At 53.2% G+C, this 65,672-nt stretch overlaps 2 long non-coding RNA genes across 2 annotated transcripts; both read left to right on the top strand.

Moving 5' to 3' along the window:
- Nucleotides 1-5,422: 5,422 nt before the first annotated feature.
- LOC121029505 (uncharacterized) lies at nucleotides 5,423-11,317 on the top strand. Its single transcript, XR_005789754.1, has 4 exons — nucleotides 5,423-5,604; nucleotides 7,958-8,085; nucleotides 8,687-8,812; nucleotides 10,009-11,317. It is a non-coding gene; the product is annotated as an uncharacterized LOC121029505 (long non-coding RNA).
- Nucleotides 11,318-28,681: 17,364 nt separating this feature from the next.
- Nucleotides 28,682-32,672, top strand: LOC121029102 (uncharacterized). Its single transcript, XR_005789587.1, has 3 exons — nucleotides 28,682-28,841; nucleotides 30,583-30,660; nucleotides 32,300-32,672. It is a non-coding gene; the product is annotated as an uncharacterized LOC121029102 (long non-coding RNA).
- The last annotated feature ends 33,000 nt before the right edge of the window (nucleotides 32,673-65,672 follow it).

Here is a 65,672-nt window from a genome sequence, read left to right as displayed (position 1 = left end):
ATATATATATATAAAAGATACACGCACACACACACATATATATACACACACACACACACACACATATATATACACATGTGTATATATATGTGTGTGTGTGTGTGTGTGTATATATATGTGTGTGTGTGCGTGTATCTTTTATATATATATATGTGTGTGTGTGTGTGTGTGTATATATATGTGTGTGTGTGTGTGTGTGTATTTCTCAAACATTCTATCTAGATGTTGAAGTTATGCATACAGATTCAAATTTATTTTTGGAAATACAACACTTAGCCTGACCAAGGAGATAAAAGACTTGATTAAGAATTTGGGCAGGGAATTGAAACTGGCTTTTTTCTAAATGGAAATTCTAGAATTGAAAATTAAAATACCTGGCACTGAGAATTCAAAGGATAGGTTCAGCAGCACATTAGACAAAATTGAACAAAGATTTAGTAGTTAGCTCTAAAAAAAAAAAAAAAAAAAAAAGAATTCGTTAATTAAAAGCTAGATGAGAAAAAAAAAATCCAGAATGAAGCATGGAAAGGTAATAGGATGGAAAATACAGAAGACAGCCTAAGAGACCCCAGGAAATGGTGAGAAAGTCGAAAAGAATGGCACAGAAGCAACATATGACAGGATGATGCTGAGATCTTTCAAAAACGGATGAAAGATATCAATCCATATGTTCAATAAGCCCTAGGAATCTAAATCAGAGTAGGTCAAAAGGAATCTACATCTGATAGAGTAAGACTAAAAAGTACCTCTTTTCCAATAGAGTAGAACTAAACACTGAAAATCAAAGATAATGAGAAGATTTTAAAAACAGACAAAAACACAGATTATCTTCCAAGGGGCAACAATTAGATAAATAGCTGATTTCTCAATGAGAACAATGGAAGCCAGAAGTCAATAGAATTCTTCAGAGGGCTGAAAGAAAACAGCAGTCATCTTATTATTCAATGCCCCTCTGGATTATTCAAGAGCAAAGATGAAATATATACATTTTCAGACTAACAGAAACCAGGAGAATGAATCACCAGCAGACCCACACTTACAGGACATTTTTCAGAAAGAAGGAAATAATCCCAAGGGGAAGGTCAGAGATGCAGAAAGGAATGAACACTATTGGAAGTGGTAAACATATGGATACATATAAAATGATATTGGCTATATTATATTATTATAGAAAAATAGTAACAGCGTGCCCGAGTGGCTCAGTTGGTTAAGTGTCAGACTTCAGCTAAGGTCACGATCTCATGGTTTGTGAGTTCGAGACCCACACTGGGCTCACTGCTGTCAGCACAGAGCCCGCTTCAGATCCTCTGTCTCCCTCTCTCTCTGCCCCTCCCCATCTTGTTCTCTCTCTTTCTCTCTCAATAGATAAATAAACTAAAAAAAAAAAAAAAGAAAAGGAAAAGAATAATATAACCGTGTTTGGGGAGTTAAGGTCCTAAGGTCCTTCCCTATATTTTGGGGGAAGAGAGTAAAAAAAATCATTTAATATTAGGATTTGTTGGGGCGCCTGGGTGGCTCAGTCAGTTGAGCGTCCAACTTCGGCTCAGGTCACGATCTCGCGGTCCATGGGTTCGAGCCCCGCGTCGGGCTCTGGGCTGATGGCTCAGAGCCTGGAGCCTGTTTCCGATTCTGTATCTCCCTCTCTCTCTGCCCCTCCCCCGTTCATGCTCTGTCTCTCTCTCTGTCCCAAAAATAAATTAAAAAAAATAATAATAAATAAATAAAAACGTTAAAAAAATTTTTTTAAATAAAAAAATTAAAAAAATCATTTAATATTAGAATTTGTTAAGAATGCATGCTGTAATCTCTGTGTAGTTTCTAAAAAAACTGTAAAAGGGTGGGCACTTTTACACCCTGGGTGTGGCTCAGTCAGTTGAGTGCTGACTCTTGGTTTGGGGCCAGGTCATGATCCCAGGGTTGTGGGGTTGACCTCCATGTTGGGCTCCACACTAAGTGTGGAGCTGGCTTGGGATTCTCTCTCTCTCTCTCTCTCTCCCTCTGCCCTTCTTCCCAGCTCACACACTCTCTCCCTCTAAAATTAAAAAAAAAACAAAAACAAAAAACCACAACTGTAAAAGGGTGAATAACTTCTAAATTAATAGAGGAGGGTAGCTGAGTAAAATAATTTTAGCAGGAGGCAAAGAAAGGAGAGAAAAAGGAACAGATCAGGTAGGAGATATACAAAAGCACTTAACCAAATATAAAAATAATCTTGTATGTAAAATGACTAAATGTTCCCATTAAAAGGCATAAATTTTTCAGATTTTCAGACTTGTCTTGGATAAGACATAAAATTCAACTCTACACTATTTATATGGAGATACTTAAAATATAGGGAGAAAGAATGATAAAGGATGAGAAAAGATATAACTTATGACAGTAACAAAAGCAAAAAACGAATAAAGCTATACTAAAAGAAGACTAGGTTTTAAAGCATTACTAGATATAGAGATTACTTCACAATGATACAAAATTTAATTCACCAGGAAGCTAGTAATTTTACATTTGTATGCACCTTATAACTTGGCATCGAAACATATAAGGCAAAAATTGACAGAATCATATGATTGCATTTCAGATTCCTTCTCTGCCTTCCTGGGGCCACAGAAGCTGGGCGTTTCAGCTGTCAGGGCCCTCCCTCAGAAATATCCTATCTGGTTCACTTATGGAGTCATTTTTGGACATGGAGCCATCTTGGCTACTCACTTGTCTTGTATGTAAAGAATGTGTGTTGCAGATACTATCAGTGCCTTGCCTCATCTTACAGGTACTCATCGTTTTCCTACACAGCTACCTGGTAGCTTCCAGTTGCAAGCACCTGAAACTCTTATACCTGAGGGCTTTTTTCTGGCTGCAGAGCCTGCTCCTGCATGTGGGGCATTCCAAAAGTATCAGAGTAAATGCTCCCAGGAGCAACCCTCAAAGAATGACTCGTGTGAGTCAGTGGATAAATACCCCCTACTCCTTTGCCCTTCAAAAATTAACTCAGAAATGTGTGTTTTCCACTGTCTTCCCAGAGACCTCCAGCAAGATTGACCTTCAGTTGCCCACAGGGATAACCGGCTTGATATAATTTCCTTTTTTGGGCTCTCTTCCCTTTCCTGCCTGATTTCCCCACATGCTTCCTGTAATTCCCTAAGATCATCTTCCAAATAAACTATCTTCAAAAATTTTCTTAAGGTCTAGTTCTAGAGAAACTCAAACCAAGATAATGTCCCTTGTTTTAAGGATAAGAACATTATCAATCCCTGTGATGTTGCCTGGCTCTAAGGTGGTCTCCATTCCCTCATCCCACCGTCTCAACTCATCCTCATCCATGACATCATGTGTATCTTTCACGCAGACTATTCTGACAGTGGTTTTCTTCCCCCATAATTTCCCTCCCATTGTTTCTCCACAAGCAGCCTCAGTAACCTTCCTATTAAGCACAGAGGTCATCATTGCATACCTTCTACTCCAATATTTTCAGTGGCTTTCCATTGCCCACAGTGTAAAAATCCCGGTACTCAGCTTGGCATGCAAAGTCCACTGTGATCTAGCTTCAATTCACCTTTCAATCGCTCGCCATTCTCCACCGCTTTCTTCCCAAAGCCTGTGCTCATTTCTCAGCCTCTTTCACTTGTGGACAATAGCCCACACGTTCCACCATTGCCTGCTATGCTCTCCCCCATTCCGGAATCACAAGTCCGTGAGCCATCCTTCAAGGCTCAGATCAAATGACACCTCTGTGAAGCCTTCCTGATGTCCCACGTTAGTCTTTGACTTTCCCATATTACCTCGAACTTGGTTACTGCTGGTGGATTTTCAGAAGAGATGACATGAAATCCTCAAGGATGAAAACTCCTGGGTCCCCCTCATTGGATTATCTATAAGATAAATTTGCTGTGTAATTTCGGGCCAAACCCTTACCCTTCTTGGCTCTTAGTTACTACAACTGCACAGTAAGTACTTTCAACTAGAATCAGTGTTTCTCCAAGGAAGGAAGGGATGCAGTTATTTTATTTTAATTCTAGTATAATTAACATGCACTGTTATATTAGTTTCAGGTATATAATACGGTGATTCAACAATTCCATACATGACCCAGTGCTCATCATGACAAGTTCACTCCTTAATCCCCATCATGTATTTCACCCATCCCCCTGCCCACCTCCCCTCTGGTAACTATCAGTTTGCTCTCTCTAGTTAACAGTCTGTCTCTTGACTTCTTTCTCTCTCTCTCTCTTTTTTTTCTTTGCTCATTTGTTTTGTTTTTTAAATTCCACATGAGTGAAATCATATGGTATTTGTCTTTTTCTGACTTATTTTACTTAGCATTACATTCTCTAGCTCCATTCCTGTTGTTGTAAATGGCAAGATTCCATTCTTTTTCATGGGTAAATAATATTCCATTATATCTATATCTATATCATCTATATCTATCATCTATTCTTTATTCATTCATCTATTGATGGACACAGGGGTGTAAATCTTCATTGTGCAAACTGCCTTGTGCATTGTGGGACATTCAGCATCTCTGGCCCCGAGAACCCAATGCCAGATCACCTCTCATTGTTGCTACAATGAAAGAAAGACTCTAACACATTTTTGAACGCTCTAGGAGCATCTCCATTGGACTGAGTGATTCCTCAGGATCTTCCAGCTTGGATATTCTTAGAATCCTCTGGTTGGTGTGTCGGGACCACTCGTGGCCCAGAACCACGCAGAGGCCTGGATGGTGGGTCAATGATGCAGAAAAAGCCGGAACCAAACTGGAGACAACGCCCATGCCATGACCTGACACCTGAGGACAGAACTAGTGTCCAGCGTCCCAGTCTTCCAAGGGGACACAAACTCCCAGCTGGCCCTGGCTGGCTTCAAACCTGAGGGGTTTTGGTCCGCCCTGATGGACAGGAGTCCTGGTGAGGAAAGGGCCGTCCATAGCAGGACTCTATGGGTAGGGCTTAGCTGGGGCTGTCAGGGCAAAGGCTGGGGCTTGGCCAGCATCATGAACTATCAGAGGAGCTCGAATAGCAAGTGAAAAAAAATCAGTGTTCTTGTGCAGGCCACCCTACGAGGTTGGTGGGGTGATTAGGGGACAGCTGCGACTTGGGGAGCAGGAGAGGGCTCGAGACTGACCACGAGGCATGTGGGAGGTGGAAATGGGCAGCAGGATGGCGGTGAGAGTGCTGTTGCCAGAGGAGGCTGCAAACACACCTCCTAGGTGAGCGGGGCAGAGAGAAAGGTTGCTGTGTTCATGAGAGATGAATGGCGGCCAGGGGTAAGGCCACTGTGGAGCAGCCCCTCCTCAGAGGCAGTTTGTGGCTGGGGCTCTGGGGAAACCAGAGTGTTGCCCAATGTTGAGAGCTCAGGGTGAGTTTTTAGGAAGTTCTGGGAATTTCTCCAGTCACTGATTCACCGAGCCATCCATTCCACAGGCATCTCTGGGGCTGGAATGAGACCACCCCGATCTTGTACATGTCCTGGGACCATAGTTCATCTGGTATGAAGTGTCAGAGCTTTGGTGACTGATAAAGGAGGAACTTGGAAGGAGAAGAATTCGTCAATATTTATCCAACAGGGTCCAGGAGAGGCGGCTCTGAATCGAGACAACTGGTCAAGCAGGTAGGGGGCAGGGGGGTGGACGGCTGGAAAGGACTGTGCCGGGCACAGTGTCACCCGAGCTCATGCACACAGCTGCGCTGTGAGTTAGAGGCCCCGACTTCCCCTGTTCTGCAGATGAACAGAGGCTCATTCTTGTGTTCAGAAGGGCATTTCTCAAGGCTCTTCCAGCTTGAGCAGCCCCGAGAATCTCTAACTGCCCTTGCTGTGACGGCTGCAGTCTTTGGATCTCAAGCGGTGGCTGGCAGAGCGGGAGGCTGCCTCTGTGCCCACCCTGGTCCTTCTGATGGCAACATCTGTCCCCAGCGGTAACACCAGACATTGGTTTGCCATAAGCCTGGTTACACGGCTGGCCTCCTGGAGTCTGCTTGCCTTTGGGCGAACTGATAAAACCAAAGTTTTGAGCTTTCCACACCAGGGACCAAGGTTTGGTAACTGCACCACGCACCTAAGAGTGTTAGCTAACGTGTTCTAACATGAGCACGTGTTACGTGCCTGGCACTGCTCTCGGCAAGTCAGGTACATTAACCCACCGACTCCTCACGCGAACCTGGGAGGTGGCTACTATTGTTAGTCCCATTTTACTGATGAGGAAAGAGGTATGGAGAGGTTGAGTAACTTGCCTATAAGTCTCACAGCTGATAACAGGCAAATCAAGATTCAAATCCGGGCGTGCTGGCTCCAGAGGCTCCAGAAGTATGATCAGGGGCTGGCCGAAGCACGCTGCCCCCGGAGTTAAGGACACCTGGATTTGGGTCCCCAAAAGCCTGCCGTGAATTTCTGGCCACACCACCAATTAGCTGTGTGACCTGAGACACATCACTCACTCTCCTGAATATCCGTTTCCCCCCCTGGTTGAATGGAGGGATTGAACTGCATGATCCCACGTTTGGTTCCAGCTCTGACATTTCAAGAGGCTTCATCAGGCTAAAATAAGCAGCAAGAGGCGTGTTGCGGTTGCAAAAGGGCAGCCTGGGACATGCGTGCGTGAAAGCCGGGAGGCTCTCCCTGGTGAGGAAGCACAGAGGGCTAATTGCGAGTGTATGAGCTCAGCTGGGGGCCACTTTCTCCCCTCTGTGTCCACAGCTGGCTGTGAGTCAGTGACGGGTCACTGGCCACAGCGGGGCTGCTGGAGACAGGGCAGGCCCAGAGCACGGACAGGAGACAAGTCCAACCTGGTCCCAGCCTTAGGGGCCCCAGGGTGCTGTGTGTTCTTCCCAGTCCCCATCTAGATGTTACTCCACTGTGGCTAGAAAGTACTCCATTCTGTCTCCCTGAGCAGAACATCCCTTTCTCTCTCAGCTCTGCCAGCCCTGGCCCCTGCTCTGCTCCCCTCACAGCCAGAGGCTCCCTCCTCTGAGCCAGGGGTGGGATAGAGGCAGGTAAGACAACAATGCCTGCTCTCAGGAAGCTCATAGAATGGTGGCGGGGTTGGGGGACAGGAGGGCTCTTGGGCATGAGCTGGGCCTATGTCTCAGGCTTCTGAACATGCCGGGGGGAGCTCACAGCCAGGGCGCCTGCCTTGCCCACGCTAGCCTCTGTGGACCAGGTCATTGCCAGGTAAGATCACGGGCCAAGTTCCTCCTTCCCAATACCATCCTCAGCCCTCAGGAGGAAGCTGCCACAGGAGCACTGGCCTCAGGACAGACTTGTGACAAGGGGTCAGCCCCTGGGAAAGTGGCCCAAAGGGGGTGACCTCCTTGGGAAATGTGCCCTCCTTGGGAAAGCTGTGAGCTGTGAGAGGGCAATCAGGACTGAGCTGCTCCCAAGATACCGTCGTCCTTGCCCTGCTACAAACGTCATCCGGCGCGACATGTCTGGTGTCGCGGGATGGATTACAAGTGTACTTTCCTGGAAGCTCATGTGGCACGTGCATCACCGGGCCCGTGGCTCCCTGTCCGCCTGGGGTCTGGCGTAGCCGGACTCAGACTCAACTCTGAGACAGCGGTCAGATGTCGCCAGCCTTCTGCTCAGTGCGTGAATACCCTGTAGTGGTTGTCATTCATTCATTCATTCATTCGGTCATTCCTTCGTTCATTCTACACTGGTTCCTTCCTGCATTCGAGTAACCGCACCTCTGCCAAGTGCTCCTCTTGGTTCTGCTTAAACTCATCCTGAGAAACTCACAGGCTTCTGGGACAGCCCAACCCACACTGTGGCCATCTGACTTCTAAAACCTTCCTATGGATGATTTGAAATCTGACTTCCTCGGCTGGCCTCCTGTTGGTGTTCCTGCTCCTTCCACCCCTGGAGAGCCCATTTCGTCCTATATATGACAGGTCTCAGGTGGTTCAAGGCACCTCACTTCCCCCTCCCTCCCTCCCACCTTCTCTCTCTTTCTTCCCTTCCTCTGTAGACATTCATTGAGCGTCTCGTATGTGCCAGGCACCAGGAAAACAATAGCAAGAAACAGCACACACAGCCCTGGACCTCACAGTGCTTACAGTCTGTTAGGGAGGCACCATGAACAGAACAATCTCACAGGTAAACCTGTCTCTGGTAAGTGCTACCCCAACACCAGGCCTAGGTGGGAGGCAGAGCATATAAACGTGGGACATAATCCACAGAGAGGTCAGAAAGGGCTTCCTCGAAGAAGTGGAGCTTTAGCTGGTATGAAGAAGGAGCAGGGGAGTCACCAGTGGGGGGTAGGACACATGCGAAGGCCGTGGCTGGAGTGGGGGACGCCCAGATGCCAGGACCTTTCATTCCTGGGGCTAAACATCCTTGTGGTAGTTCCTCACAGGATGAGGTTTCTAGACCCCTCCCCACCTTGTCACTCTGTCATTGTTCCCTTAAGGGGGAGATCCCCAGGTCTGGACCCACGGCTTCTGGAGGGCCTGGCCAGCTCAGAGCCTGGGGGCTGCCCCTCTCTCTTCTAGCTGGCTGCTGTCTTCCCATTAGCACAGCCCAAATCTGTACACTCCTCAGGGAACAAGTCCTCTTCCAGGAATGCTCACCCAAACTGATCTTACATGTGGCCTCTCGCAGCAGCCTGTGCCTGGGCTGTTCGGTGTCTGACCTTGCATTTGAGTCCCTGTGTGGGTCCATGAATGCTCATCTCTCTGATGTGGCCTGTTTGTTTCAGTCTGGCAGGGTCCGTTCTGAGTCTGGGTTCTGTTCTGGCTGTGATGCGCAGGGCCGCATTCCCTGTGAATGTGCCGGCAAAGAGTTCGCACGTCCCGTCTGCATATCCTGGACCAGGTACTGGCAGGTGAGGCCTCGGAGAATATGGGAGGGGGCGGTGACAGGGAAGACAAGGGGCCTGAGAGCCTGGGAGGGGGATTTTGGAGGGACATCTGCCCTGGGGCTCCAGAAAGAGGTGCCTAGGGCCTGAGGCCTAAGCTACGCTGGAGCCACACTGTTCTGTGATTTCCGACCCCTGCCCTGTGTCTTTCTCCAGCCCTTATTAATGATACAGAGGAAGGAGTGAGGCCAGCTGCGCGTCTGTGTGCACGTTTGGTATGCACACGTCTGTGTCTGTGCGCGTGGAGTGTGTGAACCTGTGTGAGTTGTCCAACTAGGCCTCGCTGTTGGCTGGAACCCACCATTTGCCATTACTCATCCTGTGACTTGAGGGTGGCCAGGTCACCGAGCCTTGGAAGAGGTTCCACCAGACAAGGTTCCACCTTGCCTAACAGTCATACCAGGTGGCCCCATGTGCCCTCCTGCCCCCCGTCCGCCTGCAGGGTCCTCACACACCAACGAGGCCTGACCAGGCGAGCCGGCTAGGACCTCCCACCCCCGTCCTTTACTTCTGTCCACAGGTCACCCTGCTGCTGGTGCCATTCCTTCTGCCCCCCGAATCCCCCACTCCTTACCTTATCACTTCCTTTGTCACCTCCCCCCCTCCCCTTTTCAGACTCAGCTTAGGCAGGGACTCCTCCAGGAAGCCCTCCCAGATCCACCTCTGTGTTCTCCCAGACTGTAGGCCCTAAGAGGGCAGGGCCCATGTGGGATTTATTATAGTGTTTTCAGAGGCTAAAACCTAACACATCTTATTAGATGAGTGAAACAGTGGGCTTCATATTTCTTATCTGTAAAATGGAAATTCTACTATTTGACACACAGGGTTTGGAAGAGGGCTGTGGAAGATGGTGCACGTGAACTTCCTATCCTTGTGCTGGACATACAGCAGATGTCCCAAAACACTTCTAACTTCCCTGCTCTTTAATGTTTATGGACGCATGTTCTTTTCTGTTCAAAAAAAATGTTGTACATTTTCGGACTCCTTTTGGTTCCAAAGCATGACCGGCTTCTTGGAGCTCAGGCCCCCTCCTCGCAAAGATGGTCTTTGATGACCCCATCTGAAACAGCCCCACCCACCCCAACACTCTCCACACCAATAGTCTTATCACGACCTGATCTTGTGCCTTTCCTGACTTGCTGATCATCTGTCATCCCTCCTAGAACGTGAGTACCACGAGGACAGAGACTTTGGCTGATGTTTCCACTCCTGTGGCCCCAGTGCCCAGAGCCGTGCGTGGCACAGAACAGAGATCCAGAAGTTTCCAAGGCCAAGGCAGTGGAGTCTCTAGGGGACAAATGCCAGCATGGTGAGTGTGTGTGTGTGTGTGTGTGTGTGTGTGTGTGTGAGCGTGCATGTGCATTTGGGACAGAGGACGGTGAGGTTCCCTGAGGGAAATCGAGAACAATCGTCTCCCCTGGGGCTGTGGCTCCCCAGGCTGCCTGGATGTGTAAGTGAGGAGGCAGCGCCTCCTTTGCCTGGTGACCCTGGGTGGCTGGGCTGAACACGGGTCTTTCTCAGCACGCTTGAGCACAGTCCATCTGTCCCCAAGGAGGGACTGGGGTGCTCCGGCTGTTATCCCACTTTGGAGGGACCCCGGGCCCAGGCCTACCTCATATTGGTGCCATTTTTTCTTCCCTCTGTGGCACCGGCTCCCCTACTCACTCTTGCCTTCCTGTCACCAGTGCCTGATGGGCCCCCTCCCACCTGCATTCCCTGTTGGCACCAAATTTTCACACTTGCGGCTTTAGTGGTGCTGTAGGGTTCCCCCTGTCTCCTTAAGTGGGGTAGCATAGCCTACTCGGGCTTTTGGTGCTCAGCCCCCCACCGCTGCCATTCTGGTCTTTGTCCTAGGCCCAGTGAAAGGGATTCCAGAAAAAAGTTGCAGAGGCTCCCGCTCCTCCAACTGGGGAAGGGCCCTCTCATTTTCCCCTCATCCAACTCTCCCCCCAGCTGAGGGGCCCAGTGCCAGAGAAGCCTACTTGACTTCTGGCTGGGATACCGCGGCTGGTAGGGAGGTTTGCATAGACTCAGCTTTGGATCCAGGCCCCCACCCAGACTCAGTGGGGTTACCTAGTGTTGGAAGGATGCTCCCTATCGGTTCAAGCCCCCCACCCTGTTTCCCCTGGGCCCTGCTCCCTATACCTGGAAGGCCCACAACCACTGCCCCGTCCTCAGAGCTGTCAGAACCCCCAGTTCTAAAGCTCCCAACCCTGGCAGGACCCCAGAATATTTGCAAGTGAAGGATTTCAGGGTTCAGAGGTTTATGAAGTGCGTTGTTCGAAGTGCCCTGGGCTGATCGGTGTGTGTGTGTGTGTGTGTGTGTGTGTGTGTCCGTGTGCATGAGATGGACTGGGCCCCCACTCCTATTTTGACCACAGAACCCCAAACCTTTTTTGTGTTACCAGTGGAGAGGCTACATAAATTACTATTTAAACAAGAGAACCCATTATTTAAAAAAAGAAATGTTTTAAAACCATGAAAACTGGACAAAACTCATCTTACATCCTGGGAAACTGAGGCCCAGAGGAGCAAATGGCTTCTCAAGGTCACAGTGGGATCAGGGGCAGAGCTGGTACCATACCAGGCCACCTGGCTCATAGGCTGATGTTTTTGCCAAGACCAGGCCGACACGTCCCTCTCATGAGGTGGCAACTGGGGGTGGCGTGCCAGGAAGGCCCCATCCAGAGAAGCAGGTTAAGGTCACAGCCTCCCCACCCCACAGGCCCCCTGGGAAGTGCCTGGGAGAATAGTTGCATGGGAAAGGTGGCTCATTTCTTAACTGGAGGCTTGAGATTTTGAAGTGGGAAGGGGCAGGAAGAGGGAGGAAGAGCAGAGAGGGGAGCAGGGGACAGGGGTTCGTCCTCTGGGTCCCTTACACCCCTCCCCCAATCAGAGCACCAAATGCCCTCCCGCCAGTTTGAGGCTGCTTCTACATTCCCCCACGGTCACTCTGTCAGGTCCCCATAGGAGGAGGAGGAAGGTTGCTTCACAGCCCTCCCCCCTGCCCCTTAGCCTGTGACCCACTGGAAACAGCCCCTGACCCCAAGCACCTGATTTCCAAGCAGAGGGAACTTGTGCCAGGCATAGAGGGGGCTGGGTGGCCTTGGGGTGATGGCATCTGAGGTGGGAAAGCTGTGAAGCTGGGTGGGGACTTCTGTCTCAGGGGTCCTGTGGAATCCCCCCCCCCCACCACCAGCGACAACACAGAAATGGCACGGTAGGGGGCTCTGTGGCACTCACTGTGTCTCCCTCCCCTCAGTGTCCAGATGGGCCCGGGGGGGGGGGGGGGAATGCTATTGAATGAATGTGTCCATCTCCCCCCCAGCCCCTCCACAGTCACCGGCCTCTCCTCTCCCCACATCCCTGTCCTTTAGTGACTACAAGGACTGGGTTATTCTTAGTAGGTTTCATTCATCAAAGCGTGACAAACAGTGTCCTGGGAGGAATGCCTGTGTGCTGCCAGAGCCAGAGGGCTGGGGTGGGGTGCAAAGGCCCCATCTGAGAGGGGAATTAAATGCCTTGAAGGAGGGGCGCCTGGGTGGCTCAGTCGGTTAAGCGTCCAACTTCAGCTCAGGTCACGATCTCGCGGGCCGTGAGTTCGAGCCCCGCGTCGGGCTCTGGGCTGACCGCTCAGAGCCTGGAGCCTGTTTCAGATTCTGTGTCTCCCTCTCTCTCTGCCCTGCCCCCGTTCATGCTCTGTCTCTCTCTGTCTCAAAAATAAATAAACGTTAAAAATTAAAAATAAATAAATAAATAAATGCCTTGAAGGGGCTCCAGACTGAAGGGGAGACATAGTCTTGCCCTCAGGGAGCCCCAGTCTGAGGGGGGAGACATAGCCCTGCCCCCAGGGACTCCAGTCTGAGGGGGGAGACCAGCCCTGTCCTCAGGGAGCCCCAGTCTGAGAAGGAAGACACAGTCCTGCCCTCGGGGAGCCCCAGTGTGAGGAGGAGACACAACCTTGCCCTCTGGGAGCTTCCTGCGATGGAGGATACTACCCTCACACCCCACTCCCCAAACCCTCAGTGAGATCCTAGACTGAAAGGAAGCGATCCAATATTCTGCCCTCAAGGAACCTCTAGTTGCATGGCAGAAAAACATCTGTCATCCCTGTTGGAGAAGGCATACCCAAGGCACAGATTGAAACTCAAGATGAAAAAAGGTGGTATGAGAGGGGTTTCCAGAAGCACGTGCAGCCCCCACTGCCACCACATGTGGGAAGCCTAAAGAGGGGCTCTCAGGGACATTCACCTGGGCGTGCTTACCAAGAAACATGCACAGACTACCAGGGGGTGCACTACGGTGCAGACTGAGATCCTGGCACCCGTGGAAAGGTTAAAGCCTAGGCCAAGCGGGCTGGTCTAAATCAGGGGTCTCAAACCCAAATGCCTTTGGGGACTAGTCTGACACTGGCCTTTGCCAATGGGGAGGGCGATCAGATGGCCCACACTGTCTGTAAGCTCTCATACTCAGTACAAAAACCACCTACTCCTTGCAGGCCAGACAAAACCTCACTAAAGATTAAACTTGGCCCAAGGCCATGAGTCTGCAACCCCCTGGGCATCAGGAAAGAATTCCTGATAGAGGAAAGGTTTGAACCTGGTTTGGATAAAGAAGTTGACAGTCAACTCCTTAGTCCTGGCCACCAGGCCTGGCTTCTGCGTCTTCAGGGCCTTTTCCCACCCTTCCTGGGATGCCAGACTTTAGCCACTCCTCACTGGCTCCCTTGTGACCAACAGGCCACAGCTGGTCAGCCTTCTAGCGCTCCAGGTCTGTGATGGGGGTATCACCTTTCTTTTCAGGAAGGTAATATCCCTGTCAGGGGAAGGAGCCTGCGGGGGCGGTCATAAGTCACCCCGAAATGAGCTCATCTGGAGGTTCTGTCTGGGGAGCCTTGCTCGAGAGCCTTTACTTTCCTGTGCCTCATGTGCAAAACGGGGATACTGTTGCCCTGGTGCTCTACCCGCTCCTCCCCTTTCCAACAGGCCTCAGTGTCCCTGTCAAGGAAATGGGTCCTGCCTCCTCCCCGCTCTCCAAGTCACGTGAGACAGAACTCGATGGCTGTCAGTTTACGAGAGGGACCAGCCGCCTTCCGCACCCTGGGGCTCCGGGGTCTCCAGTCCTGCACCTTCCCTCTCCCCACCCCAGGTGGGATCTCAGAGCTCTCTCCTGGCTCGGTCTCAGAGGGCGACAGGAGGCGTGGGCGGGCAGAGGCGAGGCACGCGCGCTCCTGGGGACTGGGGACAGGGGACGGGCTCCCGGACAGGTGGGGGGTGGGAGGCCTAATTAGGGCGCGTTGGCCCGGCGCAGCCGAGCGCCGCGGAGGAGAGCGGCGGTGGGTAATTAGAGCGCATTAGCCGTGCCCCTGCAATCCTGTAATTTCTCCGCGCGCTCCGGGTGTGTGGTAGGAGGTGAAGCGATGCGGGCTCGCCTCTGAGTCAGACTCTCCGAAGCCCGGGTGGGGACGCAGGGGGCGGCAGAGGCCGTGGAGAAAGGACTCCTGCCGCAGGAGGCGCCCTCGCCTTCCCCGGGCGCGGAGTCACCTGTCCCGGGGCTGCGCGCCCCACTTCCGCGGGCAGAGGAAGGCGTGGCCGAGGGTGTGGCGAGGAGGGGCGTGGCCCGCGCCTCCCCTGGCTTCCAGGGGGCGCTCCTCTGTCCCGCGGATCTTTACCCGGCGTTGAGTGGTGTCCCTGCCCTAGCCATGTGGCCTGCTCCCTGCGCACAGGTGGACTGAAGGAGATGCAGTGCGCGAGGCAGAGACTCCCCAGATTCCGTCAGAGACGGGCAATAGGGCTAGGAGAGCGATAGAAAAAAAAAAAAAAAAAGAGAGAGACATCAGAAGAGAGTGGGGCCGCATGTGTTACCCGAGCCCCGAAATCCATTCTGGGGGAGCAGGGAGGAGCCAGTGGGGGGCTGAGGCTGGGAGCGAAGTTTATTTATTAGCCAGATTAGCCAGCATTAATGGGGGAGCAGGGGTGGCCGGCGGCGGCGGCGGCGGGGACATAGCTGGCATAGCTGGCATAGCGGCGGGGCCTCCCGCGGCGCGGGGCTCTGCCGGCTTCAAAGGGGCTTAAAGAGGCCCGTGGTGGCACTGCCACGGCCCCGCGGGGGAGGGCGTGGGCGCAGGCGGTGGGGGAGAAGGCGGCCATTGTGCACCAAGGGATTAGGGATCTGGTCTGGAAGGAATTTTAAACTCCTTCCAGCCAGCGCCCCAGGACTCCCCACCCGCCCCAAAACTGCTCTCCTGAGCTTGAGCACGCTGTGATGTTTACCTGCATTTTGGTGTCTGGGGTTCCTCCCCCCTCCCTCCTCCCTAGGCAACTAGGGCTGTCAGATTTGGCAAATAAAAGTACAGGACGTCTGATTAAACTTGAATTTCAAATACGCAATGAATACTCTTTTTAGTATAAGTATGCCCCATATGTTGTATGGGATATACTTATACAAAACATTATTCGTTGTGTATCTGAAATTCAAATTGAACTGGACGTCTTGTATTGTTTTCTAGCAACACTAAGGTCACTGAAATGTCTAATTCATGTCTACAACAGATTGGGGGCCCCAGAAAGGTTCTATAGGGCTGTGTGTCCCCACCCTCAGACTAAGTTTCTTGAAGGTTGGTGCTGTGTTTCACCCTTCAGAATGGAGGTTTTTTGTTTTTTTTTGTTTTGTGTTTTTTTTTTAACGTTTATTTATTTTTGAGAGACAGCATGAGCAGGGGACGAGCAGAGAGAGAGGGAGACACAGAATCCGAAGCAGGCTCCAGGCTCTGAGCTGTCGGCACAGAGCCCCATGTGGGGTTGGAACCCACGAACCATGAGATCATGACCTCAGCTGGAGTAGGACGCTTAAGGGACTGAGCCACCCAGGTGCCCCCAGAATGGAGCTTTGATGGTAGTACACATCTCTATCAGAGTGGGAGCTTCCTGAGGGGGGGGGGGAATTTCAGATAGGTGCTAGTAGATCAATGTCTTGAGTCTCCTTCATCACACTGAGTGTACCCTGAGGCAGGGGCTCTGTGCCCTCCGGGGGCCAGTCTGTCTCCTCCTGCAGGCAGGTGGAGGCCCCTCCCCCATTAGTACAGTTCCCTGCCCACAGGGGGCGCTGAGGGCGCAGAGGACTGACCTGCAGATGGCTGGGTCCTGTTTTTTGGCACTCAGGGCTGGCAGGTTCTCTGGGGTTGATGCCCCTGGGGATTTGGGGCTGGGGTCCCCACCTTGTGTGGCTCCTGACTTGGTCTTGACCCTTGTTCTGGCAGTTGAGGCCAGGCCTGCCCGGGCCAGAGGCTGTGGCCAGCACTGTGGGAGAAGTTCCGCATCTGGTTACCCAGTTTCTTTCTTTCTTTTTCTTTTTTTTTTTTTTTAATTTTTAATTATTATTATTATTATTTAATGTTTGATTATTTTTGAGAGAGAGAGAGAAATCACGAGTGGGGGAAGGGCAGAGAGAGAGGGAGACACAGAATCTGAAGCAGGCTCCAGGCTCTGAGCTATCAGCACAGAGCCTGAGGCGGGGCTCGAACTCACAAACTGTGAGATCATGACCTGAGCTGAAGTAGGATGCTTAACGGATTGAGCCACCCAGCCTCCCCTGATTACCCAGTTTCTGCCAAGAAGGGACAGTGTGGCTCTAGGTGCAGAAGGGCCCTGCCCGCCTCCCTCTCTCCCCATAACCATGGTAGCCAAGCCCCCATCCTTCGTCAGCCTCTCTAAAGCCCACTGCCCACCCTTGGCTTGTTCTGTTCTCTGAAGCACCTGCTCTTCTGTCCTCAAGGACAGCTGAAGTCTCACCACTTCTAGATGCTCTGGCCTTCAGCAGAGTAAATATGGCCAAGTAGGCTGCGTGTGCCCCGGGGGTTCTTATGGTGAAAAGAGCTCTCCATCTACTCCTTCCTTCCTCACCAGCCTGGAGCCACAGGGGCCAAAGAGGAGACAAAGGCAAGAGTAGGGAACATGGGAAGGTTGGGGAGTGTAGGTGGGAGTAAAGAAGCCTCTGCCACCATCTCCTCCCCCTCTGTCCCCTGTAGCCCCTTCCCAAATCCCTTCATCCCCTGGGGCCTCTGAACTCTTTTCCCTTAAAGCTGAGGGAAGCCAGGGAGAACTCCTTTCCCACGGTCACAGCCTCAACAACCCCCCACCCCCTGCTCCCTTGGCCACAGCCACCTCAGCTTCTGCGGAGCACAGGCCTGGCTCACCCCGTCCCTGCAGGGCCCCCTCCTTGGGCTGGGGCGCCTGCTTCCGCGAGTGGCATCATCACCCCATTCCTCAGGCTGCCCAGTCATCAGGTCGGCAATTAGCTACTTCCTCTCAGCAGCATGAGGCCACCGAACGTCACAGCCCCTCCCCCAGCCAGCCGCGGGCGGGAGTGCTGGGGTGCCCCCCACACTTTGTAGTCTGTGCCAAGTCCTGGCATGACCCCCCCCCCCACCAAACTACTGAGTGCTGGGGTAATGAGCCTCCCATCTAGGGAGCTGGGTGCTCCCTGTGTTCTGGGGGCGGGAGAAGCCACAGTGCTGCCTCCTCCTCCGTGTCACCCCATCCCATTGGGTGAGGACACTCCCGCTGCCTGGGTGGGGCGATGCCAGCTCAAGGGCACCAGTGGCCAGAGCAGGCGGGGCTTCAGACTCAGGTGTCTCTGTCCCCAGATATAGGCGTTTTTTTTACCAGGCTCTCACCTGTGGCCCCGGAGTCGGTGAACTGAGGTTGGTGGCATTTCTATGGTAAGGGGGGAGAAATGGGGAGTCACTCTACAGACACCCAGACATGCAGGGGGGCAGGCTTCATCAACACCTGCAGGGGCTCACACACCCGTGCCTAGGCACACTCACAGATACAACCTGTCCAGTGTATATCCCACCACAGCTGTGCCCTCATGTGTCCCTGACTGGCACACCCACCCGGAGGTACACCTGCCTGCCCCCGACACTGCCTCCTCCAAACACCTGCGCACAAACCCACCAACATTCTCAGAGACGCAGTAAACTCACTGCCACACGGAAACTCAAACCAGGACACCACAGAGAAGACCAGGAGGGTGGGACGAGTGGAGAGACCACCCCCTAACTTGTCCCGCCACCCCCATGAGCACGGACGGGGCGGGGGTGGGGGTCTTCTTCGTTAAGGGTGGGAGCAAGACTGCACTGGAGGGGGTACGTGTGGTGGGCAGGTGGGTTGCGGTGAAGGCAGCTCTGGTCTGAGTGTGGAGGAGGGGGGTAGGGTGTGATTTGCAGAGACTAACGAACGCCCACGAGCATAAACACACGTGTCATTTTACGCAGATCATTTTACTCCTTAGGGCCTCAGCAATAACGTCTGTAAAATGGGGATGATGAGAACCCCATTTAAACTTGGCTGTGAAGTTTAAATGAGATGACTGGCCCCGAGCAAGCCCTAAACCAACATTTCAGTGAAGGAGGCCCTTCCAATGCCCTGCCTCTGCGGGGTGGGTTTGCCTAAAAGAGCCGGCCCCGGGGGGCGGGGGGAGAAGCCGCCCTCATTCTGGGCCTTTCCTGACCGCGTACTCACTTCGGTCTTTCTCCCTTTGCTGGGATCCGGCCCCCGCACGGTGGGTGATTGGGTGCTACTCTTGTTTGGCCTGGGGGCGGGGCCTGGGCGGGCCTGGCTACCTGCCCCGCCCCCACCGGGCTGGCGCGCAGGTAGCTTGAGTCCTGGCTTCCAGCCTCTAGAGGATGTGAGTCAGCCAGAGCCTCCCCAACCAGGCAAATGGTGTGCAGGGGATGGGAGCTTGGGTGGAGGGGCCTTCTAGGAACATTCCTGGAAAAGGACCTGGGAACAGGCGTTGCTGCCGGGAGCCACCTCCTCAGCCTGCCGGCCTGTGCCCAGCTCACCAAATACCCTTGTCCTTGCTTTTCGCAGCTCACCGTTTGGATTCATGAGGCAAGGCCCCGCTTGCCCACCCAGGCCAGCCCCAAGCACTTCTTCAGCCACAGCAGGGAGCCAGGCCTTACTGCCCTCCTCAGCAAGTCCATGGGGGCTCTAAAGCCATGGGCACAGCGGCGCACACGCACACGCGCTCGTATACGCGTGCCTGCGGTCACATACGCACAACCGGAGGCACCACGTAGACATGTCCTGGCACGCCCGTGCACACTCAGGCAGTGCTCCTTCACACAATACACACCCACACAGACACTCATGTATACTCCCTTGCAAAGGTGCTGAGTCATGATCACTATCGTCGGTTGAACTGTGCCCCCCAAAAGATAGGTTGGAAGTCCTAACCCCGGGACCTGGGAACTTGACCTTAGGTGGAAACAGGGTCTTCGTAGATGTAATCAAGTTAAGACGATATCTTCCTGGATTAGGGTGGACCCTAAATCCAATGACTAGTGTCCTTTTAGGGAGAGAGAAATTTGTAGACCCAGAGACGTGGGTCTACACACAAGGAAGAAGGCCGCGTAGAAATTGTAGAGATACAGCTACCAGCCAAGGAGCACCAAGGATTGCCTGCCGCCACCAGAAGGTAGGAGAGAGGGGATGGAAAACTCTCCCTCGGAGCCTCCAGAAAAAACAAACCCTGTCGGTACCTTGATTTGGGACCGTGGCCTCCTTAACTATGAGAGACTCAAATCCCTATTGTAAGCCACCAAATCCGTGATACTTTGTTAAGGGAGCCCTAGGAAATGGATATAATCACACACACACACACACACACACACACACACACACACACTAAATAAACTTTAAAAAAGTAGAAGAAAAATTGTAGTTGAGATACAATGCTGTATTAGTTTCAGGTATACAGCACAATTCTGATTCAACAATTCTGTATAGTACACGATGCTTACCAAGATAAGTAGATGATAAGAGAGTGGTAACCATCTGTCACCACCAACTCTCTCGCAATATTATCAGCTATTGGCTGTATTCCCTATGCTGTGCTTTCTCATCCTCGTGACTTCCGTCTTTAATAACTGGGAGTTTGTACCTTTTAGTCCCTTTCACCTTTTTTGGCCATCCCACCCCCCCCAGTTTGTTCTCTGTATTTATGAGTCTGTTTCTCTTTGTTTGTTCATTTGTTTTTCATTTGTCGTTGTTGTTTTTAGATTCCACATCTAAGTGAAATCAAATGGTATCTGTTTTTGTCTGTCTGACTTAGTTCATGTAGCATAGTACCCTCTCGGTCCATCCAAGGAACTCAGTAATATCTGATCTCCCCTGTCCTCCCTGGAGTTCTTAATGATGCATCTGCCCCCAAATCTGCTCTCAGGAATGGGTTGCCATGTTTGTGTCACCGAAAGACGTGTCTAAGAATGCCCTGGCCGCTGTAATCATATTACATAAAAAGTGGAAACAACCCAAATGTCCATCAACAGCAGCGCAGACAAATAAGTTGTGATATACTCAGTGGAAGTCTACTTGGCCACGAAAAAGGAAGAGCTGGTACCGTAGGGACAACACGCATGACCCTCAAAGACCTCAGGCTGAACAAACAGGGCCAGACATGAAGTGCGTGTTCTAGGAGTCCATTTACGTGAAGTTCAAGGACAGGCAGAGCCAACCTGTGGGGATGCAAGTCAGAATAGTGGTTACCTCTGGAGGAGGGGATTGACCGGATGGGGCTTAGAGAGGGCCTGCCGGGGTGCTGGAAATACTGTGCTTGATCTGGGTGGTGGTGACGCAGGCACATACAGATGCACACATTCACCAAGCTGTACCCTTCAGGTTTGTGCCATTTGATATGCAAATCTTACACCTCAATAAAAAGTAAATCTGAAAAACTGGTTTCCAGGAAGTCAGTGACCAGAAGCCACAGGATAGCATCTTCTAGGGTGGATGGCCGCAGGGCCTGCCTTGTCCCATGCTGCCCCAGTGTCCTCAGGCCTGGGGCCGCTTGTGTGGCTGACTTTCCAGATATTTGTTGACCATAAACATCAAGGCTGGGGCTGACTGGGGACACCATGCCATGTCAAGGCAGCCAGAGGTGACCCATCTTTGGGTGGGAGTGCTGGGCGGGCATACAGGGTGCTATTTCGACCTACTTTTCCCAAAGACCAAAGATGATGATTTCTCCCACAAAAAGCCCCCACCGAAGAGGAACAGCTGACTTTTATTCAGGTTTTGCTGTCCGCCAGGCAGGCACTAAGCACCTTTGAGGGAGGAGGCAGCCTTGCCATTTCATAGACAAGAAAATTAGACACTAAGACGTTGGGGATTTTGCGTGACAATTCCATCAAATGGGTTCCCTGAGGGCAAGGCTGTGTCTCCCCCTAGGTGTGGGCAGGGCGGGTACAGGGGTCGGATTTCAACACAGGGGCGATTTAGCTGAGGAGATTATCTTGATCCTGATTCTTCACAGCAACTTCCCAGGCAACTTCTCATCCTGGCTTCCACTCCTAAGTCTAGCTTTAGGGCTCTGCCCACAGGTGCACCATACCTTGGGACCGTGGATCTGGGGGTGAGGGAGGGAGGTGAGGGGCAGTGTGGATCAGAGGGACCAGTCCCTTTAGCGCCCATGCTGGGATCAGTGCTGGAGGCTCCTTCCCTTCCCGGCTGGGCCCACTAGGAGTCAGGACCACCCAGCTAGGCCAGGCACTTCCTGGGACCAGGCGCTTCTCAGTCTTTCGCTCTGCCCACGCCTTGCTAGCAGGAGCTGGGTCATATGATGGGGGCGAGGTGTCAGGTGTAATAAGAGCCGACATCCTCCTCAGCCTACCCTGTGACTATATTAAGCTCTGTGCCCCCTCTCCCCTCTCCCCCACCCCCAGGACTTTCCCTCCTCCCTCAAGGGATCCTGCTCTTCAGGCGGGAGTCATTCCTCCCCCACCCCCCGCCCCCCCATCCTGGGAAAGGGACAGGAGCCTAATGAGGTCAGAGCCAGCGGGTGGGGGAGCGGAGGCAGTAAATTCAGGCCTTGGGTGCTGATGAGTTACAGGAGGAAGCACCCCGGAGGGAGGCGTCCTGCTCCTGAGGCCTTAGCACCCCTCATGCTCGGTTGTCCCCACACTGCCACCGCCCACACAGCACCCAGGGCACTCACAGGACATGCTCACCGGCTCACCTCACCGGCAGCAGGAACGGGGGATCCCTGGGGCTGCAGAGGGGTGGAGACTGCAGTACAGGGCATTTATTCCTCGCCTGGATCTAAGGGCTCGGTGTCTGTTTCCCCACCCCCCCACCCCTGCAGTGAGACCCACTACCCCTGGGGTGAGGGGCCACGAGTCCCAGGAAGCCCTGCCTCCTCCCCAGGGCCAGAGCAAGAGGCAGGACAGGGTTTATTAATAAACTTGCTCCTGACTGGAAAGGCCTGTGCAGAAACCCCAACCTCAAGCCAATCAGAACAGAGCTTTCCAGGAATGTTACCCCAAAGGGAGCCTTCCTCTGATTCCAAGATTATTTCCCACCCCTGACTTCATCCGCTTGGTGTGTGGGGCTCCCGCCAGGCTCCACTGGCTCTGCCCTGCGGGCCCGCTGTCCCTTGGCAGCTGCCATCTGCCTTGGCCGCTGCCCAGAGAGGGTCACAGCGTGTCAGCGGTGGGGCCGGGATTAGAACTGCTGCCCCTGTCACCTAGTTCTGAGACTCCCCGATCCCCCAAACCGAGGAGGGCTGAGTCCGCTGGGTTGGGAGTGCAGAGCGGCTTCTCCCTTGCCGCCCACCCCCCCCCCCCCCATGGCCTCTTGACGCTCCCTGGCACCCTGCTCTGAAGGCAGAGAGCCCGAGCCGGCATACTGGCCTTGTGACCTTAGGCATGCAGAATGTGACTTGTCTGTGGCTCCTTGTCATCGTTTATAAAACGAGGCTAACGATGCCCACCCCGAAGGCAGCTGTGAGGATTAGGAACAGTGTGCGATGGCCGGTGGAAACTGTAAAGGGCTGTACTGGAGCGCAGAGGAAGTGGCATTTATGTTCTTGCCTCTGTCGCTAATGCCATCCCCAACTTCCTCATCACTAGCACCCGCACCATCACCCCACCACCTCCTTCCCCCCTCACCCCCTCCCGGCACCGCCACGCTGCCATCCTTACGGGCACTTCTGTCACGACCACCATGTTAGCACTGCTCAATCACTCCAAGGACGCTTGCTTGGTACCCACCATGTTCAATCAAGGTCACGGTGGTGGCCTTTGGAGATTCATCCTGCCCAGGATGTGACATACTGGGAATGGTCCGTATCTCTCACTTTAGGTCCTAACACGCAGCCCATCTCCGCCGGGAACAGCATCTCTTTCTCCATCTACCTCGCACTGTTCCAACAACTTCTACACACCTGCCCCCTCCCCGGTGTGTATGTGTGTGTGTGTGTGTGTGTGTGTGCGTGTGTGTGCATGTGTGCATGTGTGTGCGCGCAGTCACCCCGATGCTGTTTACGCTGGTCTGTAAAGTCAATCTCCATCCAGACTCTATAGCATAGTGGCTCCGGATCCCAGTCCTGACTCTGACGTTTTCGAGCCTGTTGCCTTGGACAACTCACTTTACCTCTCTGTAAAGTCTTCGCAACCGTAAATTGGGTTAATAGTGGAGTTCGTGATAGTCTCATAGAGTTGTGTGGGTTCCCGGAGATGTTGTACATATAGCACTTAGAACGGAAGTGGGCACACAGCACGTGCTCAGTAAACATGAACTGTTATTGTTGTTGGTGGTGGTAGTAGTGAGTAGTTAGTAGGTAGTAATACCTGTGCCAATGCTTGACTCAGGACTTTGCGCTGTGGATGAGGGTTAACACGCTCATGGGGACACTCCAGCTTTCCCGCATACACATTTCAGGAGGCAGGAAGCGTTGATGAGCCCTCTGAGAACTGTGTGGACCCCTGCCTGCTCCTAGGAGACGACCGGACTCTCTGGGTAAAGGGCAGGCGGTGGGTTGAGAAGGACCGTGCAGGGAGATTGTGAGCCACAGACCTGAGTTTAAATCCTGGCTTCCCCAGCTGAGCAACTGTAAGCCCCAGTTTCCTCATCTGTAAAGTGGATCAGTGTGCAGAGCCACTGGGAGACCATCATTTCTGTTGACCTTGAATGCAGGCACCACAGGTCGCTGTGAGTGGGACTGGGGGCAGGTGTACCTTTGGGCCTCGACCTTCCCACGCAGATAATGGGCAGACCCAGCCAGCCCAGCCTGCTTCACAGAGTAGATGTAGAAGACGCTGAGTGATAGGAAGGGCTCAGAAAAGTAAAACACCCAGGAAAAATTCGAGGCACAGCATTAACAATGATTGACTCAAGCAAAGCTTGGCTCCACCTGACTTGAGAAAATGCACTGAAGTCTGAGCTAGGGTCCTGGAGCAGGGCAGGGGCCGAAGGGGAGAAGGGCCGATGGGTCCCTCACCTCAGGCTTAGGGAGGCCACTCTGCTCAGACTCCCATGTGCACCAGCACATGGTCCCTGGGGAGGGGTAGCTGAGACGAGGCTGGAGGGGGTGGCCTGAGAGGCCTACAGGTTTTCCTGGGGTCCCCAACACGTTGATATCCACACAGCTGCAGCCACCTGAGGATTGCCTCCACCCTCCTCCCACGGTGGCGCCTTGACCGTGAACCTTCAGGGAATAAACAGGGGCAGCCGCCAGCTGACTGCTGTGTACTCCTGGCCCCCACAATGTAAACTCCTGGGGACGTGTTTATGTTGTCTGGGTCTGTCCCCAGCCCCTGCCCAACTCCGAGGGGGTCACGCCACGCCAAATGTCACGTGCACAGGGGAGCTGGATTCTTCCACATGGTGGTGGTGGTGGGACAGAAAAAGGCCGGGGGATAATGGGGGACAGCGATCAAAGACAGCTGGAACTGGGTGGCCAGAGGGAGAGTGGCAAAGGGAGAAGGGACAGCAAGTACTACCACTGAGTGTTCGGACAGTGCCCTGTTCCTAGAGTGTCAGATAGGGATCTTAGCATATTCCTGGCCTGGCCACTGAGCTGGGTCACTCTGTGGCCTTCTAGGGCCGGTCTTGGCTTCAGACTCCAGGGTCACGGAGCCTAGAGCTCTGCCCAACTCACAGTTGGTCTGAGAACTGGCCTACTAGGCTTCTCTTTGGTTTATCTTTTCACTGCCAGGCACTACGCCAAGCCTCTCGTGCATATTATCTCATTTAAGCCCCCCCACCCGCCCGAGGCAGGAACTGCTTTCTGTTCCCCAGGACCCCGTGGGGTGTCAGAGGGGTAAGGAAGCAGCCCCAGGAGATGGGGCCTGGAAGAGCCTAGGCTGGAGTCGGAGCCTGGATCTGTGACCAGAGCATCTCTGCTCTGAGGAGGCGTGCGAGGCAGGCCATTGCCCTTGGGGGCAAGGTGACACCAGAGTCACCCCTAGAACCCAGGGCTCTCAAGTCTTGGGTCAATGTTCTGCCCACTGTACTGGAAACAAGGTAGTGAGTAGGACCAGTCCTGCCCTCAGGGAGCATCAGTCTGAGAGGAGACACAGTTCTGCCCTCAGGGAGCCCCAGTCTGAGGGGGGAGACACAGCCCTGCCCTCAGGGAGCCCAGTTTGAGGTTGGAACGTAGCTCTGATCTCCGGGAGCCCCTGTCCGAAGGGGAGCCCCAGACCACGGGAAATTGCAAACTGGGCACACCAGTGGGGAGGCAGGCGGAGCCCGAGGGCTTCACACAGCTGGAGTCAGTGTGGGGAGGCTTCCTGAGGGAGGGGGCTGGCAGCCCCTTTAGGAAGGAGAAGTTGAGCAAGTAGCGCATAGCTTTTGGTGGCCTGGAGGCCAGAGCCGCCTTCCCACACTGCCCTGATTAGGAAACAAGGCTCATCTTGGACTGCCCAGCCGTGTGACAAGCATTCATCTGGGACCTACGCACGTCTCAGGACTGACACCCAGGGAAGGCTATTTTAATCTGGGAAGTTGCCTGCTCCTTGGCCCGCCCCCAAATAACCTGGCTCCCGAAGGAACCTGCCATTCTGTGGGCCTAGCGGAGCGCTCAGCCCTTGCACCGCCACTGTGGCCAGCCTTTCTCCTCAGACGGGGCCTCCCCTCTCGGACTGGAGCCTTCCCAAGCCGGGGCTCTGTCTCCTTCCTTAGCCTGGGGTCCTCCTCCGGGCAGAGGTTGTTTCTCGCATCAGATTAGGAGCTCCTGGAGGGCAAAGGTGGTATCTCTCCACTCAGACCGGGAGCTCCTCAGAACGTTTGGGTTCCGGAGCCTGATTCCCTGCAGAATGTAGGGGGGCGGTGGGGTCCAGGTGAATTTGTTCTGTTTGCAGCCTATATTAGGAGGATGCTTTTGTGGTGGAGAAACCAGATCCCTCCCCGCCCCCGCCACTCCGTGGCCACGAGTGAATCTGGGTGGCAGGCTCAGGAGGGGCCTAGGCTATGCCCGGCTCTGCCAGGACGCCCTGCCCTGCTGCGGGCCACATGGCCCCTGACAGGAGAGTTCACATGTCCCACACCGGGCAGCCACCTGCTGCCTCCTACCTCCCAAAATAGGAAAGCGTTGGCCTTCTCCCGTTACCAGCTGCACACCCCACTGCCCTTGTCCTCGGGCTGGGGCTCTCCTTCCTCCCTGCCCTGTTCCTCTGGGGAGGATGTCGAGGGGGCCCACCCCCAGCCCTGACTGTCCTCAGAGCTGGATGACAACGTGGCCAGAGCAGGGTTGGGTTACCCTGTTCCTGGGATAGGTACCAACTGGGGAGGGAGCCCACTAACCGGTGTTCCTTGCAAGGAACCAGTGTCCGTGGGGCCTGTTAAGAGGGTCCCTGCTACCCACCAGCCTTCTTTCCTGCCCAGTATCCAGCACAGCTCCTGGAATGGAGTAGGGGGTTGAGGGTGTGGCTGTTGACCCAAGTGATAACAATAACTGCTGCTTATTGAAGGCTGAGAAACCGAGGCTCAGGCTTCGAGAACGCGCTCCGTCCGCACACAGCCTTCTCTCCATTCATTTCGCAAGCAACCATTTGAAAAAATGTTTTTCTTATGTTTATTTATTTTTGAGACAGAGAGAAACAGAGCATGGGGGCGGGGAGCAGAGAGAGAGGGAGACACAGAATCAGAAGCAGGCTCCAGCCTCCGAGCTGTCAGCACAGAGCCCGACGCGGGGGTCGAACCCACCAACTGTGAGATCACGGCCTGAGTCGAAATCAAGAACCGGATGCTTAACCGACTCAGCCACCCAGGCGCCCCCACGAGCAGCTCTTTCTAACTGCACACTCACTATGTCCAAGGCACTATGCGAGGCACTCCCTATTAGTTACTTTGTTTAATCCTCACAGCACCCTACTGAGAGGGTGTATAGTTGTACTATTTAACTTTAGAGGGAATAGACACAGAGAAGTTGAGTGACTTGCCTAAGGTCACATAGCAAGGAAATGGTGGAGTTGGGTTTCAAGCCCATGATAGTACATTTGTTTTCTTCCCCCCTTTGTTTGACATTTTATTATGAAAAACTAAACGTTCAGACACATCGAATACTACAAAACACCTGCAAATATCCATGACAAAGATAGAACAATGAGCATTTTGCCAGATTTGCTTCTTTTTTTTGCGCTAAAATATTTCAAAGTCAATTATAGACGTCGTGACACTTGAGAATGTGTCTCTAAAAAAACAAACTCAATTTTCTATATAAACCAGCATGCCATTCCCACACTGAGCAAAACAAACAATTTCCTGCTATCATCTAATGCAAGGATCACGTTTAACTCCCCCAGACAGAACACGCTATCGCCTGGATTCTTTTTTTTTTTTTTTTTTCCTTCAATTTTTTTCTTAACGTTTATTTATTTTTTGAGAGACAGAGCGTGAGCGGGGGAGGGGGCGGAGAGACAGAGGGAGTCACAGAATCCGAAGCAGGCTCCAGGCTCGGAGCTGTAGTCACAGAGCCCGATGTGGGGCTCCAACCCGCGAACCGCGAACCGCGAACCGCGAACCGCGAACCGCGAGATCATGACCTGAGCCGAAGTCGGACGCTTAACCGCTTAACCGACTGAGCCACCCAGGCGCCCCTCTCCTGGATTCTTATTGCACCACTTCGCTGCTCCCAAGGAGCGAATGGATGGGGTTTGGAGGAGATCTTTTCCAGCCTCTCTCCCTAGGTCCCCTGCGGGAGACAACCCCTTCCTTCCCTCTTACCCCTTTGGGGGCAAGTTTGCTAAACAGGAGAGTCCCAGGGACCTACGGTGGATGGTGAAGCTGTGCGGGAGGCTCGGGGGAGCCCTTTGTCCTCGGGTGGTCGTCCCGAGGACCTGAGTAGAGCCATGTCCTGGTTGTAGGGACCTCAGCAGAGGCTCTGATGCCCTGGCCCTCCAGCCAGCGTGTAGGCTGTCCCAATCCAGGGGGGCCTTGACCCTAGGAGCCCCTCCCCTTGGAGGCTCCCTTGTCCACCCTGGGCCTGCAGACCAAACAGCCCGCTGGCCTGCCTCAGCCAAAACAGGAGCTAGAGGAAGGTCAGCTTATCAGGCCTCCCCTACTCCCTTACCCCATGGGCCTGCCTTTCACCACAATCAGTGTCTGGGGTGAGGGAAGGGTTGATGGCACAAGGTGAGGCCACTCTTGGGGTCCACTCCCTCCTGAAGAGGAATGCTTTTCAGCAGGACTCTGAGATAGCCCGGGGCCCCACGGGCAATAACAAAGGAGCTTGCCTGCCCGTGGCCAGTGAGGATAGGGGTCTCTAAGTTTTCTTCTGGCCCCCATGTCTGTACTGTCCTAATCTTTGGGATGGGTGGGAAGGACCTTGACCTAAGGCAGGAGGTGATGACCTCTTGGTCTTTGCTCTCTGAAGGGGATTAAAGTGTTCAAGGCCAGGTCAGACCAACCCTGAAGGAACAGGGTCTGGGTTTCCCTTCTCAGACTGGGGTCCCTGAGGCAGGGCTGTGCCTCCCCCTCAGACAGGGGCTCCCTGAGACTGGGTCAACACTAACCTTCCCTCACCATTGTCACCTCTAGGTGCACCCCGCTATCCACATACACTGAGTGTGGCTCCTGTGAGAGTGGAGCTCCTCCGAGGACCCCTGATCCTCATTGCTCAGGAGCCTGGAGCTGGGCTGAGAGTAGAAATGAGTTGGTTTCACTTTGCTGGAGAGAAGCAGAAGCGGGATAAGCTGGTTGGAGCCCACTGCCTGGTGGGTAATAGAACCTGCTCCCTCTGACAGTTTGGGGTGCGACTGCCTGGTATGGGGACAGGAGAGGGAAGGGAGGGCCTCCTCCAGGGCCCCTCCTTCCTTGTCTAGAATACTCCATGTAACCTTTTTGTGGGACATTCCCAGGCTGTGAGGGGCTTTCAGGTGGGGAATGTGGGGGGGGGAGGGGCTCAGGAGCAGGAGGTGGGTCCCGAAGGGCCCTCCGTGGGCTGTTGAAGAAGTTCCTCCCCCTGTTTTCCCCAGCACCAGCCAGGGCTTCGCTGGGCAGGGGCAGGAGGAGAGGTGGCTCAGCCTTGTGTGGGGCTGAGTGGGGAGGGGAGGACAAGCTCCAGGAAAACAAGGACCAAGGCTGCCAGACAGTGGGGGTGGGCGGGGGTGAGGGAGGGGCCTTCAGGGCTCTCCCCAGGGCCAAAGCTCTGAGGCCACGGCTCCACTGCCTTCAACCTGACCCCAGAGACTGGTCCCATCAGGGTGTCCTGTGTGGAGGCTGCCTCCCTGGGGAGCCCAGTCCTACCTTCTCTCCCGGAGTCCTGTATCTGTGCACCCCCTGCAGCACTCAGCACCCTACAGCGCCCAGGCTTGTCTCCCAGACACCACACGAAGGTCCTTTCGGTCTCTCCCAAAGCACCTGTCGCTGGGCTTTGCCTACAGCCGACACTTCAGCCAACTGACTCCCTCACGCTGAACCCTCTGATTACAATCCTAGTTTGTCCTGAGCCAAGTGCTCAGAGTAATGCCCCTTTATCAGCACTTCCTTCGTGCCCTGCCCTGCATCTCTGTCCATCAGGTCCGATCACCCTGTTCCCTTGGGTGGTCACTCAGTGGTGCGGGAATACAGCCGGAGAGGCTGATGCTTAGACCCCCGCATCCTGGGGGCTGAGAGGGAAAAGGAACCACAGTGTGAAGGGAAAACACTGTCCTGCCTTCAGGGACCCCCATTCTGAAGGGGAGACACAGTCCTGCCCTCAGGGACCCCAGTCTGAGGGCAAGACCCAGCCCTGCCTCAGGAAACCCCATTCTGAAGGGGAGACACAGTCTTGCTCTCAGAGAGCCCCAGGTTGAGGGAGGAGACAAAGCCCTGCCTCATAGATCCACAGTTGGAGGGAGAGACAGAGCCCTGATCTCAGGGAGCCCCAATCTGAGAGGGGGAAGCAGACCCCTTCTCAGAAAGTTCCAGTCTGAGGGGGCAGACACAGCCCTTACATCAGGGAGCTCACAGTCATTAAGGGGAAACCTATCCCTTCAGCTCCCATTCACCATCAAAACAACATTGAGAGTTCGGTGGCGGCCTGGGGGGGGGGGGCCGGGCGGAGAGCAAGGCCCAAAGACTCCCACATTGACTTTTCTCAAGTTCCTGAAGTATTTCTGCTCTCAGCCAGGGTCAGGGTGAAGTGAACCCCCTGCTCAGACCCTTGCAGGCTCATCTTCACCACAAGGACCTAAGAGCAGGAATGCCTGGGACCTCTTTAGCTCTTGATGATTTTTTTCTTATGGGAGAGCTGAGCCCCATGACTGGCCTATATAGGTGCTCATCACTGGTGGCCATTTGATTTATTCAGTCTTCTCCCATTAATTGCGTCCAGGGAATCTCATCCAGCCACATGTCGCTATGCGTCCCCATTTTAATAGGTGATGAAACTGAGACTCAGAAACTTGAGAGGATGCCCAAACCCCATAGCTAGGAAGTGACAGTGCTTGGCCTCAAATCATATGTTCTTTTTAGGAGCCGAGCTCGTCCTCTGTTCGTGTGGGGATAGAGCTCCATCCAGCTCCACAGACTCCGGATTATATAGTTCCACTGGTGAGTGTGAGGATTGGCTGTGGGGTTTCTGGAGGTCTGTGTCTTGGGGCCTTTGGGAAAATAACCTGTGGACACTTGGGGAGACCTCAGAGAGGGGTATGGGGCAGGGCAGAGAAGGGAGGAGAGGTAACTTCACTAGCCACCATTGTGCAATGGGTGAGGCCTGCCTGGAGGAACAAAAGGATACAATCTCAGCAAATAGCAACAGGTTCTGTGACCAAGGAGGCTCTGCAAATGCTGATAGGCTCTGCAAACCCACCAGGCTCTGCAAACCCCAATAGGCTCTGCAAACCCAGCGGGTTCTGCAAATGCTGACAGGCTCTGCAAACTCTGTCAGACACTATGCACTGACAGACCTCACAATGGCAATGGGAGGGAGGGACATCATGGAGGGGAATACCTTGTGATCCAGAGATGCTAAGGGAAGTTTCCACTTACCTTAGAAGTGAAGGCAGGTGGTTGGTTCCCAACAGTGGCTCTGCCTTTGTGAGGAAGTCATGGAGAAGGACGCCAAGTCCTCTGCCCTCCTTCTATAGCCTTCTTCAGTGCCTCTGCCTGGTAGTTTCCCCCTTAGCAGGCCGCAGAGGTGCAGGGCAGGAGGACTATGACTGGGGGAGTCTGTGGGGAGCAGGCACGTGAGGCAGGGAGGTCCCCCAGGTGGAAGCCTGGGCAGCTGGGGGATGGGGTAGTCTGGTCCCAGGTAGCCATGGGGCAGGCTGGAAGCCCTGCCTACCCCCGCCTATGGCCCCTCTGGGCTCTAGAATGTCCCAGCCCTTCATACTCTGCCTTGGAAGCAGGGGAAGGAGTGGTCAGAGCAGCAAACTTTTCCGAATGGAAAATGATGAAATCGTTCTGGAAAGCTGACTTTCCCAGGCTCTCGTGGGTACAGCTGACAAGGGGAAACCTGAGCCCTGTGGGCAGGCAGGGGGTCCAGCGGCAGGGGATCAGAGGCGCCTCTCTATGACGGAGTCCTGGGAAGCCACTCCAGAGCCATCAAAGGCCTGTTGCCCAGGGGCTGCCCTTGTTGGGGCGGGGGGAGTGGGACGCTGAGTTACCACTCCAGCCCACGGTCCCTGACAGTCTACGCTCAACCCAGCAACTACAGTGATGCTGTGGCAACAAAGACAATTCCTGTCTCTCCTCAGCTCACCCCAAGTCAAGGCCAAAGTCCTTACTGCGACCGGCATGGCCCCACGTGATCCCGCCCTTCTACCACTCTGCTCCTTACTCACTCTGCCTCTTTGTTCCTCAGATGTGCTGACACACTTCTGCCTCAGGGCCTTTGCACTACCTGTTTCCCTCTGCCTGGATGCTCCCCCCCCCCCCCCCCCAGCATGTGGACATCCACAAGGCTTACCCCCTCACTTCCTTGACAGCCTTGAATATCACCTTTTTAGCAAGGCTTTTCCTGACCACCCTATTCAACACTGCAACCTACCCTCCCCACCCCAGCCCTGGCACCGCCCCCCTCTTCTGTATTACCATGCTTTCTTTTTCTCCAGATAATCTCGAAACTATTTCTTTTCGTAGTGGGTTAAAGGGTGCCCCTCCCCCGCTCAATGATATGTCCACATCCAAACCCCTGGTACCTGAGAATACGACTGTAGTGGGTTGAACGTGTCCCTCTTCCAAAATTCAGGCCCACCCGGAACTTCAGAATGTGACCTTATTTGGAAGTAGGGTCTTTGCCTATGTGTTTAAGTTAAGGCTCTGGAGATGAGATCATCCTGGATTTAGGGTGAGCCCTAAATCCAACAACTAGTCAGAAGAGGAGACACGGAGGGATGCGGGAAGACACGGGGAGAAAGCCGTGTGAAGACGGAGCCAGAAACCCGAGGGGTGCGGCCTCAAGTCAAGGAACCCCAAGGATTGCCAGGAGCCACCAGAAGCTGGAAGAGGCACGATCCTCCCCTCTGGGAGCCTTTAGAGGAAGTATAGCCCTGCCAACACCTTGATTTTCAGACATGTAGCCTCCAGAACTGGAGGGAATAAATTTCTGTTGTTCTAAGCCACCAAGTTTGTGGTAATTTGTTATGGCAGCTACGGGAAATGAATACAACGCTCTGTCATTTACTCATCTATTTGTTTATTATCCATAAACACACTCCCCCTCCTCACATCTCAACTCCAAGAAGACAAGGGTTTCGGTTTATTTTGCTCACTGACGTATCCCCAAGCAACTAACGCAGTGCCTGGCACATAGCAGGTGCTCAATAAATATTTGTCAAATGGCTGAGTAAATAAGTTAGATGAGAGCAAGGAGTACAGAGATGGGGGGTGGGGGGTGGCTTTCAGGGGATCCACTTGGCTGCCCAGTTCCCGGGGCCCGCCGAGTCCAGCTCAGTGTGGGGGGGAACCCAGCACCTGTGCAGAGGACCACCTGGAAGAAGAGGAGAGTGAGAACTGGGGTCCCTTGGGATGAGCCTCCCTTGACAGGTGGCCTCAGTTCCGCTCACAGAGGGATGAGTGGAGCCTGCCCTGTCCCCACATTCAGCCTCCCCAGGCTTGGTCCCAGCTGGACACTCTGTGGGATGGGCCTCTGCAGACAGGAGGTACCCTCCCTCCACATCCCACATCCAAGGGATCCACCCTGCACCCCAACTTCAGATGCCTCAACAGTTGGTACAGAGAGGACCCCAAGCCCTCCCCGAATCCCTGTGCAGACCCAGCCCTGTGCTGCTAGCCGGGCGTCCAGGGCCACGGTGTGCGGAGGACTGGGGAGGGTCTAGAGGCCGACGGGAGAGGATCCCAGGGGCAGAGGTGGGACGTCATCCACCTCTAAGTCCTCAAGTCTCCATCCGGACCTGGGCTCCTCCCTGACTCCTGACACTGGTGAAGCTGGCCCGTCCGTGGTGGCTTAGAGACAGCTAGAGATTCTTTGCCACTCCCTACCGTCAAGAGGTAGAGTCCACTTTCTCTCCCCTTGAATCTGGCTTGGCCCTGTGACTTGCTCTGAGGGGAAAACAATGCAGCAGAAGTGATACAGTGCCAGTTTCGGGCTTAGCACTTAAAGGGCCTGGTTGCTTCTCCACCCCTCCTCCCTTCCCCGACTCAAGCCTCCGCCATGCTGGAAGGCATTCCAGGTGATTCTGTTGCAGGAGAATGGAGGCCCAGCTGACCGTGGAGAGGCCTACAGTTCGTGGGTGAGGCCACTTGGACCTGCCAGCTGCATGCAGCTGACTCGGCGACCCGGCCCCAGATGAGACTTCCAGAACAACCAGCACGACCCCCACAAGTGTGAGAAATGAACAAACCATTGTTGCTTGAGGCCGCTATCTTTGGGAGTGGTTTGTCTGCAGCCGTAAAACCCTTAGAGGGCTGTATCTCAGAGGCCCTGTTGATTCCAACATGGTAGGATTTTTGAGAACTTAGCTTGAAGCTGGTTCCCTAGTGACTGTGGAGAGACACGTATCTCAGACTCTGCAGACACAAGGTCTTGAGCTGGAAGGACGTCACTGATTGTAGAATTCTGAGCAGCCCAGGAGGCCTTGCGCCGTCCCTTCTCAGCTTCCGGCCATATCACCGCCCATCAGAAAGTTCCCTCCACACTCACTGGCCTCTGCTCAGCTTCAGCTCCAGCCCTGGCCTCTGTGGTCTGGGCTGAGGGTAGGGGGCAGAGCCAGAAAAAAAAAAGGTCTAGAATGATTGGCGGTCTTCCCCTTTCTCTGTGTGCTCTTTGCCAAAGTTAGCTGGCTAGGGAGGACACTGGTAAAATGTCCTGTTCCAGATGTTGCCCAGAGGTGTTGGGGGATGCCATGATACTGAGGACAACCAAGCCTGGCCGTGGGGAGCGTGCTGGGAGCAGGGCATGCTTGTGTCCTGGTCCAGAATGGTCCAGGGCTCTGCCTGGCAGCTGGGGACAGAGAAGGCTATGAGGCACGGACACTGGAGAAGACAGTGCTGATCTGACCCTCATCACGGAGGACGATGGCCATATCCGCGCCTGTTGTGGTTCTGTGTTTGGTGGTCTGGGCTCTTGGAAGGGGTGGAGAGAGCAGGCGGTGAGGGCCTGGGCTGGACCCCTACATGCTGCCAACATCCACCCTAACTGTTCTAACTGTCCCGGGAGGTGCCCATGGGAGGGCCTCCCCGCTTCTGACCCATGTTCTCAGGGCAGTGGGAATGTTTGACAAGAGTGATGGGTGTGACCCCAGAGGTCCCTTTGGCCCCCCAGGAACTCAGATGCAGGGTTTCTGAGAAGCATTGTGCCTGGCCTGCCTCCTGAGCTCTGATGGTCGTGCACGCCCATTTAGGCTGCCTGAGTTACCCTTTGGCCTCTGGAGACAAAGTGCTTGTGGCCCCTCCTGGGGGTTTCTGGGCCTCCGGGCCCTGCCGTGAATGTTGGCAAACAGCTCCTGCCTCCTCCACATGCGATCGGCCACCATCCCTTCCCCCACCGGGGAGCCCAGCCAGGGTAGTGGGTTGTCGCACGGGCAGGGGTAGGCAGCTGTGCCCTGTCTCTGGTGCATCGTGTGTCTCCTGGCCTCTCGCTGGGTGAGTCCAGGCCGAGAACCTTCCTTCTCTCTTCCAGTGGGTGTTTCTCAAGGTCGTGCTCTGCCCCTGCCCTTTCACCCCTCTGGGCGGCCCCACCCCACCCCGGGGTCCAAATCCCCAAGCCCCAGCTCGGTAGTGGGGGACTCTCCGTGTGGCCTGGAGCAATTCACTGCCCCATCTCCCAAGAGGAAGACTAGAAATGTTCTCAGGCCTGCCTCTGCTGTCTCCGCCACCCTAGGGTTCTCTGCGGAAGTGATGCTCCCCAGGACCTCTCCCCCTCCTTCCCCTCCCCCTCCTTTCCCTCCCCCACCCCCACCCTCCTTGCCCACCAACCTCCCCTCTTCTCCCCTCTCCTTATGTAAGCTAATGAACCTCTCTGAGCTTCGGTGTCCTCATCTATCAAATGGGAATCCTAACATGTCCCAGGGCCTGGAGAGGGAACCCACAACGGAGGAAGGACCGGACGTGCGAAGGCCTCGTTTCTGCAAGTGGTAGGCCACCCGTGTGCCCTTGCTGAACCTGTTCCGCGCCTTTGTGCCCATTCTGAGTCTGCAAGCTTGTTCCGTGCCTCGTATGCCTGTTTTCTGCACCTGCTGTGTGGGCCTGTTCGTGAGGTATGTGTTCGGCCTGCGTATGACACATAAGGGGCTGGACACGGACAGCGTGCAGGTGGGGCCTACGACCCTGAGTAAACATCCTCTCTCGGTAGCAGCATGGACTCAGATGGTCCTCCCTCGTGCCATGGACAATGGTTACCTTGTGTAAGCAAGAAGGAAATGTGGGCACTTGTAATTGCTGATTTGGGCTGGGCCCCAAACAGGCTTGGAGAGGGCCAAGCCACGGGGGGCCCGGGAAGCTGGTGCCAATGTCTGGGGCTGGACGCTGGGCAAGAGGGCCCTGGGGGTGAGGCCCAGGGAAAAAGCTGAGACACTGAGCGGAGAGAAAGTGGAAGAGCCCGCATGAGCTTCTTGAGAAATGAAGTGAGGCTGACTGGGCAGGAAATAAATGCGTGCGGAGAGGCCGGGCGGGGCTCGACGCTGCCAGGCGCTTTGGGGAGGGCTCAGGCCGTTCCAGGCAGAATGGACTCGCTTCCTTCCGGACCTAGGCCCCCTGGCGAGCCAAGCACTTAAAGAGAGAAGTCGAGCTGGTCCTTCAGCTGGACAAAGCCTAGCCGAGTCCTCAAACCCTGCTGCTTACTTACAGCTTGCCCACGCCCCTGCTGACGTCCAAGCTCCTGCCTTCTCGGGCTGTAGGAAAAGAGTGTTCACACCCTGAAAAGCCCCGCAGGAGGCTCCTGATGCTGCTGATGGTTCGGGGAAGGTGGCAAGGCGAAGACCTGGATTGGACACTTGAGTCCAAGTTCCTCGGTGCCGGCTGCTTCCTCCAGCCTCTGCTGCAGGGGCCAGTTCCACGCAGGCCCGTGGGGACACCTTTGCCCAGCAGAGGGATGGAAGCCAACAGATGTTTCCCCCGTTTGCCCTCCTGGGGGGACAGTTTTGAGTCATATTTCAAAAAGCTGTTAAATAGGTCCCTGAGGGGTCACCCGTCACCCACAGGGGCGGCTAATGCAATAAAACATCCCGGTATTCACCAACTCCCTTCCCTGTCTCACTCTGTCCTCTGCCCTCCTCCCTTACTCCCGCCCCCTGGGATCGCTTCCCAAATAAACTCTCTGCACCCCGGTCCAAAGCCCACTCAAACCACTTGTAGGGGCAACAAGGCCAGGACAGAGGCATCCTATCTGAGAGAGTCTAACTCTTGGGGGTGAGGGCGGGTGGCAAGCGGGAGCACGGCCCATGGAGGAAAGCCACCTTTAGCTTTCCTCCAAGTTTAATATTTTATTTTATTATTGTATTTTCAGGTTGAATTTTAAACCCTGGCTCTAGGCTGGCTCCCGCCCTGCACAGAAGCCCCCAGCCATGTTGACTTGGTATTTGCCTCCCTGCCCCCTTAGACTCCACTGGGCACAAGCTTTTCCCCAGACCCTGACAGCGTGAGGAAGAACCTCATGGTGGCTGGGGCTTCCAACAATTGAGTGTATTTTGCGCCACGTAGCAGGTGCAAGCACACCCTCTGTCCCATGGGCCTTGTTTTGGGAATTTGCTGGTGGTGAGTCTGTCTGGCTTGGCTTCTGATTCATAAGTCCTGGAGGCAAGGACTGGCCCCCTCCATCTGGTTCCTCCTGCATACAGCGGAGGCTCAGACTGCTCTGCTCAGGGCACAAGCAGGTGTGAAAAGCCCATGAAGAGCCTGCCCGTGGACACCATCCTAGACGGGCAGGGGGGCTCTGAGACTTGCCTGCTTCCCTCTTCCGACGCCTCTGGGACAGCAGTGTTGGCGTCATGGGAGTCGGGCTGGGATGACCTGCAGTTAGGACCCAGGACTACAGGAGTGTCAGGTGGGAAGCTGGATTGAGCCTGCGGCCTTGATCTTGACCCTATTCCGGGGATAGCCCATGTCTCCTTCTGACCTTTGGGGCAGGAGGAAGCATTGGTTTCCTCCCCCGTGTAGACTCTGGCTGGCCCTGAGTCACCAGACCTCCTCCTTGTCCAAAAGCCTTCTTTCCCCACGTGCCCAGCTTCTGTCTGCACGATGAGGGGAAGTTTTGCCTTCAGCCTCGCAACCGCCACCCCGGCTTCCTCTTACTCTTCTGTCAAACTTGACCTCCGCACGCCCCAAATCCCCCTCCCTACCCGCTGCACTTCTCAAGGGGTGGTGAGTGAAGGGACACACAGGAAAGAGGATGGGGAGTGAGAAGCCCCTGCCTGTGGGGGGCACCTGGGTGCAGGGGCAGATCTGGGCTAACACCTTCTGTAGAACCTGACTCCCAAGTGGGATGACCTTGGAGTTGAACAGGCCGAACCCTCTGCTGCTGTGTCCCTGGAAAGACCTGGATCTGTTCCCCTGTGCCCTCCCAAGCCCCAGGCGTGCTCCTGGGGATAACAGAGAGGAGTCTGGCCCCGAGCCAATGGCTGATCCCCAGGGGTTTGAAGACGGTGTCCTTGGTGACTCCAAGGGCTCCTATCCTTAAGCTAAGGGAAGTGTGGGGTTTGGGCCCAAAGCTGGTAGGATACTGGTCTGAATCTGGTTTTACCACATTCTGGTAAAGTGGGCCTCTGAGCCTCAGTTTCCTCAGCTGTGGAATGGGCATACCTGTGACCGCCACCAAGGTTGGTGCGAAGGGTTACTAAGGTAATGAGCATAAAAAGCCTTAATACAGGTCACACCTTCTCACCCCGGGTGGTGGGTGCCCGGCTTCCCGTCCCACTCCCCTCCACTGGCTACGCTCCAAGGGACCAGTCTCTGTTTTGGAGTATGCTGCTCGCTGGATACAGGGGGACCGTGACCTTGCTTGTCCCTTCCCATGCAGGTCCCACCTACCCTCAGTGTGGCAACCGGGTGTGCCTCACCCTAGAGAGGGGTATGGGCAGAAAGCTGGGGCTGCTGCTGCCCCCCTCTAACGGGGCTGACCGGAGTAAGGCAGGAAGAGGGGTCACTTGGGCCCTCAGATCTCCACTTGGACAGGCCTGGGCTGCTTGGGGAGGCTCAGGGGGGGAGTGGACCTCGCTCCGGTATTTGTCCTTTGAGTGAAAGCCAGGTCTCTTGCTCCCCTCCGTTCCCATCATTACCTGTCACAGACCTGGCACCCGGGAAGGCACGATCTGTGTGCCATTGCTGTTGGAAAAATGGCGGTTCTGTTGCATCATGGCCTTGGGAGTGGCCTCCCTGAGTTGGGCCTCAATTTATCTCCTTCAATCCATCTGCTAACCAAAGTTTTGAGTGCTTCCTTTTGGGGAGGGGAGGGGAGCCCAGGTGGGCTACTTTGGGCTCTGGAACCTGCCTGACCTTGAGCTGTTTGGGGGTCAGCAATGCCCTTTCTACTTGCCAGCCCAATGCCTCTGACTGCCCAGCAGCTCCAAAGCAGTGGGAAGGGCGGAACTTGACTGCCCCATTCCCCCCCCTCCTCCCCACCCAGCCATCTCTGCTCTACTGTCCATCCCCTCTCCATCCCAGGGGTTCATGGGCATAGCACCTCCTCCTTCTGCCCGTGTCCACAGCTCCCGGGGCCTCATCACCCCTGACAGCCTTAGTCTAGCCTCTGCTTCCCTGACTCCCTCCTGGAGGGGACAGCAGGACTGGGGGTGGGGGGACGAGTGGCAGATATTATTTTCCTAAATGGCCAAGACAAAATCTCCCATCCTGCATGTTTTTCTAGAACCTTGCCACACTCTTGGCAAGAGGTGGAGTCCAATCCTCTTGGCCTTGAATGTGGGTGGGTCTGTGACTTTCTTGTATTCAATACAAGGCCGCAGAAGAGACTGCACGACTCTCAGGGCCAGGCCAGAAAAGACAACAAAAGAGCGCCGCCTGCGGTGCTCTTGCTGGAACCCGGAGGCTGCCATGCTGTGAGGAAGCCCAAACTAGTTCGTGTGGAGACACTGCCACCACAGGACAGAGCCTGAGCCAGAACCGCCTGCTGAGCCCTTTCCCAGCCCTTGACCCACAGGCTCCGGAGAGGCTGTGACAGGATTTGTTTTAGCCGCTCAGTTTGGCTCAGTTTTGAGGGGTCTGTTCCACAGCAGGGGTGACCAGGGAGGGTGAGAGAAGCTTCACGTGGGGCGAGCAGGGTGGGGAGAGCACTGGCCTGGGGTCTCAGCATCTCTGCCACCAACTGGCCCTTGCACAACTCCTCCTATGCGGACCTCAATTTCTTCTCTTAACAGTGAAGGGCTCAGACTAGCCGCACCGTGAGACATGGTCAAGTCTGGATAATGAGCTTCTTACGACTTATCATGTCCTCCATGTAAAACCTTGCTCCTGCCAGGAGCCCAGTCCCCCAGGGACCACCTCCCTCACAGAGCTCCCTGCTTTCTCTCTAGCAGGGTGCCTAGAACACAGGCAGCTCAGCCCCTCTGCCTCTCCATGGTGCCCGGGTCTTCTGTCATAGTTATACAGCACTCGCTTTAGCTCCTCTGTATGGGTGGTGACATCCTGAATCTCGACGGCTGTCTTTCTCTGTTGCATTTTCCCCACAGCTTTGGAGACAGTGTTGGGGGCATAGCTGGCCATCCTCCCGTACCCGCCATTACAACTAGTTAGATGAATGAGTGAAGGTGTGAATGATACTGACTAGCACTCTGACTGTTATCAATGAGCACTTACTATGTGCCAGGCACTGTGCAGACCTCTTTGCAAGCATCAACTCACTGAATCTTCACAGCCTTGTGAGGTGGGTAGCATCTGCAGCCCCACCAACAGTTGAGGAAACGGAAGCCTGAGAAGGTGAAGTAACTTGTTCAAGGTCACACAGTAAGTGGTGTGGCAGAGCCAAGATGGGAGCCCAAGAAGTGTGCTCTTAACCGCCACGATATGGCTCATTTTATCCTCCCCGTTTTGTGGATGAGGAAACTGAGGCTTGAAGACCCTAAGCAGGCTGCCCAGTGACGTAGCTGCTAAGGGGCGGAGCTGAAATTTCCATTCGGATCTGTCTGCAAAGGGCTGTGGCCCTGACCTCCGGGCTCCCTTGTCCCATAGTGGGGATGCACGTTCTTCAAGAAATCCGTGTGGGTATGGTCAGCTCCTGCCGAGAGGGCGGGTGGGGGCATCGAGACAGGGTCACAGCCTGGAAAGGGGCTGTTGTCCCCTTTGATTTGATGGCAACAGTGCATTTAGGGGTCGTGGGGGCCCTGGGCCTGAGCGGCCCTTCTGTTCAGCTCCGGGCAGGGTTCCTTCTACAGGGAGGACCACTAGCAGCCAGCCATGACCTTGCTCTCAGCCTCTCCACCCTCTCGTACTCTCTCTGGCCAGATGTCAAACTTCTTATCTCACTGGGTGTGCATCTCCTCTGGGCTGTATGAGGACACTTTGGCCCAAGAAGGGTCGGTGACTCAACCAGGGTCTCTGGGGAGGCCTGCCAGGGCAGGGGCCTGCCTGGGGCTGCATTTCACTTCCCATTTTGCCAACTTGTCACCACGCTTGTTGTCATCGCATGCTCTGTGGTGCTCTAGGCTGGTGGGGGTGGGGTGGGGGGTGCTTTCCGGGACATGGCATTCTGAGTGCTTGGAGAGACGTCTTTGGGGCCAAAGCCCTGCCCGCAGCCGTGAGTGAGCCACCACTGTGGTCAGCGAGCTTCCTCAGAGCCAGTTCTCGATGTTGAAACTCGGGTAAGGCCAGAGATGCTTGCGTGCTCTGACGTTCCCCGGGTGGGTGACAGGGGGGCTCATGGCCCCAGATCTGGGTGTCTGGGGCTGATGACATTCAGATGGACCTTGGGTGAGTGCTGTGGGGGCAGTCAGTCAAAGCGCGGGCCCCAAGCAAACAGTTTTGTCAGGCTCCCGTTTCTCCTAGGTCAAAGAAACAAAATCCTTACGCTTTGGTTTATTGAAGCAGAATTGGGCTCAGAAGTGAATTATTGAACCGGGAGACTGGTATGAGCCTGGGCGGAATCACACGATGGCAAGAAGCTGGAAACTGTCCAAATGCCTGTGAGCCGCAGAGTGGAAGAAGGGACTGTGGCTGTGTGGTCACCTGTGAAATACTACGCAGCCGTCAAAACGTCAAAATGCGTGACCTGCTCTAACATGCACCCATACGCACGAATCTTGGCCACATAAAATTGAGATGAAAAAAGTCCCAAGAGATTATGTACCACATGACGCTCTTTAAAAAGTTAAAAACCATTGCAGTTTTTAAAAGTTCATTTCATGGAATCCGTATGGATATAATTAAACTCTGTAAAGTATTAAGCAAGGGAATGATGAAGAGGAGATTCAGATGACAGTGACCATAGGTCGCGGGATGGGGGAACGGGAGGCCATGGTGTGATGTGGTTATTGTCAAGGACTAGCTGTTGTTCTGGGTGGTGGATTTATGGATGTTTATTGCATTATTAAAACCAACTAACTAACCACATAAATCAAAGTGGGCTGTGAACAGACCATTAAGGAGCATCATGGACCATGGACGCTGAAAGCCTAAGATCGAAACAGAAAAACAAAGCAAAGCAAAAGGCATGACCTGAGAGGGCCTTCGTGCCCCCCTAAAGAGGAGGGCATTAGGATATGTTTGAGTGCGGGCGCCTGGGTGCTTAGTCAGTTGAGCATCTGACTTGATTTCGGCTCAGGTTGTGGTCCTAGGGTCGTGGGATCAAGCCTGGCATCCTGGCTTGGAGCCTGCTTAGGATTCTTTCTCTCTCTCTCTCTCTCTCTCTCTGCCCCTCTCCCCTGCTCATGTTCATTCTCTGTCTTAAAAAAATAAATAAAGGATATGCTTGAGTGGGGAAGAACAGGAGCTTGGCAGTCTGGGGACTCATGGGTTCCAGCTCGGGGACCCTGGAAGGAGTCCTGTATTAGTTTTCTAGTGCTGTGTAACGAATTGCCTCAAACTTAACCTGAACCCACATCTCCTTCTTATCTCACAGTTTTTGTAGGTCAGTAGTCTGGTCTGGGCACAGCATAACTAGTTCTCTGCTCAAGGTCTGACCAGGCTGAAATCAAGGTGCTGGCTGGGGCTATGATCCTATCTGAGGCCCTCCTTTGTCAAGTTCCCTGTTGTTGTGGGACTGAGCGACTCAATTCAGATGTCACTGCTGTTTTCTGCTGTGGGACTCTCTCCACAACACGGCAGTTTGCTTCCTCAAGGTCAACAGAAGAGCACCTCTGCTGCTTTGAACCTCTCTGATGTCTTCCATCTAGACTGTAGACTCTAGACTCTACCTAGACTCTAATTTCAAAGGTATACCTGATCAGGTCAGACCCACCCAAGAAAATCTCCTGGGGGATTAACCAAAGTCATGTGATTGGGGACCTTAACTACATCTGCTAACTCACTTCATCTTTGCCATAGAATGTGATCTAATCACAGGAGTGATGCCCCAGGTCTTTCCCACACTCAAGGGAGAGGATTTTACAGGGGGTGTATGCCCAGGAGTGGGAATCTTGAGGGCCATCTTAGAATAACACCTACTACAGCTCCTTTCCAAGCCTTGGTTTTCTCCTTCACAAAGTAAGGAGTACAATCTCTCCCCTGGAGGCATTGTGGGAAGATTAAATGACATGACGTGTACAGAAATGCTGTCGTCCATTCAGGGATACTTAGTTCAGGCAGGCTGCTGGGAGCTCACTGAACACAGGGGTGTGCAGCATGGGGGACATGACCTTGTGGGGCTGACAATGGCATCCGGACAAGTAAAGAGCATAGTGTGATTGGTAGGTAGGATCTGTATGCTGAAAACTACAGAATGCTAGCTCAAGAAATCAACAAAGACCCACACAAATGGAAAGATACTGTATCTAACCCAACACAGTCAAGATATCCATTTTCTCCAAGTGAGTTACACATTGGACACAACGCCAACCAAGATCCCTGCAGGATTTTTTGTGGGGGTGGGGTAGATATTAACAAGTGGGTTCTAAAATTGTACGAAAGGGTAAAGAACTAGAATAACTAAAATGATTTTGAAAAGAAAATGGGAGGGATCCACTCAATGTTAAGACCATATAAGATGACACTAATCAGGGTGGTGGCCTACTGGCAAAGAGATGGAAACAGATCAGCGAAACAGAATGGAATGTGCAGAAATTGATCCACACGAATGTGATCGATATGTGCAAAGGTCCCAAGACATGGTAATGCTGAGAGGTCAGTCTTTTCAACAAACGGTGTTGGAACAATGGGTCGCCCACGAGCAATACGACCTACTCATAAGCGATAACTCAAAATGGATCATAGATCTAAATGGAAAGCATGAAACTGTGAAAGGTTTCGAAGATAACATATGTGAAAATCTCCGTGACCTGGGGTTAGGTGAAGGGCTTTATCAATGATACCAAAAGCATGACCCATGAAAGGGAAACTTGCTAAATTGGACTTGATCAAAATGAAAAACTTTTGCTCTGCCCAAGACACTGTCAAGGGAATGAAGAGACAAGCTGCACACGGGGAGGCAGTGGGGAGAACCTCTGACCAAGGACTCCTACCTAAAATATATAAAGAACTCTCACAATTCAACAAGAAAAACAAGTCACCCAGTTAACAGGTAAAGGATTTGTACAGACAACCTCCCCAAAGAAGGCATAAGGATGCCATGTGAACACATGAGAAGATACAGTGCTCTCAACGTCACCAGCACAAGGGAAATGCAGACAGAAACGTCGAGATACCACTACACGTCTATTAGAATAACTGTACTAGAACATATTGACCAAACAAAGTGCCGAGGAGAGCGCAGAGGAAACAGGTCTCTCGTATGCTGCTGGCGGGCACACGAAATGGTACAGGCACTTTGAAAACGTGGTTTGTTAGTTTCTTGTAAACATACACTTACTATATAAGCCGGCAATCCCACTCCTGCACGTTTACCCCAGAGAAATGAAGACTATTCTTCACCTGCAGACCTGTTCACGGATGTTCGCACAGCTTTATTTGTAATAGCCCAAAGCTGGAAACAATCCAAATGTCCTTCACTGGGAGGGTGGTTTAATTAAGTGTGGTATGTCCAGACATTGAAACACTACTCAGCAGTAAAAGGAGCAGCATTGATACATGCAAGAACCTGGGCAAATCGCAGACATTTCGACTAAATGAGAGAAGCTAGTCGAAGTTATATATGGAATGGCTCCCTTTATTTGACAGTCTCGAAAAGACAAAATTACAGTGGTGGAAAACAGATTAGTGGTTGCCCAGGTTATGGGTGTGGTGAGGGTGTAACTATAGAGGGATAGCATGAGGGATTTGGGGTGATGAGGAAACAGTCTATGGCCTGATTGTGGTAGCGATTACACGGATCTACACGTAGGTTACATTTCATAGAACTGCACACTAGAAGGAAAAGAAAGCTTACTGTACGGTAATTAAGAAACAACTTAAGAGTGTGCACATGGGCTCTAAGAAAGAAATGCTTGGCTCTTGGGCAACAGACTCCTATGCCAGAAAGGCCCGGGTAGTGTGAAGTTGGCACGGCGCATAGAACTTAATAAATGCTCAATGCGTAAACAATAGCAACAAGGAGATCAATTAACTATGAACTCAGTGAGTCGAGGAAGTGATGGCACCAAGAGACCAAGCATTAGATTCTTCTGGGAAGTGGATTCCTGAAGTGAAGGCAAGGTGCCAGAAGACGCCCAGAAGCCAGACCTGCCCTGACACAGGTGGGAGATGGGAAGGCCCCCACCTCCCCGGGGGAGATTTCTGGTGGCCTGCAGGCCTGGGAGGGCTGACTCCAGACCCGTCTCTGTTGATGGACCTTGCTCAGCGCTGCCCAGAGGGGCTGGGTCTTCTTGGATGAGGGAGGAAGCAGCTGGCTCTGAATGGAGATCCGACTCCCTCTCACTCACCTCCCAGGTGGCCCTCAGCCATGACCTACTTTTCCTACCTGTCCATGCAGGTGAACTCCCCTGCCCACAGCTATTTTTATCCCAGAGGGATTCCCAGCTATTTTCACCATCCTGGTTTGTGGGCGAGTTGGACTGTGGGGCTGGGGTTCCTGCCCCTTGGGAGACCCTGATGGACATTCCCTCCCTCCTTTCTCCCAGTGAGGACCATTTTGGCTTCCCACGGCCACCCCTGCCCCAGGTGTCCATCTTGCTGCAAAACTGCAAGAGCTCCACATTGCCTACAGGATAAAGTTCAAACTCTTTTTTATTTTATTTTATTTTTTTTATTTTTTTTTATTTTTTAACGTTTATTTATTTTTTTGGGACAGAGAGAGACAGAGCATGAACGGGGGAGGGGCAGAGAGAGAGGGAGACACAGAATCAGAAACCGGGTCCAGGCTCTGAGCCATCAGCCCAGAGCCCGACGCGGGGCTCGAACTCATGGACCGCGAGATCGTGACCTGGCTGAAGTCGGACGCTCAACCGACTGCGCCACCCAGGCGCCCCCAAACTCTTTAATTGGACATCCAAAGCTCTCTGTCTACCTGGAACCTAGCTTCCCTTTGGCCTTGTGTCTCTCCACACCTCATGGCTGGCCCGCCCAAGGAGCTAGCCAACCCAGGCCCCTTGCCAGATGCTGACGAGGCCTCTCAATTTCCTGCCTGTGCACCTGCTGCCGGGAATGTCCTTTCCCTTCCATCTCCTGGCCGCCGCCTCCATGGAGCCCTCCTTGATTCCCTGGCTGGCAGGGATTGTGCCCTTTCCTAGGGAACTATTGTCCTGGGCGCTCTTTGCTCCTCTGCTTCAGGGGACACCCACCCATGGATCTGTCTCTCTCTTCCTGGTTCTGAAGGATGGCCCTTCCCCACCTCTACCCGCCCTCCCACAGAACATACGTGGAGGACGGCAAACATGTAGCTGTCTCCAGGCTGTCCCACACGCCTGGGCCCTGTGATGCCCGCTCTCCTCAGGCCCGGCCTACGGCTCCATCACCTCCTGACTACTAGACTCTGAGCCTCAGTGAATCAGCAAACCCTTCCCTGGGTCTGCGGCGGACTCAGCACTTTTCTGAGCACTCCGGGGAGGGTGTGGGGAGGAAGTCCAAGAGGCCACGCCTGTCAGAAGGGAACCTGGGCAGGCCGACCTGAAGCTCCAGGGACTACTCCCATGGTGGCGGTAAGTGCGCCTGGGCCCCCAGGGGCACACTCCCCACTCCCCTGTAACTGCTGCACCAGATTTCTCCTCTCCCTGGAGGATGCCTCAGCCCCTATGGCCTGCCTTCCTGGCCTCCTCACCCCACAGCCCAGCCCTGGCCCCTGCCCTCTGCACGTCCTGTGAGGACCTCCTGGGCATCAAATCTTCTGGGGGCCGCCCGCTCCCTTGAAGGGCTCCCGCTTCTGTCCCGGAGAGGCCAGAAGTCCTCAGGGCATGACCGAGGCCTCCCTTGTCCCTGAACGCGCTAGGGCCTCAGCTGTCAACACTGGCCTCCAGACCCTTTCTTCTCGCTCAGGCCTCTCTCCCTGAGCTCCAGACCCCTGAAGTCCTCACGGCCTTTCAAATTTAACATGATCTAAACTCTACTCATTCCTCTTTCCTACCCATTCCTCCTCTGCTACCCTCAGCGGCACCCCCCCCCCCCCAACCGGGAGCCTCCTCCCTCTTCTTCCTGCCGCTGTTCCGTGCCTCCCGCCCTTCCCATTCCCACCCATCCTCCGCTGCCCCACTCCGCAGCCTGCACAAACGACCTTCCTTAAAATCCGCTGCTGGCAGGATGAAGTCCAAGAGTGTTAGGAAGGAGGCCGGCTGTGTGCCGTGTCCGCGATGCCAGGCCCCAGGGTGCGTGTCCTGCCGGCTGTGGGACCCGGGCAAGTGACTCTCCCCTTTGGAGCCTCCATTTCCTTGCTTGTCGGCTTATCTCCGCCCTGGGCAGCTTCGAGAACCAAAGCCCACGGCGGTGTGGGGGGTGGGGAAGTACGCTGGTCTGGGCACCCTGAATACTCAGGCAGCAGTGTTCTCCACCCCCGCCCCCCTCCAGATCCTCTGCTTCAACCCTTGCCTCTTTTCCGCATGGCCTCTACACCTCCCGCCTTGCTTTTCTTTCCATGGGAGACACCTTCCTCCCACCTGCCCACCTAGCCGATGACTTCTCCTACTTCAAGGTCCACTAGGAGTTCCGTCTGTTCTGTGCAGCAGCCCCCACCCGCCGGGGCTTGCCTCGAGGGACCAGAACAACCCACCCATCAAGAGTCCCTGAGCCCAAGGGGCGCCTGGGTGGCTCAGTCAGTTAAGCATCCGACTTCAGCTCAGGTCATGATCTCTCAGTTCGCAAGTTCAAGTCCCGCGTCGGGCTCTTTGCTGACAGCTCAGAACCTGGAGCCTGTTTCGGATTCTGTGTCTCTCTCTCCCTCTCTGCCCCTCCCCCATTCACATTGTGTGTGTGTGTGTGTGTGTGTGTGTGTGTGTGTCTCTCTCTCTCTCAAAAATAAACATTAAAAAAAAAAAAAAAAAGGAGTCCCTGAAGCCTGTGCTTGCCACTCTCTGGGGCTTCCAGCATACAGCACTGTTCCAGGTCCTGGGGGGCAGAGCAGGAGGGAGCAGGAGATCATCAGAACACCCCAGCAGAGACTCTCAGGGACCTCAGGCCCCAGGAGAGGGTGTGGCCCAGGAGCGATCCACCAGCCTGAGACCCTGGTGCAGGAGGGCCGTCCACACACGTCTCCCCAGTGGGCTTCCTCCTGCAGAGGAAGCAGCGCCTTGTCCCTGGTGTCATTTGACGTTGTCAGCACTGAGAGGGCCAGGCCCCACGGGGACCTCACTGAGACCCCAAGGACCAGACCCAGCCCCTGCACCGGGCTGTCCCTGACTTCTAGGACAACTTCAGGCAGGCCAGGGAATATGGAGGCAGAGGTAGGCGATGGAACATGGATGCCTTCACTGGGGGGATGCGGGAGAAACAGAGAAACTTTCCTGGGAAGGCTGGGCTGGGAGTGGAGGAGATGGAGGGTGAGGGGACACATCTGGATGGCCCTTGTCCTGCCCAGCGTCCCGGCAGAGTCTGAACACTGCACCGTCCAATACAGTAGCCACCAGCTCCGTGTGGCTAATTATATTCAAATTAAGCAAAATTAAACCCCAGTTCCCCAGCTGCATGAGTCATACCTCAAGTGCTTGAAAACCACACAGGACCGGTGGCTACCATGTTGGACAGCACAGATACAGAACATTTCCATGACCATAGAGAGTTCTAGCTCAAGACTCCACGCTGTTCTGGAGCCTGGCTGCTATGCTACCACTAAGCTTGGGTGGGTCACTGGATCTCTCTGTGCCTCGATTCCTCTCTAAATGGGGATAACAACAATCGGCACGAAAATTAGAGTTGACTGCGCGTATAAAGTATTCGCAGGAACACCTGGTACACGCAGAGGACCTGGGAGTCTCTTCCCAGGTAGAGAAAGGCACAACCCATACCGCGGCATTAAGCATAAGATATTGCTTACATTGTTTTAAGTGTTTATTTTTTAATTTTTATTTAAAAAAAATTTTTTTAACGTTTATTTATTTTTGGGACAGAGAGAGACAGAGCATGAATGGGGGAGGGGCAGAGAGAGAGGAAGACACAGAATCGGAAGCAGGCTCCAGGCTCTGAGCCATCAGCCCAGAGCCTGACGCGGGGCTCGAACTCACGGACCGCGAGATCATGACCTGAGCCGAAGTCGGACACTTAACCGACTGAACCACCCAGGCGCCCCTTAAGTGTTTATTTTTGAGAGAGGAGAGAGAGAGAGAGAGAGCGAACGAGCATGAGTGGGGGAGGGGCAGAGAGAGGGAGACACAGAATCTGAATCAGGCTCCAGGCTCCGCGCTGTCAGCACAGAGCCCGACGCGGGCCTTGAACACACAAACCGTGAGATCATGACCTGAACCAAAGTGAGACGCTTAACTGATTGAGCCCAGGCGCCCCGATACCGCTTACATTTTTGAAGGGTCTACAAAATTCAAATCTATAGGGAAAAGCCACCTTTCACCCTCTCACTGGCAGCCCGAGCCTGCCTCGTTTGCTAGGACGGCATCAGTAGCTCCCTTCTGCAGAAGAGGGAGAGGATCCGCTCAGGGCCAGCGAGGCACGAGAGGAGAACCCCACTCTCTGGTCCCAGGCTCAGAGCTCCCCACCACCACCCCAGTTCCTTAAACATGCCCCACGGCACCCCTCCTTTGTTGATGTATGCCACCTGCCTTATCTAGCCCTTCACTCCTGGGTCCTCTCTCGGGTCTGACCTCAGTCCCAGCAGCTGCAGTGTGACTCCCTATATCTAAGGCTCCCCCCATGGAGACATCACGGGAGCGGAGGGGGTGGGGGTAGCGAGAGAGGGAGAAGGCTTTTGTATGATCTATTTCCAGAAACCACCCTCACTCGGGAAGACGGTTCATCTTGATGTCTAACCCTATTCCCGCCTACCGTGGGTAATGCCTGTTTCTTCTCGCCGTCCTTGGAAGACACAGGGCGTTTAATCCAGGGCTTCCACGTCTACCCTTGCCGTTCCTGACTTGCCCCTTGGTGGGGGAGGGGGGACTCTCATAGTTACATAAGGTGGGCTCACTGCCAGCCCAGGCACGAAGGCACATCCTAACCGTGGCTATCCAAGGAGGCAAGACCTCTGGCAAACTCCGTAAGGGCTGTGCTGCCCATTGCACAGATGGTGAACTGAGTCCCAGGGCAAAAAAGGGCTTTCTACGGGGCACATCAGCCAGAACTGAGGTTTCTTGATGTTCACTGCAATCCTCTCTCCAGGTCTCTAGGAAGGCAGTAGGGGCTTCTAGCATTTCAGAGATGGAGGAAAAGCAGGCTGAGTAACTGACCTTTAGGACTCCAAAGCAAAAAGTTGCATCCTTCTTGTCTCCTGAAGGTCCAACATTGAGTTGAGGAGAGAAGCCAGAAAGAACTTGCTGCCAATGGGAAATGACAGGCACTGAGGAATTCACTTTTCTGACAGTATTTAACCCATACAGGGGCAAGCAAGCCTGCCTAGCACAGTGGTGCAGGTTGCCTACTGTTCAAGGGGCAAGGGGGAGGATGAAATGTCTCTAACTCAAACTAATATGCTCAAAAGTCTTGTGGGAAGTGGGTGCTTAGCCAAGGTCTAGCCTGGGAGGGAAGCAGTGGTGTCCGGGGGGCACCCCTACTCTTGCCTCCAGCCTTGTCTGTTCTGTGTTTCTCTCTCCTGCCCACCCTGACCGCCTCCAGTTTCCTGTGATTGAAATCTCCCTGCTGGTCTCAGAGCTGACCTGCCTGCCTTTAATTCAATCAGGAATCACAAGCCCTTTTAATTTAGGAAAGAAAAGGCTAGCTGCTGAGCCAGCTGCACCTGATTGACGGGACTGCAGGCACGGCCAGGCTGGCCTGGGGAGGGGGCACGGACCCATGACCTCAGCCAGCCTCTCTGGGGTAAGTACGCTCCCCAGAGGCCTGAGGGACAAAAGAGAACCACCCCTCTCCTGACCCTCAACAGGGGAGGGGCCAAGGCTGCATGGTAGGGGGGTGGCCGCTGCCTGGCCCAGAGAAGCTATAGAATGTCAAGCTCTCACTGCAGCCTGGGGGACGTAGGGTAGACACAAGGGAGGACTTCCCAACCAAATCATTCTTCCCTTAGTCGTTATGTGACTCTGGGTCGATGTTCCAAAGAGCCCCAACAATATAGCTCCCTTTCCAAGAAAGGAGAGGTGTCAGAGGAATCGAAGCTAGCTTTTTAGGACTTCAGTTTCTCGTCTGTAGATGGGGATAATCATGAGACCCAGCCACAGGGCTGTTTTGTGGATTAAATGAGTTAATGAAATCTCCCTGGCATGTAATAGCCCCTCATTAAATTATAGCTGATATTATTCCTAATAATATTATTCTGCCCAAAGCACACAGAGGTCCCCACCTCTATTCTAAAGTGGCAGAAACTTGGGGGAGAGTGTCCGGGGCCCTGGGCCCTGTTGTTCCCCTCCCCTCCCAGAAGACAGCCAAGGGCACGTGCCCCCAGGGTCTAGCCCCCTATCCCGGTATCCCGGAGACACGGAACCCGGCAGTGGAACGTTGCTGGTTCAGGATTAGAATTCTAGTTGAGCACATTTTGAGCTATGTGACCTTGGCCAAGTCACCTCACTGCTCTGAGCCTCAGTTTCCTCCTTTGTGAAGTGGGCTAGTGGCACCTATTGGCAGGGTCGTTTTGATGCTGTGCGAAGTGCCTAGGCTGGAGCCTGGCCTGTGGAAGGTGCTCAGAATATGGTATCTTCCTCCCCCACACTCTGGTCAAATGCTCAGCGTGGCCTGTTTAAGTGGGAAGCCCTAGTTTCCTGTGGTCTTGAAGCTGAGCTCTAAGCACCCGCTGTGCTATTCCTATTCAACCACATTGCATAAACATCCCGATTCCACCAGGTTCCTGCCCAGATGCTGCCACTGTGGTCAGCCTCACCTTCTTCCTGAGCTGCTCCTGTGGAAGGAACCACCTAAGGCAGACCCAGATGGCCAGCTGCTCCCCGCATGCGCTGTGCCCGGCGCAGAAAAGATGCTCAGGGAGGCCTCTCCCCAAACTCTGGCCCACCCTCTTGGTCCAGGAGCACCATAAAAACACGCACCGTAAACTCATTCTTTGGTGTCTCAATAAGCAATCCCACCCCTCTCCTGTATAAAATGGGTTGGGAGTGGAAGATCCTAGTCACGATGACCATCCACTGAGCCCAGGCTCACGCCATCCCAGACTTGGGGCTGAGCGATCGGCCTTCCCACTGCATCGTGAGGTAGGAATGATTGCAGCGCACAGCTGAAGAGACGGAAGGAGATGGTGTGCCTTCTCCCACCTGACCCAGCAATGAAGCAGCAGCACCGGGATCTAAACCCAAGCCCCCTCCTGACTTGGCTGGACTGTTCAGAGAAGTCTCTTGCGTCCCTTGGAACATTTGCTCTCGCAGCAACGTTGGATTTAGGCCAAGCACATGGCTGTCATTATGATCCCATCTTACAGAAGAGGAAACAGAGGCTCCCAGGTCACCCAGTGACTCAAAAGGTAGGACAGGGACTTTGACTCTGCCCTCAGGCCTTGACTCCAAGCATAGCCCCTCCTGCCACTGGATTTAAAAGCAGTCCCTTACTCCCAAAAGTCAGTGTTCCAACTGGATCACTCATTCATTCATTCATTCATTCATTCATCCATTTGGCACATATTTACCAGGCACCTATGTTCTAGGCCCTCTGTTGCAGGTCAGAGCTGAGCAAGCCAGACCCTAGCTCCTTCCTGAAGCTTATTACCATCTCTGTGGGCGAGAAAGGCTTGAAACAAATCACATACACACAAAAAGATAAAAATGGTGATAAGCTTTGTTCCCCAGGGTGGGGTGAGAGGTCAGGGAAGTTCTCCCCTCTGGAACACTGAGATCGGAAGGCAGATCAGGAGTTTGCCCTGGGAAGTGGTGTGGAGACTGGGAAGAGTGGCCTGGGCAGAGGAAACAGGTGCCCTAAGGCAGGAACGAACCGTACAAATAAGCCTGGGAAGGACTCAGAGGAAGAGCAGGAGGAAAGGCGCCAGCCAGAGCCTGCAGAACCTGATGGGTTTGCCTTCATCCTAACAGGGGGGCCTAGGGTTTGTTGCATGCCAGGTTGGTGGAGAGGAGATTGGAGGGTGCTGAGGGGGTGTGGGGACCCCAATCAGGAGGCAACCTTAGTGGTCCAGGCACAGGGCTGCAGTGGGGCTGGAAGGGAGGAAGAAGGAGGCAGGTCAGGCTAGCTCTACCCACAGCCCCTTCCATGACTCGTCTGGCTCTTTCCCAGGGGCTCATTATAGCGTCCAATGGCTCGGGGTATCCTGCCCCCCAGGCAGTGGTGTGCTGGTAGTTATTTAACAACTGGCTCTCTGGTGGGAGGGTTGGGCGGGGGGGGGGGGTGTTTATTTGTAGCATTTGTCAATGTCGGTGGTGTCAATACTCCCCCCATGGTTGATTTCAGTCTACCAACGAATGAGAAAGCTGGGAAAAGATGTTTGTAATTGCCCAAGCCAGAGCAAGTTGGCTCCCAATAGACAACTGGCCTCGGGTCTCATCTCTCTGCAATTCCTGTGTATGTGTTGGGAGGGAGAGGATGAAGGCTGGATGGGGAGGGGATGTGGGGGAAGCGGGGTGGGTAAGGAAGTAATAGTAATGCCACTCCCCACCCCCAGTCTTCCCAGTGACCATAAGAGATTGGTACCATTATTATCCTCACTTCCTAGATAAAGAAACTGAGGCACAGAGAAGTCAAACAATTTGTCAAAGATACCACACTAAAGGGCAGAACTGGGAACTCAGAGCAGGTCAGCCCTGGGGTGGTGCCTGCAATCCTCCTGAATCTGTCCTGTTCTGCCAGTGAGCTGGTCAAAAAAGATGAGGGAGAGTTAGACAGGGACAGTGAACAGAGGATGGGCTCGCTGGGAGGAAGGAAGAAGCTGTCATCTGGGGAGGCTGGGGTGCAGGGCATCCGAAATTCTCTGGCGGGAACCCTAACTTTCGGGAGGGCGGCCGCTAGATGTCGACTTGGGGTGGAAGCGATTTTTAGAGGGTGATCATGAGCTTACTCTGCAAATGCTCACTGAAGAAGGCACTGCAAGTTGGAATGGACAGAGGTCAGGTGCCTGGAACCCCTGCCCCCCACCACTCCCCGCTTGCGTGCAGGGTGGGGGCCCCAGGCCAGAGTCCATGCGGCTGCAACTCTCTCCAGGCATGCAACGCAGGTGACTCTAGGGCCCCAGATGGCTCAGCTGGGACCATTCACAGTCTGCTCTGTGCACCACCCACTCCCCTCAGCTCACTCCCTCTCTCTTCCTGTGCTGCTCAGAATGCCATTACACCTGTGATGTTTCCTTTTCAAAGTTCTTTGCAGCCGTGGAAACCTTGGGTCCTGCCAGTGTTCTGGAGTTAGTGTCTTCTCTCTAGACCTTAGTTTTCCTATCCACGCCTTACAGGTAAGCTCTCATGAGACTCTGTGGACCTATGATGTAGTCTGCATATTGTATGTGTCTGGGATGGGGGAACACCATCCTTCAAACCTGCACGCTCGGTGCTAAGCACACAGTAGGTGCTTTATGGATTGGTTTGGTGAGCTGCCTTGCCTAGGAGTTGGGAATGAGGAATACTCCTAAGGGGCACTGGACCTGTGTCCAGTGTCACTCCCAGGCATGGGTTGGGAATGGACCCTCCCCAAGATCCTCTCCCCAGAGCCCCTGGTCCTCTGCTTAATTATAATTCCCATCATCCCCATTTTACAAACAGAGAAAGGGAGCCCCAGAGAGCTTACATTTCTTCCCCAAGTTTATTCAGCTAGTAGGTGGCAGAGTTGAGATTTGAACCCAGACAGCCTTGCTCCAGGGCCCACATCTCTAACCATTGGACCACTTGTTCTTCCTTGTAATTGAGTTTAGCGGTCTCCAAAGTTGGAAGGGTTCAGGAAGAAATTACTAGAAATGAAGTTATATTTATTTTCTCTCATCCTTTAAAATTTCTATTTTTTTGTCAATGTGTATTTCACAAGCAGTACATGTACACCATTTTATTTCTTATTTTTAAAGTTTATTTATTTTGAGAGAGAGTGTGTGCCTGTGTGCATGGGTGGGGGAGGGGCAGAGATCGAGGAAGAGAGAATCCCAAGTAGGCTCCCCACTATCAGCACAAAGCCCAATGTGGGGCTCCAACCGATGAACCGTGAAATCATGACCTGAGCTGAAATCAAGAGTCGGACACTTAACCAGCTGAGCCATCCAAGTGCCCCCAATTCAAATACTTTTAAATTTGCCTTGTGATTTCCATGAGTTCTTTGGCAATATGTTGTTTAATTCTTAAATATTTGGTGATTTCCCTTATTTTCTTCTGTTGTTGATTTCTAATTTAATTCTTTTGTTTTGGGAGAACATTATTTGTACAATTTTAATCCTTTTCAATTTACTTGAAAAGAATGTGTATTCCTGCTATTGTTCAGTAGGGTGTTCTATACCTGGTAGATTAAATTGTTTGATAGTGTTGTTCAAGTCTCATATATCCTTGCTGATTTCCTCTCGGGTTGTTCTAAACATTATTGAAATGGGTGTGCTGAAATCTCCAACTCTTGTTGAATTTTCTATTTCTCCCTTCCATTCTGTCAGTTTTTGTTTTGTATATTTTGGAGCTCTGTTGTTAGGTGCATATGTGTTCATTACTATGTCATTCTGATGTATTGACCTTTTCATCATTATAAATTGTCTCTGTCTCTCGTATCATTTTTGTCTTAGAGTCTATTTTATCTGATATTGGTATAGATATTCTATTTCTGTTATGGTTATTCTCTATTACTCTATATGGTTATTCTCTTATGGTTGTTTGCATGGCATATATTTTTCCATTCTTTTGCTTTCAACCTATTTATGTCTTTGGATCAAAAATGTCTCTTGTAGGCAGCATATAATTGGATCTTGTTTTATTGATCCAGTCTGATATTGTTTAAATCATTCACATTTAGTCTGAATGTTTAAGTCATTTACTTTTATTTAGTGTAATTATTGGTATGGTTGGATTTGTCATTGCAATTTTGCTAGTTTTTCTATATTTCATGTCATTTTTTTTGTTCCTCTGTTTTTCCTTTACTGCCATCTTTTGTGTTAAATACATATTTTTCTAATGTACCTTTTAATTCCTCTGTTGTCATTTCTTTACTATATTTTTGAGTTATTATCTTAATTGTTCTAAGGATTATAGTATGTAATTTATCACAGTCTACTTTAGGTTAATACTAACTCAGTTCTATAAATTGTCAAGACTTTGCTCCATGTAACTCCATTTCCTCCCCCACCCTTTGTGCTAATATTGTCATGTATATTATATCCATGTGTCTTATAAATCCAATAATAGTGTTATAATTATTTGTTATGCTATCTTATGTCTTTTTAAAATAAATTTTTTTTTAAAGTTTATTTATTTGAGAGAGAGAGAGAGTGAGTAGGGGAGGAGCAGAGAGAGAGGGAGACACAGAATCCGAAGCAGGCTCCAGGCTCCGAACTGTTAGCACACAGCCCTACATGAGGCTCAAACCCACGAACCACGAGATTATGACCTGAGCTGAAGTCAGATGCTCAACCGACTGAGCCACCCAGGCACCCCTCTTTTTAAATTTTTAAGAGAAGAAAGGAGAAAAAACATATTTATAGGATCTTTTCTATTACTCTGCATATTTATCATTTCTGGTGCTCTTAATTTTCTTCTGTGGATTCAAGTTACCAGCTGGTGTCATTCCCTTGCTCCAGTGTAACTCTGTTCTCTCCTGCTCTTTGTGCTATCATGGATTTGTTATATATAATGGTTTTTTTGTATGTTATAAGCCCAACAATATAGCTTCATAAATATTATTTTATGCAATTGTCTTTTAAATCAGTTAAAAGAAGAAAAGAGAAAAATATATTTGTAGTGTCATTTATACTTATCTATATGATTACCTTTCTTGGTGCTCTATTTCTTCATATGGATCTGAGTTACTGTGTAGTGTTGTTTCCTTTCACTCTGAAGGATTTCCTTTAGTATTTTTTTAGGGGGCATGCCTGTTAGTAACAAATTCTCACTTGTCTGGGAGTGTCTTCAGTTCACCTTAATTTTTGAAGGATACTTTTATTGGATACAGATTTCTTGTTTGACTTTCTGTTTTCTTTCCACACTTTGAGTATGCCACCCCACTCCTTCTGGCCTCCATTGTTTCTGATGTGAAATCAGCTGTTGATTTCAAGGTGGCTTCAATAGCTTTACTATAATGTCTATGGATCTTTTTGTGTTTTTACTATTTGGACTTTATTTGGATGTGTAAATATCTTTCATCAAATTTGGAAACTTTTGGACCATTATATCTTCAAATATATTTTTCTGGCTCTTTCTCTCTCTCTTATCTTTCTGGAAATCCCATTAAGTGTATATGGATATGTTTGGTGACATTCCATAGGTAATTGAATCTCTGTTCATTTTTTCATCATTCTTTTTTTTTCTTTCTGTTCTTTAGATTGGATCATCTCAATGGATCTATCTTCAAGTTTGCTGATTCTTTATTCTTCTAGCTCAAAGGTGCTTTTGAAACCCTCTGGTTAATTATTCATTTCAGTTATTATACTTTTCAACTCCAGAATTTCCATTTGGTCCTTTAAAAATATTATGTGTACAGTTTACCTATATAAATATAATGTATTTATAGTTTCTATCTCTACTGATATTCTCTATTTGATGAGTCTTTCCTTAATTCTTTATACATGGTTTCCTTTAGTTTCTTTGAAGACATTAGCTTCTTTGAAGTCTTTGTCTGCCAAATGCAACATATGGACCACCTCAGAGGCAGTTTCTACTGACTGCTTCCCCCCACCCCCCGACCCTCAAATGGATCACACCTTCCTGTTTCTTAGAATGTCTTGTAATTTTTGGTTGAAAACTGGACATTTTAGATAATACATTGTAGCAACTCTAAATTCTGACTCCCCATGACCAACACCAGGGTTGTTGCTGCATTTGTTGTTTGTTTGTTTGTTTGTTTAGTGACTTGCCTAGACTAATTCTACACAGTCTGTCTTCCCCACAGTGTCTGATGTCTCTGATCCGTTTGTTTCTTAAATTCTTCTTTTTATTTTTAAGCCTGGTGTCCTAGGAATTGCCCTGGATTAGCATAGCCTAATGTTCTGCTGATGACTGGTCAGAAAGTGTGTTTAACTACCTTGATCCACTTATGCGTGTATCCTCTGCCAGAGCATCTATGTGTGGGTTGGGCTGGAAACACGTTCACGATTTAGACAGTTTACAAATCTTCCCCCACTCTTACTCTCCGGGTGCTGAGCCAGGAATCAGTAGATAGCTAAGGCCCTCTCCAGTCTCCTCTTAGTGTGCACACAACCTTCCACATCCCCAGGGATGTGTGGGAGCTTATCAAGGCTCACTACGGCTTTCTTGTTCCTGGGTATCCCCTTTAAATGTTTTGTTGTTCTCTTGATTTGTTACTTGCTCCGTCTAGTATTACACCTCAGGCTAAGGCTGCAATGTTGGCCTCAGGGTGCATAGTTTTAAAGAAATATACCTATACTGAGTGCAGGCATACATCAAATTTCCTGATAAGTGTGCACAATGAAACATGTTTGGCAACTGCCGGTCTAGTTTTGGGCGTCTGACTGGTCTGCCCTGGCTGGGAGTTATCTCTGGATGCTGAGCTCTGGACCTGGCATCCCTTGGGCTGGGGTCTAGGGGGCACTTGAGAAGAGCTGTTGAAGCAACAGGATTCTCCAGGAGGCAGCTTAGGGGCAAGGGATGGTCACCCAAGGTGGTTGAACTTGCCTCCCCAGGACAGCCGGCCCTGCCCATCCTGGCTGGGCCTTTGTTCCCACAGGGATGCAGGCCTGGCTGCTCTGTCAGCAGGCTTGGGGTGGGGAGCCAGGTGCCCTCTACCCTGGCTTCCAGTCACCGGAAGCCTGCCAGGCACTCAGGAGGAAGGTCTAACAGAGCCAAGAGAAGGATCAATTCCCTCAGGGTAGGGCTGCCAGCAGGGGGTTGTCACCCAGGAAGCAGCTGGCTCTTGCCCCAAGAAGCCCAGGCTAGAAGGCCTGGGGCCTGTGGTTTCCTCCGCCCCTTGTACTCACTTAGAAGACAAAGACTCAGAGAGCAGCCCCCTTCCTACTGGGTACCGCCCTGTCCTTGGGGTGCACACGCAGAGAGGCCTGTGTCCGTGAGCTGAAGGTCAGTGTGCTCGGCAGGCACTGCGGGTAGGAGGGGTGGCGGGCAGAGCGGAAAACTGGGCTGACAGTCACGTACGCTGATGTCACTGGTCACCCCGCCTCCCCGAGGTATCACTTTCCTCATGGTCAAGCCTGCAGCTGAGTTCAGGGGGGCAGTCACGTCCCATCCCTGGCACAGCTCTTAGGCTGCTCACTGCACCACCTCTGGGGCTGCTGAGGTCAGGGTGGCACTTTCCAGCACTGCCTAGTGTCAGCTCAGCTCCATCCATGGGGAGGGGGAGCCCAGGGAATGGGGAGAGTGGCAGGGACAGGTGCCTGGGGGGCTGGGAGCGGCCAGGCTGCTGAGAAGGTGTCCCGGGGCACCTGAAGGGCCAAGCTGAGCTCATATCACAGGTGAGCAGCAGCACGACTCAGGAGCTCCCAGTCTGAAGGGGGAGACAGCCCTTGCCCACAGGCAGCTCCCAGTCTGAGGGAGAGGACACAGCCCCTGTCTGCAGACACAGCAACTGTGTCTGAGCTGACCGTGGTGGTTGTGGTAGTTGGAACCACTCCCCCGCCATTTTCTCCTCCTTACAAGGCTCCCAGGTGACCCAGAACAGATCCTTTGGAGAATGCCTCCCCTAGACCCTGGGAGGACCCAGCAGGCTCCCTGCTTGTCACAGCCCACATGTAGTAGGGAGGGGCTGCTGGAGCTTAAGTGTGGACAGACAGCGGCGTCCCTGTGTCTGAGCTCGTCCTCAGGGCTGGGTCCAGCAGAGGGAGCTGGCAGCCAGCAGGAGCTGAGACAAGCCGTCCCTGACCCTTGAGATGGCCTTGAGGAGCTCCCGCTGCCCACCCAGCGTGGGGGACTCACCCCATGGCTGGAGCTGGAGTGTTGGCAACATAGCTGGGGGCCCAGGCCTCTTCAGACCCCGACACCCAGTGCTGCCCCACAGAGACTCCTGTTGCAGAATCACAAATTCTACACTCTTCCAGTTGGATCTATGGAGGCCTTCCCTCTGTCCCTGGGATAGGTAGCGATGCAAGGGATTGGAGCCTTGGATGTGGAGTCTGCTCCCTGACCTACTAGTTCTGTGACTCTAGGCAAGTTATGTAATCTCTCTGGGCCTTGGTTTCTTCACCTGTGAAATGGGCTGCTATCAAGGGGAAACGCATGAAACACACAGGAGGTGCCCAGTTAGGGCAACTTCTTGCCTCTTCACTCCATTCCTCATTGCTTCGCTTTGAGCCCTGGCCAAATGGCTGGGGGTGGGCAAAGCGTGCTGGGGTGGAAGCTAGCCACGGCCGGGTAGTACGGACCAGGGCAGGCTTCTTTTGGAGACAAGGTTTGAATTGGTTTGTGGAGATGCTTCTTCTCAGCCTCTAACACAGACACGTCAAACTGCAGCCAGGACGAGATGGCACTGGGGCAGGGGGTGGGGCAAGTGGCATGACCCTGCTGGCTCTTCCCTGCGCACTTTGCTTAGCAACCCATCCGTTCACGTGCTCCTGGCTGCAGGTCGGTCACCAGTAGGACTTACTGGCCTCTTACCACCTCCATCAGTGCGGAGGTATGTAGCTCTCTTGAGTGTTCCCTCCCTTTCCTGCTCAACGTATTTACTGAGCACTTACTGTGTGCCAGACCCTGTTCTAGGCACTAGGGGAACAGCAGTGAGCAAGACTGACCATGGTCCCTGACCCCATGGAGTTGGCATTCTAGTGGAGAGTGAAAACATGCAACGAAACGAGTATATGAGAGGGTGATGAATGTCTAGTGACAAATAAAGAAGGGTTGAAGGCTGGGAGGGTAGGTGTAAGGGGGTGATGCAATTTCAATAGAAAGATCAGGGAAGGCCACGAGGAGAAGATGACACCTGTGTAAAGATCTGAAAGGAGAAGCTATTTTTGCAACTAGAGGAAAACATTCCATGAGAGGGAATAACTAGTGCAAAGGCCCTGGGGCAACCCATTCAGCTCCAGAGTTGGCTTGTGTGAGAAACAGCAGAGGGGCCAGCACGACATTAGTGTGAGGGGAAGTAGCGGGCAAGTGAGGTGAGAGAGGTAGGAGGGATCAGATCCTATAGGGGCTGGTAGACCATTGTTAGGACTTCGGCCACAGGGCAAACATGGATGCAGAGAAGGAACAAGGACACTCCCTTTTCCCTGGTGGCCAATGGATCAGAAAGGAAATGCCACCTGCTTAAATAAAGATGAGCCCCAGAACTTCAAGACTGGTGCTGGAAATACACTCCCGACTGAGAGGGGCAGCTTGGTCTGTGAGGCTCTGCCCCCTGTGGGTCTCTCACCAGTTTCTGGTGCCATCCCACATTCGTCTTGGGGAGAGGGATGCGGGCTGCTCCAGGAAGCGTCAAGAGCAACCTGGGGACAGGGGTATCTTGCTGATCCTACTTCCTCGGTGCCTGGACTTACAACCTAGTTGACTGGAGGAAGGAAGGGGTGAATGAATGAATGATGGACGCAGGCCCTGTCCCTTAATTCCCCATGGCAGCAGCAGAGACCAAGCTGGAGTGTTTCACATGCTGAGGGCAATACACCCAGAGAGAACCAGGCCTCTGAGATATGTGGCCAAGGCCTCACCCACCCTTTTGCACTTGGGGTCTCCTGCAGGGTGTCTCTGCTGGCTCCTGGGTGGCATTTCTGTGGCCGAGCTGCTTTAACCGCCCCTGCCCCGGTATACGCACATCTCAGACACTCAGCGCCTTTGGAGGTTGAACTGTGTGTTGAGCTTCCCACCTTCTGAAATCCAGCATGTTGCCTGAGGTCCTCTTTCCTCTCTGAGCCATATCAGAGGGGCCACCCCTTAGGGGGATCTGCGGGACACCCCCACACAGAGCAGTGGCCTCGTGGACCTCAACCAAATGGCCCCAACCTCGGGCCGTGGCCTGGAGCCAAGTAATAATACTAATGATGACAATGGCGGCAAGTCACATTTATCAGGCACTGACCACATGGCTGACTCGGTCCTACACATGTCACCTGCATTATCTCATTTAGCTTCAGAGGCCTCCATGTGTCAGTCAAAGGGACTGGGGTGCTAAGAGGTCAAGAGACTTGTCTGGGGGCATTTCTAGGTGCCCTTCCTCGATGGGGGGTGGAAGGCCTGCAGGGCCCTGGCCCAGAGCTATCCCTTCCTGCCACTGCCCTGAAGCAGCCAAGCAGAGGGGTTCATCTCGAGGCACCCCCATCTCCTGTGAGACCCGAGCTTAGTATGTCAAACTCCAGCCCCGCCCTTCAGAGGGAAGGCTGGGGTCCCGGGGTTGAGGGCCACATGAGCTGGGAGAGCTGGGGCAGGCCTGAAGGACCCCTCCATCCTTGGCTGGGCTGGGGGAGTGGAGGTAGCTGTCAGGGCTCGGGCCACCACCAGAATTTGCTGCTGACCTTTCACCTCTGGGCCAGCTGGGTCCCCTGGGAGACGGGCTGTAAGCAGGGCTGGGCCCAGCCTCCCTACCTGGGCTGAAAGTGGGTTTCCTGCCTGCAGAGAGTGGGCCCGGGGGACCCACATGTACAGAGGAGCCTGTCAGAGCTCATGCCTCCTGCCCTGGAAGGGGAGGCCAATCCAGGGACGCTGCCTCCCCGCCTAGCCTGCTCCTCGGAGGTGAGCAGATCGGGTGCAGGAAAGCTGCCAAGAAGCAAAGCGCTCTGCAAATAGGGGTTCGGCACGATTGCACTAGCTTTCATAGCCGGGTGGCCACTCTCCTCTGCACTTGAATGTCCAGGAGCCATACCTCTCACCCAGACACAGCTCACCTTCCCCTTGACTGATAGTCATTCATGCACATTTCTAATCCCCCAAGCACAGAGATCAGACAAGGGGAAGCAGGAACTGGGTCTGAGTCTGCTCAGCACAGGGCTTGATATGGAGCTAGCTCCTCCTTCCCATCTCCCTTCCAGAGAACAGCAGGACGGAAGTGGGTGAGGGGTGGGGAGTAAAGTGGGGTGAGAGTTACTTATGGGACAACAGAAACCTGGGCTGGGGGAGCCTGAAGACCCGGGTTTGTGTCCTGACTCTGCCTAACAGATCCCACCTCTCTTTAAAATGTTTGAAAAGAGGGAACCTGGGTGGCTCAGTCGGATAAGCTCTGGTCACGATCTCACATTCGTGAGCTCAAGCCCCACATCGGGTTCCCTGCTGTCAGTGTGAAACCCGCTAGGAAACCTCTGTCTCCCTCTCTCTGCCCTTTTGGGCACATGCGTGTGCACTCCCTCTCAAAATAAATAAACACTAAAATAATAACAACAACAAAAATAAATAAATAAAATGTTTGAAAACAGAAGTGGTATCTTTGGGAACACAGGCTCAGGTCGCCCCGTCAGGGGTGGGATGGGATGATACATTCCTGGTCAGGGCTGTGAAACTGGCAGAGAGAAAACCTACAGAAGCAGCCAGCCCCATGGCCACCTGCAGCAGCCTGGTCCCCAACCCATCATGGCGGCCAGTGGCGACCAGGTTTTCCTGTGGTTCCTCCAGGGCAAGGGCTGGGCATGTTCCTTTGCGTTCCCAGTGCCTAGAGCAGGGTCCGGCCCACAGCGTGCTCCTTACACTTGATTGCCGAATCAGTTTGACTGAGGCGAATGCGGTCCTTGCTCACGGGAGCATCAGTGGAAACGCCAGTGGCTTTATCATCGTGAATACTTGCTCAGCAGCGAGCCCAAGGAAGGGGACGTCTGGCTGGGCATCCTGGAAAGGAAGGAACCCGTGGCTTTACACTTTGGAGGGCATCGATCGCCAGGAGGGATGCAAGACTGGCAAGGGAACCCCTTCCCAAATCATCATGACTGGGCGCGGGGGGGGGGGGGGGGGGGGGGGCCCCGGGGGCGCAGCTCAGGCAGCATCACAGTGGAGACCGTGATCAAACAAACTCCATTTTGAAAATCCGTGTTCAAACCCTGGTAAGATGAGCTCTTGGCCAAATAGCAGTGCATGGCTCACCCTGCAGAGAGTGAGGCCACCATGGTGGGAGGGGCTGAGATCCCAGGGATAAAGACCTTGGATGCGTTTTTCCTTCTCGCTCTGTGGGAGCAAGAAACTGGTCCAACGCCCCCTGCTAAGGGGAACAGGCAAAAGCACAGAAGAGTGAGTCTGTGTCAGTCCCGGAAAAGAGAAGGGATGTTAGGATGGAACTGGCCATATCTGTGGTGCTCAAGTTTTCTGCACCTGCTCGTGAGCCCAGAGTCTCAGCTCTGGGGGGAGGGTGGAACCCCAGAGCGGGGCTGACATTGAAAAGCAGGGAAGGGTCTCTTTGGGAGCTGATACACTTCTGAGTTTGAAGCCAATCCCCACTGAAAATCTGGGAGTTGATTCCTTGGCATGAGAATTCATAGATGAGGAAGACAGACAGCCTGGCGGGACAGACAGAACAGATAGCAGCAGAAACACTACTGCAGACGAATAAGTTCATACATCCTCACAACACGGGGAGGTGAGTTTTGTTACCACCGCTTGGCAGCTGAAAAAACTGAGGCTTCTGGAGGTTAAGTAATTTGCCCAAAGCCACATTGCTAGAAACAGGCAGGTCAGGGTCCCAGCTCTGCTGACCACAAAGGTCAGGGGCTTCCCCTCCAGACCTTCTAGTCGGCTCTACTCGGAACAAACGAGGCTGCTCAAAGCAGCCTCAGCTTGTTCTCACGAGGACGGAAGACTCAGGGCTGCTGGAAGTGGGGGTGCTGGCTATCCGCCAGCGGGGTGGCAGATCCTGCCGGGATACTCTAGTGAGGCTGGCTCCCATGACAACAGTGGGGACACGCCTGTGGCGACAGCTGATGAACGGACACCTGGAATTCCCCAGGGCTCATCCCAGGGCCCTCGTTCTTGGCCCCATTGCACTGAACATTTTTATCAATGGCTTGAGTGGAGGCCCGAGTGGCTGCCTCCCCCTGCTTGCAGATGACCCTCCGCTAAGAGAAACAGGCCCAGAGGCACAAGGAGGATTCAGTCTCCCCGTCAGCGCCCGGAACAACAGGCAGGACCAATGACAGAGATCAGCAGCAGGCAGCAATGACAAAGGTCTGCTCTAGGATGGAAACAAAACCCAAGTGAAAAGGCACATGGGTACTGACCCCACAGAGAAGCTGGTGCACGTGTGGACTGGCTTGTGTGCAAAGGTAGTCGGGGCAGTATGGCGGTTGAAGCTGCAAAGGACTGGAAACAATGTAAATGTCCACCAGTGGGCGTGCGGGGGGGGGGGGGGGGGTCAGTTAAAAGCTTTGGGTAGGTCTGGGCAATGGAAGCCACAGGTCTGATACAAAAAATGAGGCAAGGAGTTATAAGTTACTGATAAGAAAGGTTACGCAAAGGTTACGCAACATGCCTGGTTAAGTAAAAAGGCAAGGTACATGACGTGCACACTGACACTGTAGACTATGCTTCTCTTTGTGTCATCAAAAATGTGTATATATATTTGTGTACACACTGATCGTC

The sequence above is a fragment of the Herpailurus yagouaroundi genome, unplaced genomic scaffold (genome assembly GCF_014898765.1).
Source record: "Herpailurus yagouaroundi ecotype Mexico unplaced genomic scaffold, PumYag 139, whole genome shotgun sequence".
NCBI classification, from domain to species: domain Eukaryota; kingdom Metazoa; phylum Chordata; class Mammalia; order Carnivora; family Felidae; genus Herpailurus; species Herpailurus yagouaroundi.
Note: the sequence above shows the minus strand (reverse complement) of the source record. Positions and strands in the feature narration are given on the sequence as shown.